The sequence below is a fragment of the Acanthochromis polyacanthus genome, chromosome 9, assembly GCF_021347895.1.
Source record: "Acanthochromis polyacanthus isolate Apoly-LR-REF ecotype Palm Island chromosome 9, KAUST_Apoly_ChrSc, whole genome shotgun sequence".
Classification (NCBI taxonomy): Eukaryota; Metazoa; Chordata; class Actinopteri; family Pomacentridae; genus Acanthochromis; species Acanthochromis polyacanthus.
In genome coordinates, this window is record NC_067121.1 from 4,988,239 (window position 1) to 5,060,327 (window position 72,089).

A 72,089-nucleotide genomic window follows, 5' to 3' on the forward strand; every position below is an offset into this window, starting at 1 on the left:
TCTTTATAAATAACATGTTTGTCTGTCAGCTGAAAATAAATGCAGCCTCTTTCTTTCTACCTGTTTCTATCAGTGTTTGTCATTCTATAAATCCAGATGTGGACCGCGTGCTTTGAGTCAGAAGCAGTGAAATGCTTCTGCAGCTGAAACACAAGTTCATGCATTAAAACATTCAGTATCACTGAATAAACTCTCTCCTAAGTGTAAATTCTCAATTAAACAGCCTCAAATACCTAAAAATATCTTAAATAAAGAGTTTTAATGCACCAAGATGAAGTTTTCTTGAGTTTTTTTAAACTTTTATGAGATGAAACTGATAATTTGGTGCATAAAAATATAAACAGCAGAGTTTTGGTTCCTGGACATCAGAGGTCGACTACAGCTGATCAGCTCTAGTTTGTTGTTTGTTTGTTTGTTTGTTTTTATTAAAATTTAACCTAAAATCATTTAAAGTGGAGAAAAACATTCAAAATCACTGTAATTTACAAAAATAAACTCTCCTCTAAGTTTATATTCTCATCTAAGCAGCTGCTAATACTAAAGAAAAGTCTTAAATGTGTGTTTTAAAAGATTTTAATGGGACAAGAATGTATTTTTACATTTTATTTTTACTAAATAAAAGCGTTTGTGCATAAAGCAGCAGAGCTTTGGCTCCTATTGTTGGATACCTGCAGCTGATAATCTTTAGTTTTTGTGCATTAGCTGATTCAACATTTAAAATTAAAATCATACAAAGTGGAGAAAAACATTGAATATCACTGCATGTAAATTTCAAGAATAAAATCTTACTCAAGTTTAGCTGCTACTGCTAAATAAATGCCTTTAATGTGTGTTTTAAAGGAGTTTAACGGGTCAAGACGGATTCTTCTTGAGGTTTTTCAAACATTTACTCAACAAAACTGACAATTTACGCATAAAAACAGAAAGCAGCAGAGATTCCACTCCTATTATTGGACATCAGATGTCTACGGGAACCGATAATCTTTGTTTTTTTTTATTTATTTGTTTTAAAGCAGAGAAGAACGGCACATCTGTCTTTATAAATAACAGATTATCTGTCTGTCCGCTGAAAATAAAAGATAGATGTTTATAGAAAGTTAAGTCAGATGTTTATGCTCTAAGACACACAAATGAAGTGTCATCTCTCAATTCTTATCTAAACAGCTGCTAATAGTAAAATATTGTTAACATATTATTAGTTTTCTTGAGGTTTTTGTCACTTACTAAACAAAAAAGTGAAATCTTGCACATGAAAACATAAAGCTGGAGAGTTTTGGCTCCTATAACTTCTTTCCTCCATTTCATAAAAGTCTGCAAATAATATAAATAGAGCAAAAAACATTCAATGTTACTAGAATTTCCAAAAATAAAGTCTTTCTTAAGTGTAAATTGTCACTGAAGCAGATGCTAATGGAAAAGAAATGTCTTAAATGTGTGTTTTAGAGATGGAGTTTTCTTGAAGTTCTTGCCACTTTCACTAAATAAAACTCCTTTGTTCCTATTATTGGATATCAGACGTCGACTGCAACTGATAATCTGGTGTATTTTTGGATTAACGGATTGAGCATTTCCAATTGAAATCATATAAAATGGAGAAAAAAACACTCAATATTACTGTAATTACACTGAATAAACTCTCACTGTTAAATTTTCATTTGAACATCTGCTAATACTGAAGAAACGTCTTAAATGTTTGTTTTAAAGAAGTTTAATGCACCAAGATGAAGTTTTCTGGAGGTTTTTCCAACAAGTCCTCAAATTCATACGACCGCACAGGTCGCATGCACCGTGCACCAGAATACGACCCATGAGAGCGTATTTAGGTTAGCGCCCCTACGGGGAAAAGGAACGCATTACGGGATTTAATTCGCGAAACGGCTTTTACGTCATGAAACGGCTTTTCGGCTTTTATGTCGTGAAATGGCTTTTTCCTCACTTTTGCAACATGGGTTTAGGGCTGGGTTAGAGTTAGGGAGAGTGTTAGGTAAAAGTTTGTTCATGGTGACGTTTCAGCTGAGACACCAGAGTGTCGATATTTACTCAACCGCTAGAGGTTTAACCGTCAAAACGTAACACTGGGTCGTAATACGGGCGTGTACAGACGACCTATGAGGTCGTTTTTTCTATGAGGACAGGCTGGTTTTTTCCCACTTTTAATCAATGAAACTCACAATTTTTGCATGAAAACATGAAGCTGTAGAGTTTTGCAGCTGTAATTAGATATCAGGCGTCACTTTGGACTCCGTTTTTTTTGGATGAACTAATTAAAACCATATAAAGTGGAGAAAAACATCACATTTTCACTTTATTTTTCATCATCTGTGATTCTGTGTAACAATAATCACTGTTTTCCAGCAGTTACACCCTAAAACCAGCTAAATCCTGCTGAATGTGAGTGTGTGTTTGTGTTTTCTTACAGCAGAGCTCCAGGTTCAGGGAAAAAAGTCTCCGAATCGGTGCCCCACAGGAAATTAGACAGAGGTTTAATAATTACTCAGGCAGACACATATGAAGATCTAAATGTGGATTCACCTCACATCAGCATCCACTGATGGAGGGAAGGCTGCCCCGCCTCAGACCGACTCCACCACTAAAATCTGACATTTATACAAACATGTCGGCTTTAGGATGGAAAAGGAGAAGTTCTGCATCACATAAATGATATAAAACCGTATTTTCTGAGCATTTACATATGTGGCTTTGGTTTTATTTGGAGATATGTTACATTTCTGCCTCCATGGTGAATTTATTTTGTTATTTTGCATTCAACAGCCATATTTATTTATTTACAGACACACTGTCTGAATTACTGGAAATAAACACCAGCACACACAAATAAGTCAGATTTTGTTGTAGATTCCTAACAGTAATAGAAAACTACCTCTGTAAAAAAAAGCTGTGAGTGGCAGAAACTGAATTATTTCTATTGGGATGCAGATGAAAACCTCAAAATAAACCCCAAAATGATCTTTTTAACTGTAAAAAATGCACTTTTGTTTGCTTTTCTTGTCTAAAACAGAGGAATTCTTCCTCTAAGTCATCTTTAAATGATTTCACTGCAATAAATATTTATTCAGTGACTTCAAACTAACTGAAAAACTGGATTTTAAACCCAGGAGATGCTTCAGATCTGATAAAATACAAAGTAGCACTTAAATTGAATATCATTTACTCACTTTTGAATTTACAGAATCTGGAAATATCTGCACCTACTTCCTCATGCACTTTGTATTTATTTACTGAAACTACACATTTACATGCAAACTGCACCTTCTATGTAATTTCTGCACTATTTTACATTATTATGTTGTCATACATGTGCAGAAATGTGCAGCTAAACTGCTGTTTTGTTCTTTGTAATTCATCTGTGTATTTAAAAAAAGGAATAGAAATAAAAGTAAATAAGAGAACCGCTTGTATCTGATACCACATAAGTTCCAGTGAAATGGGAGTTTATGGGTTTTATAGTCTACTTATGCTGATAAGTGCCTCATGTTAAATCAATCTATTTATCTATTTCTACAGTAATTTTTTGTGATTTATATTTCGTTTTTCAAACAATATATCACCAAAAAACACAATTTTACATTTAAAAAAGTGATGTTTACACCAAATATATTATTATTTGGGGTTATTTACAACCTTTAGTAGAACAAATAAGCATCTATAAAGGTTTCTACAGTTGTACATGAAATTTTTCTTCTATATTTACTCCGATTTACTTCATATTTGCAGGTGCTGTGCTTGCTGTGCTATTAGTAATATCATCTGATTTCTGGTTTCATCTGATGGCTTAATCTCGCTGCACACACAGAATACATGCAGTATAATATACACACGTGGACAAAATTGTTGGTACCCCTCAGTTAAAGAAGGAAAAACCCACAATTCTCACTGAAATCACTTGAAACTCACAAAAGTAACAATAAATAAAAATTTATTGAAAATTAAATAATCAAAATCAGCCATCACTTTTGAATTGTTGATTAACATAATTATTTAAAAAACAAACTAATGAAATAGGGCTGGACAAAAATGATGGTACCCATAACTTAATATTTTGTTGCACAACCTTTTGAGGCAATCACTGCAATTAAACGATTTCTGTATTTGTCAATGAGCGTTCTGCAGCTGTCAACAGGTATTTTGGCCCACTCCTCATGAGCAAACAGCTCCAGTTGTCTCAGGTTTGATGGGTGTCTTCTCCAAATGGCATGTTTCAGCTCCTTCCACATATGTTCAATGGGATTCAGATCTGGGCTCATAGAAGGCCACTTTAGAATAGTCCAACGCTTTTCTCTCAGCCATTCTTGGGTGTTTTTGGCTGTGTGTTTTGGATCGTTGTCCTGTTGGAAGACCCATGACCTGCGACTGAGACCAAGCTTTCTGACACTAGGCAGCACATTTCTCTCCAGAATGCCTTGATAGTCTTCAGATTTCATCGTACCTTGCACACTTTCAAGACACCCTGTGCCAGATGCAGCAAAGCAGCCCCAAAACATTACTGAGCCTCCTCCATGTTTCACCGTAGGGACAGTGTTCTTTTCTTCGTATGCTTGGTTTTTGAGTCTATGAACATAGAGTTGGTGTGCCTTACCAAAAAGCTCCAGTTTGGTCTCATCTGTCCAAAGGACATTCTCCCAGAAGCTTTGTGGCTTGTCAACATGCATTTTTGCAAATTCCAGTCTGGCTTTTTTATGAGTTTTTTTCAGCAGTGGTGTCCTCCTTGGTCGTCTCCCATGAAGTCCACTTTGGCTCAAACAACGACGAATGGTACGATCTGACACTGATGTACCTTGGCCTTGGAGTTCACCTTTAATTTCTTTGGAGGTTGCTCTGGGCTCTTTGGATACAATTCCAACGATCCGTCTCTTCAATTTGTCATCAATTTTCCTCTTGCGGCCACGTCCAGGGAGGTTGGCTACTGTCCCGTGGGTCTTGAACTTCTGAATAATATGAGCCACTGTTGTCACAGGAACTTCAAGCTGTTTAGAGATGGTCTTATAGCCTTTACCTTTAAGATGTTTGTCTATCATTTTTTTTCGGATGTCCTGGGACAATTCTCTCCTTCGCTTTCTGTTGTCCATGTTCAGTGTGGTACACACCTTTTCACCAAACAGCAGGGTGACTACTTGTCTCCCTTTAAATAGGCAGACTGACTGATTATGAGTTTGGAAACACCTGTGATGTCAATTAAATGACACACCTGAGTTAATCATGTCACTCTGGTCAAATAGTTTTCAATCTTTTATAGAGGTACCATCATTTTTGTCCAGGCCTGTTTCATTAGTTTGTTTTTTTAAATAATTATGTTAATCAACAATTCAAAAGTGATGGCTGTTTTTGATTATTTAATTTTCAATAAATTTTTATTTATTGTTACTTTTGTGAGTTTCAAGTGATTTCAGTGAGAATTGTGGGTTTTTCCTTCTTTAACTGAGGGGTACCAACAATTTTGTCCACGTGTGTACATGTAAAAGGTACATCTGTACTCCTATAGTTAAATAAAGTCATCGTCTGTAATAGAGCAGGAGCGCCGGAGTCCGCTGTAAGGTACTAGCGTCTGGGTCAGCTGTGTTTCATGCAAAAGTATCCTTTCCAAAAAAAGAAGGTGTCCTCTGCTTGTTTCACAGGGATGTTATCCAGGTGGAATAAACCTGACTGGCTACTGTGCTTTCTTCACATGGGCATGTTCAGACACGCCTGGCCTTGTGCCCCCCAGCTCTAACTTTTTATTTCTTGAGGTCATTTAGAGCTGGGTTTATGGACCCTAATATAAAAATATATATTTTAAAGCAGCTGTAGAACAACTGATTTCTAAAAATTGTGATTTCAATACAGAAATACCTTTTAACCCTGTAAAACCACTGCTGCAAAAATACAGCCTCTGTACATTATTTTTAAAAATTATTTATCTATAGAAAGTTTTTGTTTTACTTAATTTAATTTTTTGCTCATTTTTCTATGTTGTTCTATATCATTTCTTTCTCACATGTGTATATTTTTAAGTTTTCTTTATTTTTTCATTATTTTTTAAAAAATAATTATCTATATCTATAGAAACTTTTTGTTTGATTTAATTTTATTTTTCTTGCTCATTTTTTTCTATATTCTGTATCATTTCTTTCTCACATGTATATTTTTAAGTTTTCTTTATTTTTTGGGACTTACAGACTTAAACAAGCAAAGACAAACTCTCAGCAGTCTTTCAGAGCCAGATGCTGGTATGTAACACTAGCAAATGTGTTCTTAAAAAACAAAAAAGTGAGATTCAAATTTTATGATAAAGGCAATTTATTTGGGGTTATTATAATTACTGTATGCTTGGTTCACATGGGCATGTAAAGACATGTCTGTGGGGGAGACACCGCGGCTGCATGTTCGGACATGCCCGTGTGTGGCGCGCGTGTGTGTGTGTGTGTGTGGGGGGGGCATGTTCAGACATGTCAGTGTGTGTGTGTGTGTGTGTGTGTGTGTGTGTGTGTGTATGTGTGTGTGTGTGACAGGCAGTGGGGGATGGGTTTTATTTTATTTAATTTATTTAATATTTTATTTATTTTTATTATTATTATCATTATAATATTCATAATTCATATTTCATATTTCATATTTCATAATTCGAAATTTTTAACCCGCGGGCGTGCACGTGCGCAAAGGTGTCCCCTATATACTACTCTTGTTTTACACTGTATTATGATAGAAAGCCTATTCTATTCTATTCTATTCTATTCTATTCTATTCTATTCTATCCTTTAAGTCCTGGAAGTTGTGAGGTGGATCAGACTACTTTGTCCAGCACATCCTATAGATGCTGGATTGGATTGAGATCTGGGGATTTTGGAAGCCAAATCAACACCTCAAACTGGCTGTTGTTCTCCTCAAATTATTCCTACACCATTTTTTGCTTTGTGGCAAAAATGAAAGAGGCCACAGCCATCAGGGAATACCGTTTCCATCAAAGGGTGTACATGGTCTGCAACAATGCTGAGGTAGGTGGTACGTGTCAGAGTAACATCCACATGGATGAAGGACCCAAGGTTTCCCAGCAGAACATTTACCAAAGCATCACACTGCCTCTGTCAGCTTGCTTTCTTCCCATAGTGCTTCCTGGTGTCATGTGTTCCCCAGATAAGCGACGCACCCAGACATCCATGTGATGTAAAAGAAAACGTGATTCATCAGACCAGGCCTCTCCTTCCATTGCTCTGTGGTCCAGTTCTGATGCTCACGTGTCCATTGTTGGTCTTTCAGCAGTGCACAGGGGTCAGCATGGACACCCTGCCTGGTCTGCAGCTATGCAGCTCCAAACACAACATACTGATGCTCTGTATATTCTGACACCTTTCTATCAGAACCAGCATTCATTTCTTCAGCAATCTGAGCAACAGCAGCTCGTCTGTTGGATGGAGACACATGGGTCCGTCTTCCTCCCCAAGTGCATCAATCAGCCTGGCAGCCCATGACCCTGTCACTGGTTCACTACTGTTCCTTCCTTGGACCAGTTTTGATAGATCCTGACTACTGCAGACCAGGAACACATCACAAGAGCTGCAGTTTCAGAGATGTGCTGACCCAGTTGTGCAGCTGTCACAGTTTGGCCCTCGTCAGACTCGCTCAAATCCTTATGTTTGCCCATTTTTCCTGCTTCGAACACACCAACTTTGAGGACAACATGTTCACTTACTCCTTAACATTTCCAACTCATAAACAGGAGCCATGATGAAGAGATAATCAGTGTTATTTACCTGTCAGTGATCAGAATGTTACGCTTGATCTGTGTCGCCTGATGGTGATGTTGGAGAAAGAAGACACTGAGAGGGCAAGAAAAATATTTTACTAATCAGCATTGAGATCCACACAGGAGGTTCTCCCTGAACCAGGTACTTGACCTCAATAAAAAAAGGTTCTACAGGGATGGTTCTGTAGTTGAAACATCCACAAAATGAACCACAAGTTATAAAATGAGGTTAGTGATCAGTTTTAAATTCTCTTGAGATGCTAACTGGATGTATTTTCTTGACTATGTCAGATCCATTATTAGTTTACTGAGGCTTAACTGTGGGTCTGGATTCAGGGTTCATTACAACAATCAACAATGTTACTGTCCTGGTTTGGATATTTTAACACCAGAGTGTTGCTAAAGACAAAACATAGAGGAGGGCGCTGAGAGCATGAGTGAAACAAAGACGACAAGATTTGGAATGAAGCTGGAAAGAAAGTGGTATTCCACTAATTCAGAGGTAGTGTATGTGGCTTGGAAAAATAGTCTAGTAATCTATAAAAAAGCTCTTCATAATGCCAGGACAACTTATTATTCATCTTTAATAGATGAGAACAAGAACAACCCTCGGTTTCTCTTTAGCACTGTAGCCAGGCTGACAAAGAGTCAGAGCTCTGTTGAACCTTGTATTCCTTTAGTTTTAACCAGTAACGACTTCATGAGCTTCTTTACGCATAAAATAGTTCTGATTAGAGATAAAATTAATCTGGCCCTTCCTACAAATGTCACAGATGCTTTTGAATTGGCTGTTAGACCTGATGAATCTTTAGAATTCTTCACTCCTATATGTCTCTCTGAACTAATTTCAACAGTTTCTACATCCAAACCATCAACATGTCTTTTAGATCCTATCCCAACTAGACTCTTCAAGGAGATTTTACCTTTAATTAATTCTTCAATGTTAGATCTGATTAATCTCTCTCTAGTAACAGGCTATGTACCACAGGCTTTTAAGGTTGCTGTCATCAAACCTTTGCTTAAAAAGCCCACTTTAGATCCAGATGTGTTAGCTAACTATAGACCGATATCCAACCTACCATTTCTCTCTAAAATTCTGGAAAGAACAGTTGCAAATCAATTGTGTGAACACCTACAAAGGAATAATTTGTTTGAAATGTTTCAGTCAGGCTTCAGAGTGCATCATAGCACAGAAACAGCTCTAGTGAAAGTTACTAATGACCTTCTCATAGCATCAGATAATGGACTAGTCTCTATACTTGTTTTGTTAGATCTTAGTGCAGCGTTTGACACAATCGACCACAAAATTTTATTACAGCGTCTAGAATATTCAATTGGCATTAAAGGGACAGCACTGGATTGGTTTAAATCCTACTTATCAGATAGGTTCCAGTTTGTGCATGTCAACAATAACTCTTCTGAGCAGACTAAAGTTAATCACGGAGTTCCTCAGGGTTCTGTCTTAGGACCGATACTTTTCACATTATACATGCTTCCTTTAGGCAATATTATTAGGAAGCATTGTATTAACTTCCATTGTTATGCAGATGACACACAATTGTATTTATCTATGAAGCCAGATGAAACTGATCAGTTAGCTAGACTGCAAGATTGTCTTAAGGACATTAAAACCTGGATGACTTTTAACTTCCTACTGCTAAATTCAGACAAAACTGAAGTCATTGTATTTGGCCCCAAACATCTTAGAAACTCGCTTTCAAAGCAAATAGTTACTCTGGATGGCATCACATTGGCCTCCAGTACTACTGTGAGGAATCTTGGAGTTATTTTTGACCAGGACATGTCCTTTAACTCACACATAAAGCAAGTCTGTAGGACTTCCTTTTTTCACCTGCGTAATATTGTAAAAATCAGGAACATTCTGTCTCAGAGTGATGCAGAAAAATTAGTTCATGCTTTTGTTACTTCCAGGCTTGACTATTGCAATTCCTTATTATCGGGTTGTCCAAATAGCTCTCTCAAACATCTACAGTTGATCCAAAACGCTGCTGCGAGAGTACTGACAGGAGTTAGCAAAAGAGATCATATTTCCCCTATACTTGCTTCTCTTTACTGGCTTCCTGTTAAATCCAGAATAGAATTTAAAATCCTTCTTCTGACATATAAAGCTCTTAATAACCAATCTCCATCATATCTTAAAGATCTGATAGTACCTTATTATCCTAGTAGAACTCTTCGCTCTCAAACTGCAGGCTTACTTGTTGTTCCTAGAATTTCTAAAAGTAGAATGGGAGGCAGAGCCTTCAGTTATCAGGCGCCTCTCCTGTGGAACCTGCTCCCAGTTTGGGTTCGGGAGGCAGACACCCTCTCTATTTTTAAGACCAGGCTTAAAGCGTTCCTTTTTGACAAATCTTATAGTTGGGGCTGACTGGGTGACCCACAGAGGTTCGGCTTGTGTCTTCATTTGCACAGCTGACTCCTTCTTGGACGTCCCTTCGTTCTGCCTCTAGTCATGCTGCTATAGGCCTAGGCTGCTGGGGGACTTTTCTTGACGCACTGAGCCCTTCTCTATCTACCTTTACATTTAATATGTATACCGTTATTGCAGTACATTCACTCTGTTTCCCCCTGTGCTATTTCTCCGAGTGTCCCTGGTCCCAGAGCTGGATGCTTCAGATCTGCGGTCGATGTTCCACCAGCTGGTCCAGTCTCCACCATGTCCACTGTGGGATGCTGCTACTGACCTTCCACCAGCCCTCTGCTTCCAATTCCCTTTTTCCACGAGTCAACTCTGCATCGCCTTCAATATACTGTTATGCTAACTTACATACTGTTTGAATTTTACTGCTAGCTATATAAGGAGTATGTTTAATGTCAGAGCCGTACATCATCAGAGTAAATTATGAGTCAGTTTTCAATGTTAGCTTATACTTTGTCTGTGTCACATATCCTGTCATGCATGTATTCAAATGTGTGTTGTGTTTTCCTTGCTTTCTCACCCCTCCCTCTTCTCCCATCCCTCCCCCTTGCCCTCTTCTGTTCTTCTCAACCCGCCCGGCCAGCAGGCAGATGGGTCCCCCCTATTTAGAGCCGGGTTCTGCTCGAGGTTTCTTCCCTGTTAAAAGGGTGTTTTTCCTTGCCACTGTCGCCTTTGGGCTTGCTCTGGGGGTCAGGCATATGGGTTCTGTAAAGCGTCTTGAGACGATTTGACTGTAATTGACGCTATATAAATAAAATTGAATTGAATTGAAGATTAAGCATTAATTTAATGGTTCAACATCTGTAGCCACACAAGGTAAGTATTTGTTGTCTTTACTATCATATTTTCTTTTTAGTTAAGAGACAGCTGAAAAAAACTGGAGAACTGTGAGCTGTTTCACTCTTTCCTTGTACTCATTAATGCTCAGCTGTTTTGAGAAATGTCTCAGTTCATCTCTCCTCCTGTCAGTGTCAGAGCAGATATCTTTGAACTGTTTACATCTCATGGTCTTGGTTAGCATGAGTTTGGAATTTGCCCTAATTTAATCTAGAAATGTTTTATTAACTTTCTCACAATCTACATTTTCTTTTGTTAATGACGACCTCAGCTCCTCCATGGTCAGAATCATCCTTTTTCTTTTCAGCCAGAATTTGAGACTTCAAAAGAAATCAATAGACACGTATACAGGACAAAGTAAAACACCCCAAATGATCAAAATATTAACTGAACCGTTTGATTCATTTGTGCAGGCAAAAAAAGAATGTGCTTGAACCATCTGGCGTTATTAACCATTACAGTTTTAAGCACAGTGTTCAGTTCATTATAGATCACTTTAAAGTGGTGACTCATTTGCACATCAATCATATGTGCACGTCAAACAGTTTGAAGGTTGTCATGGTGTCGCCTGTCAGAATAAAAGCCGTTTAAATCACTTTGTAACAATGACATGACAGAAACGAGCATTTTACAGTTCATGTTATATTTCTGCTGCTAAAGACTTGATCTAAGCAGCAGCTCAAACAGGGAGATGAACCACATTGCTGGAATACAACACTTCCCCCAACTGAACTGAAGGAAACACTGTACTGGCTGTGTGCTAAGAAAAGCAGTGAGAAGATTCTGAAATCATGTCTGTGGGATGGACTGAGGTAGACAACAACATGTACAGTGAAGGATCAGAGGAAAACAGGCAGCATTTTGTCAGTTTTCAGTGGTTTATTATTTTCTCCATCTTTCAGTAGGAACCATGTTTTTACTAATCAAAGCTGAAAATATCATATAAGCACATTTGAAACAACAGGAGTTGACCAAAGTGATGCACAATTAAAACAGACAATGAAACACAATGAGTAGAAGACAAATCTAAAGAAAATAACATTATAGGAATGAAAGGTTACAACAAAATGAAAAGAAAGACGTCACATTATCCAGCTCTACTTAAATCTAAATCTAAAGAGAAGAGATGGGTTTCTTTGGTTGCTCTGTTTTTGTATCTGGATCTCAGAACATCCAGGAGCCTCTGGCTGGACGACTTCTAACTTGGTTTGTGCATTCAGTTTGGATATTTTAATTTTCTACAGAAGTTTTGATATAAACTTGGGCCTTTTCTTAGGACTTTGTTTGGACCTCCAGCCATCTTTTGTTTGCTCTCCTGCCATCTGGTTTTCTACCTTTTCAGTAAGATTAATAACTGCTAATTCCTAAAAGAGCACAACAATGAAACAGTATTGGGCCCTAAATGGAGTCTTGGGGAACCCCACAAGTAATCAAGGGTGCAGTGGAAAAAAATTACCCCAGAAAAGTGAGAAGCTTTGTTCTGTTACAAACAACTTGAACTATTTCAGAGCAGAACCTTTGATGCTGATGTTGTGGAGAATCTGGATGAGCCGCAGCAAAAACAGTCAAGGTCCAACAATATTTGTCTTTGTAATTTATTAAAGAATAAAAAGAGTAACAGTGAGTAATTCTCTGGAGGATAAATGCAAAGTGAATATTCCAGGTGAAAGGGCAGAGCTCCGACACCAGGCTCAGGTTCAGAGATCTGACCCAGAAAAAAACACAAAATGTAAACTTATAATAGTATCTGTCCTTCACACAGCACAGCTTTAGCTTTCTTGTGAAGACAACTGGACTCCTCAGCCAAGGAGTTTCATGGTCTTGGTGTTATTAGACCTCAGTGCTTGACGCTGGTCACAACATAATCACATACGATGACAAAAGATGAGAAGCTACTCAGTCTGGTCTATTATGAGGCTGATTAACCCTATAAACTGCAGTCAATTCCGCCTGAAATTTCTACTGAAGATGTACAGAAAGTAAATTGAATGCTGTTCTTGAACTGTTTGGAGTACAGGCATGGTTCTGGTCTCATTTGAAAGCTGACAACCGGAATGTTCACCCAGTGCAGTCAGAATTACTCTAGGTGCTACTGGCACAGAGTATTTGATGTTGGCACACACTGAATTAGGATGAATTTTTTTCTCGCCTACATTTTTTCCCTAATAAAACACCTGAAAATAAGTGTGGCAGCACTGTGAGAGCTTGAAAACACAATAGTGCAAGAACCTGGGGTCTTACCTAGTTCAGGTCAAAATTTCATAGCAATACTATAAGAAATGAGTGTTTCACACATGTTGTTGTAGGGCTATGCCCAGGCGTTGTCCATTTTGCACACCCTTGGCACACCCTGGCACAGCCTTGGCACAATGGTATATTTTTGTTTTTCACTCCGTTTGGACATTATTTTCACTCCAAAAACTCAAAAACAACTCAAATATGGTTGTATATATAAATGGCTGTAACTGGCTTGACGTTACTTTCTTTACTTTACTTTTCTTCTGACTTTGGTTTTATGTTTACGTTGGATTTGGTTCTGTTTTGAGGATGTGGCTGCAGATTCTGGACACGGCAGGAATTTCTTTCCTTTCTCTACTTGAACCATTAATTCTGCTTTTTGTTTCATGGCCATCAGGGAGTCAACTCGTTCTTTCCATCCCGGTTTGCCCTCAGATTTCTCTCCTTCAATCAGCATGTCAATGTAGTCTGGAGTGGAGAGAGGATTGGGCTTCAGTGCAATCTCTTTCAGTCTGTTCAGACATTTGGAGGATTTCTCAATCAGTTTCACCTCCTCAGTCTGCAGACGATCATATTCAGCCTTCAGTTTATCAATCACTCCCTGAACAGTCGCCTTCTCTCCTGTGGCTTTCAGATATTTTTCTTTCAAGTCTTTCAGTGTTTGTTTTTCTTTCACTTCCTTATACTCCCATTTATACTTTTGATTAAAGTGTACATTCCATGGGCATTTGTTTGGGCACTGAATACAGGATCCATTTCTCATTGCAGCACAACCTGCTTTATTTTTATCATCTGGTATCCCACAAGGATAGTGACAGGTATAATGACACACCTGACAGTTGGTGATGTAGGATCCAGTACCAGAAATGTCATGTTGATAAGGCTTTGTGACAGTTACTTCAATCTCAAATTCCTCATTTCTGGTCATCTCTGCTTCATGATCTTTGAGTTGTTTTGTTGTCTCTTTTATTTCTTCCATCTTGGCTAACCCAAGTTTAATCTGCTTCTGTAAATTTTCAATTGAAATCTCAATCTGCTGTCTCTCTCTGAGGACCTCCTTTGTCAGAGTCAAGCTTTTGGTTTCTATGCCATTCAGAGCAGCAAAGAATCTTTTCATGCTTTTTGTTCCCATGTTCCAAAACATCTGATCAAAGCCTCCATCTTCATCATCAGCTATGTTGTTAGAGGCAGATGATTTGTTGTCTACAAACAACGCTGAATTATTGAATTTGAAGTGAACTGGCAGCCCGTCATCTGTTTTAGGACATGGGACACCTGAAGCTTTGATGGCCTCTAGAACTGGAGGCTGCTGGCCGTCTGCAAATGTCACCAGAATCCGGATGTTTTCTGCCACATCTTTGCCAAAGATTGAGAGAACTGAATCAAACACATATTTCTGAGATGGTGTGAGTCGTGCTAAAGCAGACTGAACTACAAAACACACAGCATCAATTTCTGTGACACCACGATGATCAGAGAAGAGATTACGTAGCTGCTCTACAATTTCCCTGTCTCTGTCTATGCCTCTTGTGTCTCCAAAGCCTGGAGTGTCTACAATAGTCAGTGAGTACTCTATTTTGAAACCCTCCTGGTGGTTGATCTTGTAAGCTGTGACTTCAGATGTTTGGCTGTGAGCTTGTGATTTGGACTGACCCTCATCTACCAATTTAAAACGATAGTCGTCCTTCCATTCAACACCTAGAATGTAGTTGATCATTCCGTTAATGAGGGTTGATTTTCCAGCACCGGTTGCTCCAAGAACCATTATTGTGCGATTATTTTTAGTGGAATGTTTCCCAAAAGTAAAACTCCTGCATCCTGTTATATTAATGTGTTCTTTTTTCAGGGGAGTTTTGTACACAGAGAGAGATCCTACCCGTGATTGTGGTTTGCGTTTTTGTTTAACAGCATCAGCAAGCCGTTTACTGCACTCAACCTCCTCAGAAATACAACCACTTGGTGGTGAATTAACAGGTTCTGAATTCTCAACTGGCTCTGTTTGTTTATCAGCATTTGATCCTGTGATGTATTTTTGTTCATCAGCATTTGATGATGTGATGGATGTTTGTTCATCAGCATTTGATGATGTGATGGATGTTTGTTCATCGGCATTTGATGATGTGATCGATATTTGTTCATCAGCATTTGAGGATGTGATGGAGGTTTGTTCATCAGCATTTGATGATGTGATCGATATTTGTTCATCAGCATTTGATGATGTGATGTATGTTATAACTTTTCTGAAACTTGACTGTAATTGGCGAAGCATTATGGAGCAGTCTAGCAATTACAACTACGGAACTACAGTTACACTTATTGTTTTCAAGAGAGTTACTAATGACAAGATGAGGTGAAGACTCTGTAGTCAGAGAAGATCATCCATCTTGATGGCGAGTCTCTGGTCTTTGGTCTAAATCTGCACATGGAAATATAAGAAAACAGGATCCATGAAGAAAAACTTTGCTATTATCTTGACATGTTAATAACTTGTAGTTGACTTCTCACATACCTCTTAATTTGTTTACAAATCAATCAGAAGTCCATTCATTCCTGTAGAAACCTCTTTGATGTCCAATGTTTTTGCAAAACTCCTCCTTCCATCTTTTTTTCAGTCTAGAATTTCCCTTGAGTACGTTGATAGACTTGGTGGATGATGGAGAGACCAGACTGTGTCCAACGAAGCTGGAAAATTAACTAGTTAACAGGATGTTCAGCTGTTTGACTGTTGTCAGTCAAATCATGGAATTGTGTCATGACAAAAGAAGTTAGTTTAGCTAGTTTAAGACATGCTAGCTGTGTAGTACACAGAGAACACACGTACTGTAGTTTTTACATCCTACAACAAAATTTTCCACAAAACCAGCATCACATGTGGCGTAATAAACTCCTCGTTTATTTCTCTCCTTACATTATTGGTCCTGTTTTAGAGGCAGAAAAGCTTCATGAAAATATTCAATAAAACTGGATGGTAGAAGCTGATCTGAGCCTGATCAGCCTCTTGTATGGCTTTGCTGAAGCTTCCATCCATCCATAATTAAATACATTTACAGTTGAAGACAAAATTGTCAGTCCCCCTTTGAAATTTTAGTGTTTTTCTTTTTTTAAAAATTCCCAAACGCTGTTAAGCGAATGAAGAATTTTTGACACAGCTTTTCCAAACATCTTGGTTTTATTTTGGATGCTTACATTATTTTACTTTGTGAGCAGAAAAAAATGATTTAACAAAAAACAAAAATTATCAGAGTCAATAATATTAGCCCCTTAAGTACTGACCTTCTTATTGAGCTAAACCACAAACTACTGTAGTGCAATCATGTGCTTTAACCTTGTAGTTCTCACAGCTTATAATCACTCAATCAAGTTAAAACTGGGTGTCCTACACTTTTTCTCACAGCATAAAAACTTAATAAAGGATTTGAGCTGTGATTTGAGAAAGCATCATGGCATAAACAAAATATATCAATTTAGACTTGAGAAAAAGAACTGTTGATGCTTACAAAACAGGAGAAGGGTCTATAAAGTTATCACAGCATTTCCAAGTGTCAAGAAGGGAAGTAGGAAGTCTCATCAAGGAATTCAAAAAGAACCACCACAGTACAGAACAAGTCTGGCAGAGGTAGGAAGTGAAAAATTTAAAAGACTCTGGGAAGAAAACTTGTGAGAGATGTGTCTAAAGATGCTAGAGCAACCACCAAACACTAGTTAATGACTTTGACTTAGAGAAGTCAGAATTGTATTGTCAAAGAAGACAGTCACTAGAGCCCTGCACAGAAATGGACTGCAAGGATGCAGTTCAAGAAAAACTCCACTTCCACACAAGAGACACCTTCAAGCCAGACTGCACTATGATAACAACAACCTGGAGAAAGATTATGAATACTCAACGCGTGTCCTTTAGTCAGATGAGACCAAATTGGAGCTCTTTGGTCGTAGAGACGTTGCTTATGTTTGGAGAAAAAAGAGAGAGGAGTAGAACCCAAAGAACACCGTCCCCACAGTTAAACACAGTGGTGGCAGTATCATGATGTGGGATGCGTCAGTGTGTCTGGAACTGGGAATCTGGTCAAGGTTTAAGGAATCATGAAGAAAGAAAGATATATGAAGATTTAGAAAGAGAACCTCCAGCAGTCGGCTGCTAAACTGGGTCTGGGTCATCGCTTTGTCTTCCAACATGACAACGACCTAAAACATACGTTGCTCCTGGTGAAGATCTACCTCCAGAAGACTAAAGTGAACGTTACTGACTGGCCTGCACAAAATGCTAACTTATCTCATTGAAAATCCGTGGGGTCAACTGAAGACCAGGGTCCATGCCAGAAGACCATCAAATGTGGAGGAGCTGAGAGATTTGCCAAAGAAGGATTGGCTGGGATTCCTCAGGAGATGTCAGAGACTTGTTACAAACTACTGTACAACAAACGACTGCAAGCTGTTACCCAGCGAAAAGGAAACACAATTGACTGTCAACATCAAGGGGGATATTAATTTTGACCCTGGTAGTTTTTGGTTTTGTTCAATAAATTAGTCTCTTTGTGCAAAGTAAAATAATATAAGCATCCAAAATAAAACTAAGATATTTGCAAAAGCTGTGTTAAAAATTCTGTGATCTGTTTAACAGCACTTGGGAATTTAAAAATACAACACTAATATTTCAAAGGGGGGCTAATAATTTTGTCTTCAACTGTACTTGCATTGAACATCAGAGAACACAGGCTGCAGAATATATGAATTTACAGACATAAAACCAAATTATGTGTACAGGAGGAATCAGAGGTGACTAAAGTCTTAGCAAGCGTCACAAGAGTAATAATAAAGAATAATAATAATATTGTTAAATATTTTAGTCAAAGTCAGAAATTTCACTTCTGAAGTGTGGATCAGTTTAGCAGCTTTAGGGGTTTTTCCTGATAGATAACCAGTTGAGTTTAAATACTTTAGCATTTAAAAAAAGAAGTTGTAGAGATGGATGACAACAAACCTCTGTTGGCGGGGCTCAGTCCAGTCCTCTGGTTCTGAACTGAAGAGCTGCAGCGATTTACTGCTTTGGATTCAAATCACTTTCTCCAAATATCCTGAAATCCAAAATAAACCAACTATGTTCAAACAAACATATGAAACATAAGCAGTACATGGTGCAGTAATTCTACTGTAAGGCATCATTTATCTTTAACTATCATTAATATTTAAATTCCCTGTGGTTTACTGCCATTGTGGAACATTCCTTGATGTCTTCTAGTGTAAAGAGTCACATTTGTGCAGTCCAGGAAAATCGATATTTTTTCCTTTCTCATTAAAATACTATAAATGCACTCAGTAGTGAGCTAACATGTCTTTGAATCAGAGCTGCAGTTCAAACCTGCCAGCAGCAATTTATTTAAACAGGCAGGACTGACAGTTATAATTATTGGTAGAATAATTATAATAATGTGCCTTTCATTCTCCATCTATCTACAACAGTAAACAGTAAATTTATACAGGTGGAGCTGAAAGCTGGATGAGACTGCAGGCAGCACAAGAAGACATGACTCACCTAAAACCACTTTAATGCCTTAAGTTACCCTGTGACCCTGTTTTTTAGGGTCATGTTGCGATCTTTACGTTTAGGGTCTTATCTTGGTCATCATAAGGACTAGCCTTTCATGATGAACCTTTTTGTTCCTGCTCTCCAGATCTTTCATCATTTGATATAACACCTGCACATTTTTATATATTAGTGCACAGATCAAGAAAACAACATATTGTATTGTGAGATTGTTGTGTTTTACAGATATCTCACTGGTAGTAGAGATACTGTTTCCCAGTATGACTTAAAAAATAAACACGCTCCGCTTAAAACATCCCCCGCCTTATATATAGTACCTCTAAGTGCAAGAAATAATAACATATAGTGGACGATACACCTACAAAATGATACATCTTCACTACAATAAAAAAAAACAGTCAGGTCAAGGTCATGCACCCCAAAAGGCACATCTATACTATACAGAGATGGCCTGGGTGCAATATGAATCAAATCCCTCAAGTAGTTTCAGAGATATGCTCCGGAAACGAAATGTGGACATACGGACGGACGTACGGACATATGGACGGACGGACATATGGACGGACGTGCCCATGCCAATACCCCCTCCGTGCCTACGGTCGGTGGGGGATAAAAAAGTACTAAAAATAGTACAGAACTTTTATCTGTCTCCACACCGTGTTTCCTTCAGTATTTAAATATGAGACAAACGCTGGTATAAAGCTCAGACTCTGCTGTGTTCTATGATCTGAGCTTCACATCTGGGCAATGGAAAGTTTATCAGTAACTCAGACCAGAGTAATGGATGAAGAGATGTATGCACATTATGATTTCAACATTTGATATAAATTCAACATTATTTTTTTCTGACACTTCATCACATAGAAAAGCAGCTAACATGGTTTCATATGAGCTCCATCTCCCTGTAATAAACACTTCAAGATCAATTCAACTTAAAAAGAAGGAATGTGAAATTAGACGTAAAGTTCATAATTCACGTTTGAAGGATTAAAGGGTTTTATTTTTTGTCATGAGAACCTCTCAGGCTGTACGGTTGGAGTCATACTAACACAGTCCATCATCTCCAGAATACGTATCTTTGTTTGGAAAGCTGAATGTTTTATTTACTTACAGTCAGTGTGTTGGACAGTCAAACTGCTGATGGAGTTGAAGTGCAGAAGGAGTCTGTGATACACCAGCAACAACGTTCACCTCCCTGTTAGAAAGAACATTTATTTCACTGCAGCACTCATAAAAATCACTGCCTGCTAACAACAGTTCATAAAAACTCAAGTTTGATTTGAGTCACTGTTTTCTTCAGGGTTTCCAGTAAAAGTCAGAATAAATTCATCTAAATGAGATTTCACATTAGCATCCATAATTTGAGACAAGATATCAGAAAAAACAAACTTCAAATAAAAGAACAGCATCGTTAAACTCATGTGATAATAATTTACAAACGATTGCAAAAAGAAATAACAGAGTGCTGCTTTGTGCTCAAAATGCAACTAAGATAATTAAAACCATTGAAACAGCATTTAAACATGATGAGGAGACAGAAACTTACCGCTCAGTTTGCCTCTGATCAGATCTGAAGGGTGAGCTCGGCTGTAGCTGCTTTTATATGCACAGTGCACACAGAGAAATCATCCCAAACCTGAACGTGAAATGAAGTCTCTGCACACATGCAAAGTAGTTTTGGGTGGAGGGAAGGAAAAACTCAGACCATATCAAAAGAATGAGACCATTTCCCCGAAATCATCCGTTAAACTTGAAAGCGAAAGTGTTTGCCGCACGGCTCTGTGAGTTATTCAGTCTGCTGCAGAAGCAGAGCTGTGGTCAATAAGACTGTTCTACATTATTATCTCAGTTACAACAAGGAAAGTTATACATTTCACCCCAAATTATCTCAACAAATCTGAACAATCTATGTTTAATCTATGACCACTGTACATGTTAGCTGCATATTTTAAATGTATTATGTGGCGTACACGGAGATAGTTAACCACTTCCTGGCAGCAGGTTATGTCGTTTCTGGGAAATCAGCGTGATTCTTCTTAGTTCTGCCTCCCATCACACTGAAGAAAGAGATGAAAATACCACCACAATAACTACAAAATCAGATAGCATTCAGTACATACAAATACTTTTTGTATCAGTACATATTTGAAGTAACTTTAAGTATAATTGAAAAGAAAATCAACAGCTTGCTTTCAGATTTTCATTATTTCTATTGTTTTTTGTTGTTGTTGTTTTTTGCAGTGGTGAAAGGAGGCTTTTGGATCAGTAACACAAATTTCTTCACAATATTGTATAAAATATTAAAGCGGAATTCAGCAGAAATGTGCATGTATATATGGTAGATATTGAAATACACAAGTGAAGTATCTCCAGAATACGCAAATATGAAAATTTTCTCAACAAATCTGAACAATCCATGTTTAATCTATGACCACTGTACATGTTAGCTGCATATTTTAAATGTATTATGTGGCGTACACGGAGATAGTTAACCACTTCCTGGCAGCAGGTTATGTCGTTTCTGGGAAATCAGCGTGATTCTTCTTAGTTCTGCCTCCCATCACACTGAAGAAAGAGATGAAAATACCACCACAATAACTACAAAATCAGATAGCATTCAGTACATACAAATACTTTTTGTATCAGTACATATTTGAAGTAACTTTAAGTATAATTGAAAAGAAAATCAACAGCTTGCTTTCAGATTTTCATTATTTCTATTGTTTTTTGTTGTTGTTGTTTTTTGCAGTGGTGAAAGGAGGCTTTTGGATCAGTAACACAAATTTCTTCACAATATTGCATAAAATATTAAAGCGGAATTCAGCAGAAATGTGCATGTATATATGGTAGATATTGAAATACACAAGTGAAGTATCTCCAGAATACGCAAATATGAAAATTTTCTCAACAAATCTGAACAATCCATGTTTAATCTATGACCACTGTACATGTTAGCTGCATATTTTAAATGTATTATGTGGCGTACACGGAGATAGTTAACCACTTCCTGGCAGCAGGTTATGTCGTTTCTGGGAAATCAGCGTGATTCTTCTTAGTTCTGCCTCCCATCACACTGAAGAAAGAGATGAAAATACCACCACAATAACTACAAAATCAGATAGCATTCAGTACATACAAATACTTTTTGTATCAGTACATATTTGAAGTAACTTTAAGTATAATTGAAAAGAAAATCAACAGCTTGCTTTCAGATTTTCATTATTTCTATTGTTTTTTGTTGTTGTTGTTTTTTGCAGTGGTGAAAGGAGGCTTTTGGATCAGTAACACAAATTTCTTCACAATATTGTATAAAATATTAAAGCAGAATTCAGCAGAAATGTGCATGTATATATGGTAGATATTGAAATACACAAGTGAAGTATCTCCAGAATACGCAAATATGAAAATTTTCTCAACAAATCTGAACAATCCATGTTTAATCTATGACCACTGTACATATTAGCTGCATATTTTAAATGTATTATGTGGCGTACACAGTTAACCACTTCCTGCAGGTCATGCAGCAGGTTGTATCATTTCAGAGAAATCAGCCTGATTCTTCTTAGTTCTGCCTCCCATCAGTGAATAAACATCAGGAGGTGGGTCTCTCTCTCTCTCAGAGGATATAAAATCTGAAACTGCAGCACTCCTTCAGACGTCGACACATATCTCTGCTGTAAGTACATTTATGTTCTTTGTGTTGTGTTGTATGTACTGTTGTGTATCTTTGCTGTTTAATCTGAGCTCTGGGGTTCATCCAAAGATTCTGTAACTGGAATAAATGCTGAAAACAGCAAGACAATAATAAAGACTTTAACTTAGAGGTGGAACATCTCTGGTAACATTTTATCTGATTCTAATTCTTTGTGAACAGAAGTAATTCTCCTTTTAAAACTACTAAAAAGCAAAGAGCAGCTCTACTGTACATGTTGGCTCTTAATCCACTTCACTGCTGCCTTTTGATCACTGAGCTGAAATTGAAACCTGACAGTTAAAGTGGTTTTGATCAGAGTCAGTGTCTGACAGTAAATAGAAATGTGTGTGAAAGTATTAAGGTTGTTCCAACAGTACCTTCCTTTTGTATGTAATGTAATTTATTCCCCTGTTTTTTTCAGGGTTTTTTTCTGTAAAAGCAGAGAAACTCAAACTGCTGCTAAACCAAACTGTCTGTGTTATTTAGTCTCGGCCAAAAGACGGAGCCTCAAACCGGCAGGACGATGGAGGTCGCAGCGCTCGGCCGACCGTTCAGTCTTGGGATGCTGTACGACTGTCGCCAGGACATGATCATTCCTGGTAAGGAAAATTATCAAGGAATTAAATGCAACTGTAACTCACTGAACCCAAAATAAATTCCAGCATTTCAATTTAAGAACTCAGGTTGGGAACCTACAGGAAAAAGATTTTTTGGTCTTGGCTCCAGTAGCATGTTGACAGTAGCTGACTGTCTATATAAAATAAAAAGCCACAGAGTTACACCCATCAAGAACAAATGTTTTACAGTGCCTATCATAAGTATTCACCCCTTTGATGGTTTACCATTTTACTGCTTTCATAATTCAATCATGGTCAATAAAATTTGGCTCTCTTAACACAAAAATTTATTGAAAAAAACTCTTTAAAGTCAAAGTGAAAACAGATTTCTATAAAGTAATGTTAATGAAAATTATATAAATAAAAATAATTGTTTGCATAATTATTCACCCCCTTTTTAATTTAATGGTCTAATTCAATAGAGGTCCATCAAATTGTTGCCAATAGTCTCACAATTCGTGAAATGAAGATCACCTGAGTGGTGTGGGTGTGTTTCAAGTGATTGACTTGTAAAACAGCTGTCTGAAGGGTCCAGAGAGTGGTTGATCAGTATTCCTGGCTACCATTACACCATGAAGACAGAAGAACACTCTAAGCAACTCAGGGAAAGGGTTACTGAGAAGTACAATTCAGGGGATGGTTACAAAAAAACTTCCAAGGCACTGAACATGCCCCGGAGTTCAGTGAAATCAATTATCAAGAAATGGAAGGAATATGGCACTTGTGTGAATCTGCCTAGATCAGGACGCCCTCATAAACTGAGTGACCGTGCAAGTAGGAGACTAGTGAGAGAAGCCACCAAGATGTATAATACGTGCGATGGCCGCATGGTCACAAACAGACTCTAACAGGCCATTCCTCCCATAGATATACATAGAAAGGCTAGATAGCTTACAGACGCTGTGAGCCAATGAGGGCTGACGTCGCTACACGGCGGCCATCTTTCCTTGGGGCTGCTGGCTCACTGAAAACATTAATGCCTATGGAGCATGTACGATTTAATTAACCAGAGCTTGCTCAATTTTCAACCGATTTTTAAACGGTTTGATTTGTTCTAAACGCCAGAGATGTCGTTATGTTATTGCATATTTACGGATAATTATAACCATGGACTTTCATATTAAATTATTTAAAAAGTAGATAGTAGAGCATTACCTGCCATAGCTGCACACACACACACACAGTGAAATTAAATCATCAGTGTTTATGTTAAACATTTAATAGTTTGATATTTTATATTTCTAATTAATACATATATTAAATATAAAGGGGTAAGTTGACCCACATGATATTTTAAACTTAAACTGAACAAATAATGTATGTACATTATATAATTTGTGATTCATATTGGTTCAATTTACCCCAAGGCTTTTGGGTCATCTTGCCCATGGCCATCGTTTTGATAAAACCTAATTAATTTAAATGATTCAGAATGATCTTTTGCTAAATGATTCACATAGTTCTATACATTGAATATCACTAACATGCATAATGTATAAGTTTAGACCTGGGTCCATTTGCTTTAGCATAAAAATAATTATACCACAAAAGTCAAAGAATTCCACAGCCAGCTGGAAATGATGTTTGTGTTCTTATTTTAGGGTTTCATGACAACTCCTGTGTAGTTTTAAAGATCAAGGGGATGGTTGGTTAATCTTACCTGTTCTCCCCTACATATATTTTATTATACATTTTTAAATAAACACATTCAGTAACATGACATCAAGGTTTCTTTTATTAACAGGTGCGCACAATTACAAAACAATTCAACATTCACTCCAAACCAGCAGTAACACTAAACCATGCAGCATTCACTCCAAATAAACAGTCAAAACCGTCCCTTCTTAGAGCAACTTCCCATTACCTCCTCTTCTCTGCGTTTTGGGGAAACCTTAAAAACATGAGAAGATACCCAAGATATATGAATTATTGACAACATTTTACACCCTTCTTACCTTTAACATTAATGTAAGGACAAAAATACTGAGCTAAATGATGATATTGTTGGGGTAATTCATGTAGCCTATGCTTGAATGCTGTTATGAAAACCTAAATAACAGTAATATGTTAAAAGAAATGTGACAAAGAAATATTCAATGATTATTATGTAAACAAATGGTAGAAACATTTCTAAAACATCAGGGTCAAAATAACTTGTATTATAAAAGTACAAATCCACTAAGTCAGTGACAATTATCCTAAATATGTCCCTCAAGTCATTTCTTACGAGTGAAAGGTGATTCCACAGGCTCTTGTTTTGAAGGAACGTTCATTTGAGCATCCATATGCTGCACTAAAGTGTGGCATCTTGCACTGTAGGGGGGTATTTTTGCAAACACAAAGCAGCCAGTTACTGTATCACAATGAATCTAAATCTAGGATATATTTCACTAATGAAACAGCTTGGGAATCATGTTAAAACGAAGGAGTAATTATGTCTTTCCCACCTGTATAGAATTAAGTCCAGGTTACTTTGTAATAGTCCAAGTGGCTCACATGTCTCATTCACAACCTCTTGTTTCTTTGCTAGCTAATGCCCAACTGCATCCACACAAATTGTCATTTAGACAAAATATGTTGTTGTCACAAAATTATTGTTGGTCTCAAGGAAACCTATATAATAATTGAAACTCCCAGATTGCAGCCTTGCAAATGGCTGGAACAAACACACAAATATGCAGCGATTTTCGAAAAGAAAAACTGCAATTTCAACAGGTCTGCGCGGCCTGAATCATAGCCACGTTAATAAGGTTTTTAATAAACCAAACTGTTTGTAAATCCGTCAAGAATTCAGCATGTTAAGTGTATTTTTGTTTGTGTAGGTCGCTCACCTTCCATCCACTACTATAGAGCGCTCCGGAAAAGTCCCCCTAGATAAGATGGCCGACCGGTGACGACGCCGGCGAAAGTCCCATCAGCCATCTAGCCTTTCTATGTATATCTATGATTCCTCCACCGTATCTACACTTCCTCTTCCTCGATCTCTCCCCATTGGGGGAGGGAAAAGAAGGTGGGGGAAGCAGAGTGAAGGAGAGTGCTTGTCCTCTGCCTCCCCCTACTCCCTCACTGCCTCTATTTCAACCCTCACAGTGTTTCCTCTACATTCATTAAGGAGCGGCAGGCTGCCATTCCTAAGTCGTAGCTGCCGCTCCTTCAAATTTCTTTCTTTCTTTTTTATTGAAACAAATATACCACCGCTGCAAGCCTCCACCTTCACAGCAGAGTTTTGCAATGGGTCAGATACTCATGAGTATCAAGGTAAACTACAGATAACTATCTTGCTCACTATCTACTCTTTGATATGTCACGTTGATACATGTAATTACTTGCGAGAGCATGGCCTTGACATTGACATTATGTGAAGTACCCAGGCAGCAGGTCAGAGAGTCAGAGGAGTGTCATCTTGGAAAATAGGGCAGCGACTTACCAAAGAAAAAATTTTAGCTTTAGATAACTCATAACAGATTTTGCAGGCTGCACAGTGAGGTAGTGGTTAGAACTTTGGCCTTGCAGCAAGAAGATCCCCGGTTCAAATCCCGGCCTGGGATCTTTCTGCATGGAGTTTGCATGTTCTCCCTGTGCATGCGTGGGTTTTCTCCGGGTACTCCGGCTTCCTCCCACAGTCCAAAAATATGCTGAGGTTAATTGGTTACTCTAAATTACCCCTAGGTGTGATTGTGTGTCTGTATATGTAGCCCTGTGACAGACTGGTGACCTGTCCAGGGTGTCCCCTGCCTTCACCTGAGTCAGCTGGGATAGACTCCAGCACCCCCCATGATCCTAATGAGGATAAAGTGGTATATAGAGAATGGATGGATGGATAACAGATTTTGCAAGAATGCAACAGCAAGAATAAAAATCAATGGTTCTCTATCAGGGTCCTTTGAACTGGAATGCAGATGTCGACAGGGGTGTCCTATCAGTCCTCTCCTGTTTGCACTCTTCATAGGGCCTTAAAATCAATTGATGAGGCAAAATGATGCGATACATAGAGTCTCCCTGGAAGGAGAACAGAAGACAGTCTGTCTGCAGATGATGTTCTGGTGTACATGACCCACCCACCCCACTCCCTCCCAGCTCTACGACAAACACTTAGTAAGTTTGGATCGGTATCAGGGTATAAATTGAACGCTCACAAATACCAACTATTAACTTTTAATTATACGCCCAGTTTGCGCCTCAGAGACCAATATGCTATCAGGGAAGTAGACAGTGTGAAATACCAAGGCATACCAATACCAAAAGTCCTGACAAGCCAGACCTCGAGAAATTATGAACCACTACTCTCCAACATTAGATGAGACTTGGTCAGGTGGAACCTGTTGTCCTTCTGAAGGCTGATCCAGCACGCCATGATAATCAAAATGCATATCCTTCCAAGAAATTTTTACTTGTTCCAGACATTGCAAGTGAATATCCCAAACAAAGCATTTTCAGAATGGGACAAGATAATTTCGAGATTTTTATGGCAGGGCAAGAAACCAAGAGTCAGATTCAAGACACTCAAACTCCCAAATAGTTCCCCAATGGAGAAAGGGGGTCTGATGCTCCCTTGTCTTAAAACATACTACATAGCAGCTCAGACCAAAACCCTGATAAATATTTGTAACCCGGACTTCTTAGCATGATGTAAGTCAACTGAATGCCAACCAGTGCTTCCTCTAGGTTTTTTTTAGCAGTGGGGGCAGGCTCTCTGGGGAGCTGTGACAGCGTAAACAAATGACACATGACTGCAGATTTTACTTTTACAACCTACTGACTGAATGGGGAGTTGAAAATAGCTTTTTAAAAGCTGGATGTAAAATAATAATTGAAAAAATAAACAATAAAATAAAATAAATAAAGATAAAAACAACAATAATTTCTTAATGGTGCTGTAGAATTAGTGACAAAGTTTGCACTTAGGCTCAGAACAATTCATTTTTCTGTTTTTTTTAATAGAAGAGCTCTTGGGCTCTGTTGTCCTATAGGGACAGAGTATTGATAATTGCTCTTTTATTGGAAATACACTGAATTTATGTATTTTTTTAAATTATTTAACACAAATATTGACATGTATACTTTGCAATAAAATAAGAAAGGAAATAAAGGCTTGAGACTCACCATTATCAGTGTGGCAAAACCATGAGTGGAACCGGCTATTTTTTTTCAACCCATTTGAAGTCCCAGCGTGTTAGCCTGTGCATCCCTTTAGGTTTTTCTCCTCTGCTTTCATCTCTCTGTCCTGCACCACCACAATTTTTGACCTAACCATCATCATTTATGAGTCAGTAAGAGACTAATGATACCTGACTAGTGTCTTCTTTGTCAAGTTTCTTTTTGTAGAGAAATATTTGAACAAGTTCATCTGAAAATGCAGTCAGCAGTTACATCATGGCATTTAGATATTAGCTTAATGTTATCAGTTAGTTTACTCACATTAGCGACACTGAGTTGGCACTGTGCCCAATTAACTTAAGTTACCAATAGGTTACATAGCATTAGCTGGGCTTCAATATTTTGCAAATTTCTGTTGAACTTGTAAAATCTATGATCAGTTATCTTAAGCTAATAAGTCTACCTTTTCTTCAGTCAGTCACTGCTCTATTTTCCAGAACGTCATTCCTCTGATTCTCTGACCTGGTGCCTGGGTGCTTGACGTGACGTCACTTTCAAGGCCGCACTCTCACGAGCAATTAACAACGTATCTACCTCAAAGAGTAGATACTGAGCAAGATAGTTATCTGTAGCTTACCTTAGAACTCACTAAGGTAAAAAAAAAAAAAGGAAGAACTTTGAAGGAGCGGCAGCTAGGATTTAGGAATGGCGGCCCATCACTCCTAAATGAATGTAGAGGAAACCCTGACCAACTCTCAGCCAAGATCCAGCTGCAGGCTATTATTGGAAGTAGAGAACTGAAATGCCACCTGGGAGAAACCCAGACATCGTTTTGACAAAATACTAAATAAAGCAGACCTGCAACAATCAAACAATAGAAATCAACCAGCTCACTGTCTTGGAGAGAGTTTAACTGGAAAAATATGGTCCGATTCTTTAAAATACCAGCTCAGAAACAATTTTTTTTTTTTTTTTTTTTTGGGGGGGGGGGGGGGGCAAGCTGGTAACTGGAGAGGATGTGGAAATGTAGGAGCAAACCATTTTCATGTGTTGTGGGGGTGCCCTAGGATTCACAGCTTCTGGAAGATGATCAGGGTAGCATGGAAAAGGTTTTGAGAATCAAGATTGGTCTTTTTTTCAGGTCTTGTACTTGGGTAAGATGCCACCACAACTTGTTGGTTACCCTAAGACATACTTGTCTAGAATTATGCTGGTTGCCAGCAAGAAAAGCCGTTACAAAAAAATGGCTGTAAGGACCCACTCTCTATAGAAGACTGGTATAATGTGGTGCATGATATTTTTGCAATGGAGAAATTAACATTTGTACTGAGACTCAAAATGGACATGTTTGATAAATGTTGGAATGGTTGGATTGAGTTTATCAGCCCATATAGGCCACATTTTAAATGACATAACACAAGCTGTTCGATGACACCTCTGGTTCTCTGCTACACAGATTTTGTTGCTGTTGTTTTGTCGTTTTCTGGTGCGTATGTATGTGATTTAGTTTTTTTAATTTTATTTTTATATGCTTGTTCCGTATATCCGTTCATTTACAGAATTGAAAAAGAGTTTGCAATGCACGTTTGAAGGATATTGTGTATGTGCTGACTTTTTTATGGAATAGGACACTTTAAAAAAAAGAAATCTGTCCAATCAATTATACTTGTATTGCCGTTTTTCCAAAGTAATTAGGATACTCTGATTCTGTGTTATTGTTTATTATATACTGTTTATATTCCATGTTTCTATGTTTCTTTAATGTTACTCAGTAATTTATCAAGATTTGCAATTTTCTTTTTGTTTTCATTTGTTACCAAGGTGAAGCCAAGAATCAGAAACAAACTTCAATTTCATGTTTGTTTGCATTATGTGCATCTTAAGAGATGAAGCTATTTATAGGTGTTGCAGTGATAAAATCCTTCCATCCATCCATTCTCTATACACCGCTTTATCCTCACTAGGGTCATGGGGGGTGCTGGAGTCTATCCCAGCTGACTCGGGTGAAGGCAGGGGACACCCTGGACAGGTCACCAGTCTGTCACAGGGCTACATATACAGACACACAATCACACTCACATTCACACCTACGGGCAATTTAGAGTAACCAATTAACCTCAGCATGTTTTTGGACTGTGGGAGGAAGCCGGAGTACCCGGAGAAAACCCACGCATGTACAGGGAGAACATGCAAACTCCATGCAGAAAGATCCCAGGCTCAGGCCGGGACTCAAACAAGGGATCTTCTTGCTGCAAGGCGAAAGTTCTAATCACTACTCCACTGTGCAGCCCAGTGATAAAATGTTCAATGAAAATAATCAGAAGTAAAACAAAAAAAATCATTTTAGCCCCCCAACCCAGGGCTCCAGACTAACTTTTTTTCCGAGGAGCACAGTGGCCCCTAACTTGAAATTGTAGGAGCGCAAGCAGAAAATTTAGGGACGCACACTAAAATCGACTTGCAAAGTAAATATTCACATTTTCTCCCATTTTCATTGTATTACTGATAAATATTTTAACATTAAATTCAGAAACTATAATGTTTTCAATTCACATTTTATTCTGCAGCAGTTGACAAAACATAACAAGAAAAGCACTCAGAGAGCGCAGTACTCCACCAAGGCTGCTCAGTTGACGTATAATTTCAGATGGATGAAATCTTTAATAAAAATGACCTTGTACTGAGCACAGGCATGTATTATGCATGTACATGTTATGTATGGATACCAAATCACGTGCAAATCACATTTATAAAGGTCTGTTGATCAGTTTATCACTTTTGGCCAACCTTTGTTTTGCTGGTGTTGAAATAACCATTTCCTCCAGGCTTTTATTTTGAAGGCATATTTTTAATGGTACAGGCTTTTATTTTGTCACCATTCCAGCGGCACAGGAAGTGACGAAGATGCTGCCGAAAAGTCCGAAAATTCACATAAAAATGAAAGAAAATGGTTCCACGCTGTTGCTGTCTAGCAAAGGATGTGTCTAAACTTAGAAGCAGCTGGAATGGGGACAAGCTCTTACAGTGTTTCCTGAATAAAGGAATGAAGGTGAATTTGCGTTCAAATAAGGCTGATGACTGAACGTAAATAAAGGCATTGTGAAACACCAGGAGCTTCACCGTCATTCGCCCCACACTCTCACACACATTGGCCCGCCTTCTTCTTCTTTGGTGTTCGTTTCCATTCTTCTTTTGGAGTTGAAGTTGGTTGGCAAACCAGCTCATTTGCGCATTACTGTCAGCTACTGGGCTGAAATGTGCAGCAGAAGTTTGTTAGCAAGGAAAGTGATGAACTGATCAACAGACCTTTAGAAGAGTAATTTACACGTATGTAAGTCACGCAATTCAGTATTCGTACATAATGTTCACATGCATAACACACACCTGTGCTTGGCGCCAGGTCATTTTGTTTGTGGGTACATCTATATTAAATGGCCACATTCTATAGTGTTGGGATTTCTAATCATCAATAAAAAAAAATAATATTAACAATACTAATAAAATGCTGCATTTCTACAAAAAAAATGCAGCATTTCTGACAATGCTACATGGGGGAATGAACCGCCTTGGCCGAGTATTGTGCTCACTGAGTGCTTTTCTTGTTAATGCTTACTTCTGCCATTCCTCAAATACCACCTCAACTAGATATTCTCCCAGCTTTACAAACCAGTTTCTACATAGAAACTGGAATACCAACAGTTGTCCTTCTCAAATTCTGCATAACTCCACCCCTCACTGCTTCCATGTTAACCAATCAGAATGTGCAGCTGCTCCTCAGTCTGCTAGCTTCTCTCCTGCTCTCTGTGCTCACATAAACTGTATTTTCTATACAAATGAATTCCCAGTAAAGCTGTTAAGAATGAGGAGGAAATAGTGACTGAAACACAGACCATTCAGACAACATGTTAACCAGCAACCATTTAATTTCCAAACTGCTGCTTTGCTGCTAATATATATATTTTTCTGTATTTTAGCAGTATCAAAAACATGAGATACAAACAATGGCTCTTATCCATTCTTATGATAGTTTCTTTTAAATGACCACACAGAGAAAAACCACACAAAAAAAGTTCTGGTCTAACAGTCATTTACATTAGTGTCAGCTGCAGTCAACTGTTTATTCTGTCGATAGCAGGCACAGAGAGAGTCTTTTTCCTGAAACGGGCAATTAAAAGGTACGGACCATGAAACAGCCTTTTAAAACCAGGACTAAAAGTAAGAGTTATATGTCATGGTGAAATTAGTTTTGCACAGCAGAACCAGTCTGCATTGTGAAATTGTCTGTCTGCACTTTAGAATTATTGTGCTACAGGGGAGAAAAATGACTCTGGTTGGTTTGTTTTTCTTCAAACCAGTTACAGGTACACAAAGGATGGAGCCAGAGTGAAAATGATTTTGAAAATAGTGACACTCATAGAGCAAAAGAAGAGAAAACTGCATGAAGTAGACAGCCAGTTGCAGGTTTATACCTAAAGTCTGCATCTGGCCTACATCTTTCCAGTGTTTCAAGCTGAAAGTTAAAACTGACGCATTGAGGGGAATGAGAGCTTCATGACTTTGTCAAAAGGGAAACAATATGAGACCTTAAAGGATGGTGGAAGAGGATTTTATTTATTTTGTGATTTGATCATGCAAATAGCAGAACTTCTGAGAAAAGGAGAAATTGTGTTGCTTTTTGTTTTGTATCTCTCTTCCATCATTTCTCTGATTTATGTCAAAGTAAAAGATAATCTAACTTTTAATATTCTTTCTGGCAGGAATGACACTGTGGGACCGCGACGACTTGGAAAGAAATACAAAAGAGCAACTAAAACCCAGTAGTCAGTTTGAGATAGTTGCATCTGAATCAATTGAGGATAAATCATCGGCGCTGAATGTCGAGGCCTCCCTGAAAGCAAGTTTTCTTGGTGGACTGGTCGAGGTAGAAGGATCAGCCAAATACCTACATGATGATAAGAAATCTAAAAATCAGGCCAGAGTAACACTGAAATACGAAACAACTACCAAGTTCCAGGAGCTGTCCATGAATCATCTTGGGAAAGGCAATGTGAAGCATCCAGATGTTTTTGAGCAAAGCTTAGCAACACATGTGGTCGCAGGAATCCTTTATGGGGCACAAGCCTTCTTTGTGTTTGACCGTGAGGTGTCTGAAAAAGAAAACCATCAAGACATTCAGGGCAACTTGAAAGTGATGATCAAGAAGATTCCCTGCTTTTCAATAGAGGGCGAAGGTTCCCTAAAAATGGAAGATAAGGACACAACAAATGTTGAGAAATTCTCTTGCAAATTCCATGGAGACTTTTCTCTTGTGAAAAATCCAGTGTCCTATCAGGAAGCAGTAGAAGTCTACCAAAGCCTGCCAACATTATTGGGAGCCAACGGAGAAAAGGCTGTACCAATGAAGGTCTGGTTGTTGCCACTGACTAGTTTAGATTCTTCTGCTGCCAAACTGGTCCGTCAGATAAGTATAAGATTAGTTCAAGAAGTACAAAGTGTCCTGGAGGACTTCAGTGAGCTGGAAATGAGGATCAATGATGCTCTGAGATCCACCACTGTACAGCAGTTCCCACAGATTGGAGAAAAGATTAAAGGTTTTAAAGAGATGTGCTCTGAGTTCAAACTGGAATTCCAACGAACCTTAGCAAAGAAACTTCCATCAATCCGAGGAGGAGGAGAAGAAGAGGCTGAGCTGGCAGAGATCCTGAAGAAAAGACATTCTTCACCTTTCAACAGCAAAAACCTGAACGAGTGGATGGACTGTAAAGAGAGAGAAATCTTCATTCTAAAATCCTTCACCAAAATGATGAAAAACACGAAGATCATCTCATCTCAAGCTGGTCTAGATGAAGAACTTTTCAGTGCAAAGCATGCTGTGTGTTTTGTCTTCACCTCACTGAGAAGTGATGAACCATACCTCTCAGCTTTATCAAACTACTTAAAAGGAACGACCAAATCAGAACAAATTCAGGATCCACGCATTCACAATATAGAGAAAGAACAATGGTACCGTTCCAAAGAAACAACAGATGAAATGAGGAAAAAAGCAAAACTCTCCAGTGATTTTGCAGAAGCCAACATGGAAAACAAGAACACAAAGTTCCTGATGGTGGGTTTAACAAATGAGACACAGAAAGGTTCAAGCATCTACCTTTATGAAGACGGTTTCTCTGTCAGTGAGAACTTTGAGCCGCCTTCAAAGCCTGAAACTGTGACAGCAGCAGACATAAACCACAACAGTGTGAATCTGAAGGTTTCTCCTCCCAGATTTGGAGCAGAGAACATCACCTCCTACTTTGTGGAGTTCTGTGTCAGAGGAGAGGAGGAATGGAAGCAAAAGAAAGTGCTGAAAGCTGGAGAAGTCACAGTGAGCGATCTGAGTCCAAACACAGAGTACATGTTCAGATGCAGAGCAGTGACCTCAGCAGGCATCGGGCCGGCCAATGTAGTCAGTGACTCCATTAAAACCTTACCCTGCAGCCCTCCTGGAGAACCTCACGTTGAAGCAAACTCATGTGAGATCTCAGTCAGCTGGAAGAAACCTGCTGAGCTCGGACAGGACGTCCAGATATTGAGCTACATCTTGGAGTTTGCACAAACAGACAATAAGGGGAAACAAGAAGATTTGCAGTGGAAACAAATGAAGACAACGGCTGAAGAGGCGATCATTTCAGGACTTCAGTCAGAGACAGGATATGCAGTCAGGGTCAGATGTGACTGTGGTGTTGATGGAAAAAGCAAAGAAAGCATCACTGTTAACGTCTCTACAACGAAGCGTGAATTTGCACGTCTGGCCGAATACCTCAAACACATAAGCAAGGAAACAAACTCAAACCAGCCCTTAATTTACAAGCTGCCTCTGGAAGAAGAAGATGTGGACATAGACGGCTGCAGGAAGTTTAACTTTGGCAAAGAAGGCATGAGGCAGAATCGTACGATAATGCTTCTTGGAGCGACTGGATCAGGAAAGTCGACTCTCATCAACGGAATGATCAACTACATTGTTGGAGTAGAGTGGAATGACCATTTCAGATTCAAGTTAATTGATGAGGATCAATCAAAATCACAAGCTCATAGTCAAACATCTGAAGTCACGGTGTACAAAATCAACCACCAGGATGGATTTAAAACCCCCTTCTCTCTGACTGTTGTCGACACACCAGGGTTTGGAGATACCAGAGGAGTAGCAAGAGACAAAGAGATCACAGAACAAATCCGCAGGCTTTTCACCTCCATTAATGGAGTCAGTGAGCTTGATGCAGTGTGTTTTGTTACTCAGGCTTCTCTTGCACGACTAACAGCAACACAGAGATATGTGTTCGACTCGGTGCTCTCCATCTTTGGCAAAGACGTGGCAGAAAACATCCAGATGCTGGTGACTTTTGCTGACGGCAAGCAGCCACCGGTTCTTGAGGCAATAAACATCGCTGAGGTTCCATGTCCAAAAAATGACTTGGGATTTCCTGTTCACTTCAAGTTCAACAACTCAGCACTGTTTGCAGACAACCAAGGTCACGGGCTCGGTGGTGAGGACTCGGATGAGGAGGACAACTTTGATGAAATGTTTTGGAAGATGGGGATCAAAAGTATGGAGAAGTTCTTCACTGCTTTGGGGAAAATGAAAACCAAAAGCTTGCTCATGACCCAAGAGGTGTTGAAAGAACGAAAGCATCTTGAAACAGCCATCGAAGGTTTGCAGCCGCAAGTCAAAGCTGGACTGGCAAAACTGGAAGAAATTAAAACAACCCAACAAAAGATCAAGGACCACGAAACAGTCATGACTTCAAATGAAAACTTTGAGATTGAGGTGGACGTTACTAAACCAGTCCAAATACAGATCACAGAGAAAGGAGCGTACATTACCAACTGTCAGATATGTTCAACAACGTGCCACTACCCATGTGCGATAGCAAATGACAATGAGAAACGTGGCTGTGCATCAATGGATGGGGCAGGGATGTGCACTGTCTGTCCTGGAAAATGTATTTGGCGTGTTCACTTCAACCAGACATACAGGTGGGAGTATGTTAAAGTCAAAGAGAAGCAGACACTGAAAGAGTTAAAGCACAAGTATGAAAAAGCTTCGCAAGAAAAGATGACAATACAGGAACTGATTGAGAGACAAGAGGAGGAGATTGGTCATCTTCAAGACGTGATAGTGGGCCTCATGGATCGGTCAGCTCAAAGTATTACTCGTCTGCAGGAGATCTCCCTGAGGCCAAACCCCCTGACCACTCCAGAGTACATCGACATGATGATCCAAGGAGAAGAATCAGAGGCCAAAGAGGGCTACCAGGCTCGGATTCAGTCTCTGGAGGCAGTGAAGGAAAGAGCAACACTCATCTCCAAAGTAGCCAAACGAGACAAACGTAAAATATCAGAGGAGAAATTTTCAGAGGAAACACAGGAGAGGAAGAAACCGAAAGGCTTCTTCGAGAAAATTACAAATTTCTTTGGATTGTCAGGATAAACATCACAAGGTGTGCAGGTCTACAGACATCTTCGGATCTTTACAGATGTCTGTAACTAAGTTTGGTCTCGATATTTCCCTCTATTCTTTTCATTAATAAAACTTCTCCAGTATTTAGAAAATGTTTCTGATACTTCTGATTAGTGCTGGTCGATATGGAAAAAATCATATTTTATATCACAATAACAATATATGTCATGATATACCACGATACCACAAGTTTTTCATGGACCTTCTGTAGCTGATAGAAGAGGTTTGTTGTGTTGACATCAGGCGCGGGAATAGTCTTGTAGCATAGTTTGCATATGATCGTGTTCTGCTCCGTGTCAGACCTCTTGAACCCAAAATATAACCAACTCACAGACGTACCCCCTCTTTTTGGTAAAAGTGCTTCTTCTTGGGCTGCCTGCATAGCTGTCTCTGTCTGTTGCGACTCCAGGCATGAAACTTCAACCTGTTGCGAGTCCATCGTTCAGCACTCATGAGTTAAGTAATATAAAGCATGTCGCAAACCTGCGTGAGAATCAAAGAACGTAAACCCACAAGACAGAGTTTCTTTGCAAAAAATCTCTTTTTTATTCTTCTTTATTTTCACTAATATAAACTTAGAGCATGCATAGTGACAAGAAAACTGTCATACCATCGTCGCAGGCTATTTAATGATATATTTGCTGTAATAATTGATAAAATTAGGTTAGAAACTGTTAACCGTTCCTGCTCAGTTGCCCGACCATGGTCAGAAAGGACAGGGGAGGTTGGTTCTCCGGGGCCGAAGTTACTGCAGTTTACTCCGGGGTTAACCCCCTTCACTTTACCAGCAGTTGTAGAAGGCAAAACACAGGAGCCCGGCCTTCTCTGAGAATGCTGCAGCCTTTATTGCAGATAGACTTTGACTATACCGTAAAGTTGCAATAACCCAGAAGCTACGCTTATCTTAACTCTTCTTCTCTTAACCGGCTCTCGTCTTCACTCGCTCCTGCTGCATTCAGGGTCGCTCGGATAACTCGCGCTCGCTCGCTCTCTCTCTCTCTCTCTCTCTCTCACTCACACACGCTGCTCTCTCTATCGCGATAGAAACGATAGAATAGAAATGTCACAACAGACACTTTTCTTTCGTTCCTACAATATGTATCGTCATATCGCCCAGCACTACTTCTGATCATTAATTATAGGCTCAAGGTTCTTGATTAATGACATTTTGTTGTGAGTGTGGCTTTTTAGCGTTTAAATTTACTTGCATAAATTCTAATGTGACAGCTGTTAATGTTTCATGATTAAAAACAGAAGGTTGCTATAAACTGTGCAAGTTAAAGCTGAAGTCTGTCAAGTTGGTGATTTTATTTTTAGATTTGAGACCCAATATGTTTATATTTTTGGTGAGCTGATTAGAAAGAAAAGTCATTTGATAACTGAGGTGTTGGTACCCGATGTGACAGAAAATAAAGTTTTACTGTCTGTTAAATGTTATGTGACTGAGCTGGAATATTAAATGGATTCTGTTGGAAATGCATCGTTCTCTTCTTGTCTCAAGCTGTTCATTTATGGAATAAGATTACTGTCAAAAGTATTCATCCACAATTCTAACCATTCGTATTCGTAATGTTAAACATTTGTATGTTAATAAAAAACTTGGACACAAAATTCTGCTGTCATATGCATGAGTTTGATAAATTAAGGGTTAGGATTGTTTTTACGAGTATGAACCTAAAAGTTGTGAGTGCAACTCTAATTTCTACGACTACGAAGTCTTCCCTGTGAGGACGAATTCAAGTTTATGGGTACGAGTAGAAAAATACTGGAACGACGTCACATAGGTCACAGGGGAAGGTAATCGAACACCGATTGCTCCAAACGCGCATGCGCCATTTATAAAGAGTAGACGCCGGGTGGACCCGGTGGACCTACCGGGGCAGGTGACGCCTCACAGGTCAAGTAAATAACACATCCAACTTCTTGTAATTTATTTATTTCATGAAACTGTACTGTTTTAATTGATATACAGTTTATGGACGAAAGACGGTACTGCTTAGCTTGCACGCTAACGAGCCGGGCCGGTGACACATTAGCCTTCTAATGCAAGGAGGCTAATGAGGAGGCTAAGGAGGCTTAATAACAAAACAAACATAATTTGAGATTATGAATCGTGGCAATTGGCGTATGAATCAGCCCATTGTACAGCCTAAATTGCTGTAAATTAAGTCCAGTTTTAGTTCTTTGCAAACTCAGACACGTGCATTAGTTTAGTTTACAATGAATCTGGCGGAGTTCGGTAAAGTTGGAAAGATATTCACAGATTCGGACTTCCGGCATCAATAACTCATGAGATATATGTTGTCAAAACATGAACGATGCCTCTTTCAAATTGTTGTAAGGTAGACAATGTGCTACAAGGCCAATTTTATCAAAAGTCGCTGTATTTCAAGCTACAGAAATAACATTGGCGTGTATGCGCAGCCGGCGGTGCAACGAGTGAACAGGGACCGTCTGCAAATAGCAAAACCGCTGCAACAGCGAAAAGAGACACTACACATTTATTCAATAACTTCACTGTAGAGCCACCAAAATCACTGGAGCCATGAATGGGCTCTTGCTGGTCAAACTACAACTCTTGCTTTGGCGCTAAATCAAAAATCTGAATTTTAAGGAATTTTTATGTTTTGTATGATTATTTTATGAGTATTAAAATGGCACTTTTCTTCATGTATGTGGTATATTTTATATAACACACAGGGAAAATGGCATAAGGGCATAGTGTACTTGCTGTGACCTGTGCTGGTCAGACCGTCAGGTTTATTACCTCCAAGTATTGTCTGTACAGTCCTTAACTAGAAAAATATTACTCTCAGTTTAACATTATGGTATAAATGAATCAATTGACACTGAAACTTTGCAATAAAGTGTCTTATCGTCTTTCTTCTCAATCATCAGTACTTGAGGTGACAGTCTAAACAGTTTGTTTGGTATATTGGTGTTATCTGATACTCTCTTTGGTAAGGATTGTAAATTCCATTACTATACTGAATTATGTGTTTGGACAAACAAGTACATTATGCCCTTATGCCATTTTTCCTGTGTGTTATATAAAATATACCACATACATGAAGAAAAGTGCCATTTTAATACTCATAAAATAATCATACAAAACATAAAAATTCCTTAAAATTCAGATTTTTAATTTAGCACCAAACAAAGAGTTGTAGTATGACCAGCAGGAGACAATTGATGGCTCCAGTGATTTTGGTGACTGTACAGTGTGTAAGAGTGAAGTTACTGAATTTTAATACTCATAAAATAATCATAAAAAATCCTTAAAATTCAATTTTTCATTTTTCTACAAGAGTTGTAGTTTGACCAGCCGCAGCCGATTCATGGCTCCAGTGATTTTAGTGGCTCTACAGGGTACAAGAGTAAAGTTATTGAATAAATGTGTCGTGTCTCTTTTCGCTGTTGCAACGGTTTTGCTATTTGCAGACGGTCCCTGTTCACTCGTTGCACCGCCGGCTGCTCATAGACGCCAATGTTATTTCTGTAGCTTGAAATACAGCGACTTTTGATAAAATTGGCCTTGTAGCACATTGTCTACCTTACAACGATTTGAAAGAGGCATCGTTCATGTTTTGACAACATATATCTCATGAGTTATTGATGCCGGAAGTCCGAATCTGTGAATATCTTTCCAACTTTACCGAACTCCACCAGATTCATTGTAAACTAAACTAATGCACGTGTCTGAGTTTGCAAAGAACTAAAACTGGACTTAATTTACAGCAATTTAGGCTGTACAATGGGCTGATTCATACGCCAATTGCCACGATTCATAATCTCAAATTATGTTTGTTTTGTTATTAAGCCTCCTCATTAGCCTCCTTGCATTAGAAGGCTAATGTGTCACCGGCCCGGCTCGTTAGCGTGCAAGCTAAGCAGTACCGTCTTTCGTCCATAAACTGTATATCAATTAAAACAGTACAGTTTCATGAAATAAATAAATTACAAGAAGTTGGATGTGTTATTTACTTGACCTGTGAGGCGTCACCTGCCCCGGTAGGTCCACCGGGTCCACCCGGCGTCTACTCTTTATAAATGGCGCATGCGCGTTTGAAGCAATCGGTGTTCGATTACCTTCCTCTGTGACCTATGTGACGTCGTTCCAGTATTTTTCTACTCGTACCCATAAACTTGAATTCGTCCTCACAGGGAAGACTTCGTAGTCGTAGAAATTAGAGTTGCACTCACAACTTTTAGGTTCATACTCGTAAAAACAATCCTAACCCTTAATTTATCAAACTCATGCATATGACAGCAGAATTTTGTGTACAAGTTTTTTATTAACATACAAATGTTTAACATTACAAATACGAATGGTTAGAATTGTGGATGAATACTTTTGACAGTAATCTTATTCCATATTCATTTCTTTCTTTAGAACCTCTTTAGAAAATGAAGCAAATATAAGCAGTTAGCTTTAGATTTTACATAAAAGTAAACACTCTGTTGTTCAACTTAGAAGCAGTGAAATTACAGTGATGTGACAGGAATCATTTCACACCTGATAACACATAAAACTAGGATATTGTACTGAGGGCAGTTGTATAAATTAAGAAACTGCACTTAAGGTTAGCCAGTTAGCTCAGTAGTAATAAAGCTTCTTATATGGACTCACACTCTGACAATCATTTTTCATTTTGCTCCCTCTAGATTTCTTTTTTGTTGTTGGGTAGGCTCCAACATGAAAAGAAAATGTGAGATTAACCTCTTTTTTCAACAGAATAATGCTCACTGGGATATTACACAAGTGACTGATAACTAAACCTTCCATGCACAGCATTTGCTCACTGAACATTAATTCAAACTTTAATTAAAACCAAACTATTCACAATAATTACTCCAAATCAGCAGGGAACAATTTCTTAAAATTCTACCTTACAGCCTGCTTCTCAAGTCAGCTTTCACCTACAAATAGAAACAATAATAAGATTGTTCCTCTCAATTTTCCACACCCTAATCATTTTAAAATTGTTTCTAGTTTGTGTCTGATGATATATTAATAAATGTTTTACCCTAATATAATCTAAGCTTAATGCTATTAGTTTACTCATGTTAGCGACACTGAGTTGGCACTGGGCCCAATTAACTTTAGCTAACGATATGTTACATTAGCTGGCCATGAATATTTATCGAATGTGTATTTAACTTGCAAAATCTATTACGAGTTATCTTAAGCTAATAATTTGTCTCCAGTAAGTCGCTGCCCTATTTTCCAAGGCGACACTCTTCAGACTCTGACCTGCTGCCTGTTTGCTTAACATGACATCACTTTCAAGGCTGCGCCCTCGTGAGTAATGACATCGTATTAACTTGACGTATCAAAGAGTAGATACTGAGCAAGATAGTTATCTGTAGTTTCCCTTTTTACTTGCGAGTGCCCAACCTAGTGTAGGAGAAAAGAAAGAAATTTGAAGGAGTGGTGGCTAAGATTTAGGAATGGCACTCCCAGGTAAATGTAGAGGAAACACTGTTTCCACTGTAGTGGACGTCATGCAGTTTTGTGAAAAAACAGTTATTTAATTTTGTGATTTAATTCCTAATAATAACATGAAAATATTCAGGAACTACTGTACACATAGCAAAATGTAACTAATCAGTTAGGGAGGTTTCATGGGGATATCTTTACATTTTGAGTGTAAAAACAAATGCATGGAATTTTACAAAGCATTTCGTCTCCTACTGTAAATAAATAAAAAAAATCTCCACTTCAGCAGCACCAGTCTTCTCAGGTTTATTCTGTCTATAATCTTAAGGTTATTAAATTGAGGTTTGTTCATTTATCACTTACTATTTGATCCATAGAACATATTATCACTAAAAATATGGGAGAAATTAAAATTCTGGCAGTTGTGATAAATAGATATTCTCAATTTTACCTCTTCAAAAACCTTTGCCTCAGTTCTGTCAACAAAACAAGAACTTTCATCCTGATATCATCCAAACTTCAGATTTCTGTATTTGATACACATTTGCACACTTTTAAAGGTGATTATACCTCATTTGCATATTTAAATACAATATTTCAGAAAAGCTGTAATAAAAAAAGATTTCCCTAACTGGGGGAATTATGAGTTATAGTGAGGATAGAACAGTTAAGATTTGCAATGAGTATTCACAGAATACATAAAATAACCCAAAACAGTGTTTATGTTTGGATGAAAAGGGATTTTATGAAGGAAATGCTTCACATCAGCATGACGTCATAAATACTGGGGTGACATCACACACAGTGACAGAGAATCACAGCGGTAAGTCTTCTGACATAAAAACTGCTAAACTTACAAAAATATTCACTGTCTGGTTTCTGTTCATTTTCTAACAGGATGAAATTGTGTCTTCAAAAGACCGAGAATAAATTCTATCCTTTTTAAAAGTGCAGATTTAGTTGACAACAAAAGAAAACCAAATGTCTAAATTACATTAAATATAATTTCTCTCAAATATGTTATCAGAAAGCTGGAACAAAGATAATAAGAGTTAGCATGGCCATGTTTAATTTCTGTACTCACAACCTATTAAAGTTCCAGCAGTTATTTGAAATATTTTAATTATTTTCTTCCAAAGTTTTAAAAGATATATTCATATTTTATGTGACCGAATAAGTCTAACTGGGGTCAGAGTAGTTTTGAAAGCCTAGTTGACTATTTTAAAAGCAGAAGGATGAAAAAAAGCTAAATCGTTTTCAGTGGATCACATAATTAATTGAACTGTACTGTCTGTAATAAAGTGTTCTCAGGACATACTGTGTCTAAGTGGCAGTCATCAATAATTGATCGCACCACTGAGACTGATGATTTTTGACCCTCCTCGCCTACCGTAGCAAAACACTCGCTTCAAAACGGAGGAAGACGAGGTTGAGGAATTAGCTGACGCTCCTTTGTCAAATAAATCGGTTGTGTGGACCTATTTTGGCTTCCTATGTAAACGACGAGAGAACAGTGAGAAGACTGCAGATAAAACAAAAAGCGTGTGTAAAATATGCCGCTACAGTTCGCTGTGTACTGTAGCGAGTACGACTACTTCACAGTTCAGACATTTATAGGTCAGACTGCAGCTCCTAGGACTGCTATTTGTTTTCCTTTTCATTCAAGAATGTAGTTATCCTGATTATTACAACAACAAAGCACTTTTTTATGGAGATTTTATGTTTGTATTTGCACTGTAGTCTAAATAAAGGGAAAAAAACTACAATTTTGTTTTTTTCAAAGAGCATTTATTTTGTACTGATGCAGCATTATTTTTTGTATGTCTGCATAAGGTAGAAAATAAAGAAAATTAGATTTTTGCATAACATCCTACTGTTGGGGTTTTTCTTTACTCTTTATTTCATATCGTGAGTATTTTATATCGTGAGCCCTGTTTCGTATTTTGTATCGTTTCATGAGTTGACCATTTCGTTACACCCAACAGATAATATTACAATAAAATGCTATAAACCCTTTTCTCCAAATGACTCATGTTATTCTCCATTATTAATATCACTAACATGTATTATAGTTAAGGGTCATTTCATGTGAAAACACACAACTTCCAGAAAAGTGGTTGCTGCACCACTGACACTTTTCTCAGGGTTTTATGTGCTGAAAGAAAGTTACAATAGAACTTTCCATGCAAAATTATAGGTCTCTATCTCTACTAGTTCCAAAGTTATGACCTCTTCAAATTTCTGGAATTCGGACCTAAACCCACCCCCTAAATCCTTGTCTAGGATTTTGCACTATTTAACGGCTTATTTCTCAGCTTCTAGACATTGTTCATGGCTGAAATTTGTCAGACAAGCTCACAGCAACCATCCGACATCACATGTAGCCTCACAGCCTCCTAGCTACTCTCTAGAGACCACAGGAGCCTTCTAAAAATGATAAAAATTAAGAAAAACACACTCGCGAGTAGGTTTTAGGGGTCTAAAATAGTCCTAATGACGCCACTGGTGCTAAAGTCAACTTTATACAAAGAAAAATCCGGTCAAGGGAATAAATGTGTGTGTATACAGACAGACAGTACTCTTCTGTTGAAGATTACTTTGCATGAATACGAAACAGGCCTGGACAAAAATGATGGTACCCTTAACTTAATATTTTGTTGTACAACCTTTTAAACCAGTCACTGCAGTCAGGTGATTTCTGTAACTCTCAGTGAGACTTCTGCACGTGTTGACTCCTGGCGCTGGTATTTATTAAATAATATTGTTTATTAATCCATATGCGGCCGAATGGTGAGCATGAAAGAATCCTGCAATTCACTATGTCTTCGAGGATGTCTGAATATGTTGCCTTTAGTAGAGAAATCTCAAGCTGTTAGCATCGGTGGTGTAAACAGGTGGGCTGGTCTGGTCCAAAAAGTCGAATTTGACTCCCAATCCGGCCGTGAATGGAAATCATAAATATTAAATACTGTAAAATATTCACAGATTTCATCACAATAAAGACATACTTAAACAGCTAAACAAAATACAGATGCAATAGTTTTGGTAAGAAAAAATTTCAGACAATTTTTTTCCCTTCTACTCTGAGCCACAAATTTCCACTTCAGCAACTTTTCATCCACCAAATCTTACCCAAAATGTCTTAATTTTACAAAAATGTTCCTGCATACAGGTGATAGGAACGTTCCAAACCTGATGAGTCCTCAGGAGGCGGAGCTTTGTGAGCCTCATGAAAGAGATTCTAAAAGTGGGTCATTAGCTTTTTAAAGAACAGTTTGTAAAATTAAGACATTTTGGAAAACTTTAGAAATTCTGAATGTTTTTTTTTTAAAGTAGAGAGCTTTTCAAGACAATAAAAAGCACAGGTTATGAGGACATTTACTTAAAGAAGTTAGAAGTTATTACAGTTTTTAGGCAAGATTAGAAACACGAGGGATTGTTGGGTTAAAGTTTTATTTTTTTAAGTTTTAGAATGCTTTTTCAATATTTCACTATGTGAGGACACATGTTTTTTTTTAAATTTAAAGCGTGTTTGTTTTTTTTTTTACAAAATGATAAAATTTAAACTTTTGAGACAGGAGAATATTATACATCATTTTGTGATTATATTAATGTATAATCACATGCAAATTTGGATGAACAGCTGAAATTTGAAATTTGAATATAATCTGCTTTAAATTTTTTGTTTTATTTTGTTGACATATTAGAGTCAAATGTTTTTACAGAAGGGGAAATTTGGAATCTCTTTTAATCCTCACAAACAGCCAAAAGAAATCAGTTTTCACCAGGTTTGTAGGGACAAAATGTTCTGTAAATCCAGCTGTGATCGATAAGTGAACACACCTGTCTGTAAAAACCTTCAGAATACAGAGCAAAACAAAAAAAGCAGGAAAGTGTGGTGAATGAAAAAGCTGCTGAAGTGGTTTGTTGTTCAGAGTACAAGAAAACAAAATCATTTTGTATTCATTTGTAAGTTTTTTTTATTGTGATGTAATCTGTGAATAATTTTGCTTTTCATCTATATTTATGATTTCTATTTATAGAGTTAAAATTTGAACACATGGATGTTTAATTTTGCTTTTGTCAGTCACAGCAGAACCTGTCAGAGATCAACAGAAACTTCACTGTCTGGTTAGAGCCTGCTAACGGTAGCTAGCTTAGTGCACAGTTGCTAGTGAAAAAAAATGCAATGGTTGAAAATAAAATTTGAGCTTTAATGATTGAAATAAAGACCCTGTAGTGTTATGTAACATATATGACACTTTGCTTCACCAAAATACATATTAAGGTACCAACAGTGATGTTAATTATGGAGAATAACCTGAGTAATTTGGAGCAAAGGGTTTATAGCATTTTTTTGTAATACTATCTATCTATCTGTCTATCTATCTATCTGTCTATCCATCCATCCATCCATCCATCTATCTATCTATCTATCTATCTATCTATCTATCTATCTATCTATCTATCTATCTATCTATCTATCTATCTATCTATCTATCTATCTATCTATCTATCTAAACAAAAAAAAGAAGTTCAGCTAAGTAATGTCAGCATCTTCGTGTAAATTGTTTTGTTGACAGAATGGATGCAAAGGTTTTTACTGACATAAGATTGAATCTCTTTTTACCACTCCAAACTGCCAGAAAAATCTTTTTTTCTCACATATTTTTAACGATAAAATGTTCTATAAATCAGGTAGTAAGTGATAATTGACCAAACCTCAGTGTAACAACTTTAAGATTATAAACAGAATAAACCTGTGAAGACTGGTGCTGCTGAAGTGGAGATTTTTTATTCACAGTAGGAGACGAAATGTTTTGCAAAATTCCGTGTATTTTTATTAGAAACATTTTTTTACACTTAAAATGTAAAGATATCACCATGCAACCTCCCTAACTGATTAGTTACATTTCACTGTGTGTACAATAGTTCATGAATATTTTCATGTTATTATTAAGAATTAAATAATAAAATGAAATAAAGCTGCATTTTTATTCATACAGACATTAAAGACATTTTAGATCTACTGTATGTTGTAAGTTCTCTGGATAAATATTATCATTAAAGACAGGCTTATTATGGAAATACAGCAAAAGCTTTAGGAAATTGTTCCCTGCTGCTTTGGAGTAATTATTGTGAATAGTTTGGTTTTAGTCGAAGTTTGAATTAATGTCGACTCCTGGTGAGCAAACTGCTCCAGCTGTCTCAGGTGTGAAGGCTGTCCTTCTCCAGACTGCATGTTTCAGCTGCTTCCACAGATGTTCAGTAGAATTCAGATCAGGGCTCATTGGAGGCCACTTCAGAACAGTTCAGTGTGTAACTGTGTGTGACTCTTCATCTCTTCATCTAGCTGCGTCGCGATGTTAGCCTTGCCTAGCATCGTTAGCTTAACGGTGTTCTCCATATGTGCCCTCCTACTCTCGTGTTTCTTTATTTTCTCGGATAAATGTTTCATATCTTTCATATCATTTTATAGAGCAAACACGGGAAGCAATATAAAGCATTTGCATGACTAGATCCAGCTAGTCAAGCCTTCCTCTTGTCACTGTGACTGTGACAGTGTCACAGTTATCCACCGCACTCACGCATGCTCACTTGGCTTGGGGCGAAATCAATTTTGCCCCTCTGGGCATCAGATTCAACGATGCTGATTGGATAAATTTCTGTTGCTATGTTGAATCTCTTGTCGGTAATTGGCTGCTCTGTCGCACTAGAGGGGCGATTTCTCAGCGCCCCAGCAGCTCAGCAGAGATGAGCAGGAAACTATTTTCTCCGAAAATTCTATTTAATATTTTGTACATGACATGTAATTGCGAATTTAAACACGCATGGTGCTAAAAATAACTGATTATTGTTTATTTAAAAAATATTTATTTTAAAAATGAAAAATCAGAAACACGGGGGGGGGGGGGGGGGTTGAGCGCCCTCTATTGGCCAGCCACCACTGCATCCATCCATCCATCCATTCTCTATCCACCGCTTTATCCTCACTAGGGTCGCGGGGGGTGCTTGAATCCTCAAAAGTCGTCTGAAAATTTTTCCGTCTGTAAATACGTTTTGAAATGTGTAAAAAATCTGCCAATCTGTATTAAAATTTGTTCATGTAATAAGATTTGTCCATGCGTACAAAGAGTTTTTTCACTTTTGAAGATTCCGGTTCGCATTGACAAATCTCAGTTCACACAGAAAATTCTTTTACACATTGACAAATCTCACTTCAGACACATGGATTGAAAAACAGACAACTCTCAATTCGCATTGACAAATAGTTTTGCTACAATAATACCCCCATACACCACTGATGCACGATACAGTGTAATGGAAAATTTATTATCTACAAGCATTAATGCTTACTAATTATATGAAAGCATTACATATTATGTGCAACAATACAGTATGTGCTACTTAGTATATGCAGTCATAACCTTTTGAAACTTATAACCTTTGATACTTGTAGTCTTTGAAAACCTTCTCAAAGTGCTTGTGTCTGATTTTGTCTTTGCTGAAGTTCCTTTAACTGTTGGGGTTTTCCCCACATCTGCTACGGATGCACGTAGACAACAATGCTGAAGAATGGTATAAAATAGCTGCCTCCCTCAGAGACTTTGTACTCTCTCATAGACTGCTCTGCGCTCTGTATGATTTGTGCCTTTGAAGCTTCACTGTTTATATTTGCATCATTTGGTTAAAGACGTTCTAAAGAAAGAAATGAAAAGCTTGAGACAAAAAGAGAACAATGCATTTCCAAGAGAATCCATTTAATATTCCATATCAGTCACATAACATTTAACAGACAGTAAAACTATATTTTCTGTCACATCAGGTACCACTACCTCAATTATCAAATGATTTTTTTCTTTCTAATCAGCTCACCAAAAACATAATCATGTTGGGTCTCAACAACCAAAAATAAAATCAACTGTGTGAAAAACTTCAGCTTTAACTTGTACAGTTGATAACAACCTTCTGTTTTTAATCATGAAACATTAACTGCCGACACATCAAAATTTATGCTACAAAGATTTCTTTAAATGCTATAAAGCCAAACTCAAAACAAAATGTCATTAATCAAGATCATTGAGCATGAAATTAGTCATCAGAAGTATCAAAAACATATTCTAAATACTGGAGAAGTTTTATTAATGAAAAGAACAGAGGGAGATATAGAGACCATACTTGGTTACAGACGTCTGTAAAGATCCGAAGATGTCTGTAGACCTGCACACCTTGTGATGCTTATCCTTAATATCCAAAGAAATTTGCTATTTTCTTGACCAAGCCTTTCTTTTCCTTCCTCTCCTGTGTTTCCTCTGAAAGTTCCTCCTCTGTTTTTGTAAGTCTGTCTCGTTTGGCTACTTTGGAGATGAGTGTTGCTCTTTCCTTCACTGCCTCCAGAGACTGAATCCGAGCCTGGTAGCCCTCTTTGGCCTCTGATTCTTCTCCTTGGATCATCATGTCGATGTACTCTGGAGTGGTCAGGGGGTTTGGCCTCAGGGAGATCTCCTGCAGACGAGTAATACTTTGAGCTGACCGATCCATGAGGCCCACCATCACATCTTGAAGATGACCAATCTCCTCCTCTTGTCTCTGAATCAGTTCCTGTATTGTCATCTTTTCTTGCGAAGCTTTTTCATACTTGTGCTTTAACTCTTTCAGTGTCTGCTTCTCTTTGACTTTAACATACTCCCACCTGTATGTCTGGTTGAAGTGAACACGCCAAATACATTTTCCAGGACAGACAGTGCACATCCCTGCCCCATCCATTGATGCACAGCCACGTTTCTCATTGTCATTTGCTATCGCACATGGGTAGTGGCACGTTGTTGAACATATCTGACAGTTGGTAATGTACGCTCCTTTCTCTGTGATCTGTATTTGGACTGGTTTAGTAACGTCCACCTCAATCTCAAAGTTTTCATTTGAAGTCATGACTGTTTCGTGGTCCTTGATCTTTTGTTGGGTTGTCTTAATTTCTTCCAGTTTTGCCAGTCCAGCTTTGACTTGCGGCTGCAAACCTTCGATGGCTGTTTCAAGATGCTTTCGTTCTTTCAACACCTCTTGGGTCATGAGCAAGCTTTTGGTTTTCATTTTCCCCAAAGCAGTGAAGAACTTCTCCATACTTTTGATCCCCATCTTCCAAAACATTTCATCAAAGTTGTCCTCCTCATCCGAGTCCTCACCACCGAGCCCGTGACCTTGGTTGTCTGCAAACAGTGCTGAGTTGTTGAACTTGAAGTGAACAGGAAGTCCCAAGTCATTTTTTGGACATGGAACCTCAGCGATGTTTATTGCCTCAAGAACCGGTGGCTGCTTGCCGTCAGCAAAAGTCACCAGCATCTGGATGTTTTCTGCCACGTCTTTGCCAAAGATGGAGAGCACCGAGTCGAACACATATCTCTGTGTTGCTGTTAGTCGTGCAAGAGAAGCCTGAGTAACAAAACACACCGCATCAAGCTCACTGACTCCATTAATGGAGGTGAAAAGCCTGCGGATTTGTTCTGTGATCTCTTTGTCTCTTGCTACTCCTCTGGTATCTCCAAACCCTGGTGTGTCGACAACAGTCAGAGAGAAGGGGGTTTTAAACCCGTCCTGGTGGTTGATTTTGTACACCGTGACTTCAGATGTTTGACTATGAGCTTGTGATTTTGATTGATCCTCATCAATTAACTTGAATCTGAAATGGTCATTCCACTCTACTCCAACAATGTAGTTGATCATTCCGTTGATGAGAGTCGACTTTCCTGATCCAGTCGCTCCAAGAAGCATTATCGTACGATTCTGCCTCATGCCTTCTTTGCCAAAGTTAAACTTCCTGCAGCCGTCTATGTCCACATCTTCTTCTTCCAGAGGCAGCTTGTAAATTAAGGGCTGGTTTGAGTTTGTTTCCTTGCTTATGTGTTTGAGGTATTCGGCCAGACGTGCAAATTCACGCTTCGTTGTAGAGACATTAACAGTGATGCTTTCTTTGCTTTTTCCATCAACACCACAATCACATCTGACCCTGACTGCATATCCTGTCTCTGACTGAAGCCCTGAAATGATCGCCTCTTCAGCGGTTGTCATTATTTGTTTCCACTGCAAATCTTCTTGTTTCCCCTTATTGTATGTTTGCGCAAAGTCCAAGATGTAGCTCAATATCTGGACATCCTGTCCAAACTCAGCAGGTTTCTTCCAGCGTACTGAGATCTCAGATGAGTTTGCTTCAACATGAGGTTCTCCAGGAGGGCTGCAGGGTAAGGTTTTAATGGAGTCACTGACTACATTGGCCGGCCCGACGCCTGCTGAGGTCACTGCTCTGCATCTGAACATGTACTCTGTGTTTGGACTCAGATCGCTCACTGTGACTTCTCCAGCTTTCAGCACTTTCTTTTGCTTCCATTCCTCCTCTCCTCTGACACAGAACTCCACAAAGTAGGAGGTGATGTTCTCTGTTCCAAATCTGGGAGGAGAAACCTTCAGATTCACACTGTTGTGGTTTATGTCTGCTGCTGTCACAGTTTCAGGCTTTGAAGGCGGCTCAAAGTTCTCACTGACAGAGAAACCGTCTTCATAAAGGTAGATGCTTGAACCTTTCTGTGTCTCATTTGTTAAACCCACCGTCAGGAACTTTGTGTTCTTGTTCTCCATGTTGGCTTCTGCAAAATCACTGAAGAGTTTTGCTTTTTTCCTCATTTCATCTGCTGTTTCTTTGGAAAGGTACCATTGTTCTTTCTCTATATTGTGAATGCGTGGATCCTGAATTTGTTCTGATTTGGTCGTTCCTTTTAAGTAGTTTGATAAAGCTGAGAGGTATGGTTCATCACTTCTCAGTGAGGTGAAGACAAAACACACAGCATGCTTTGCACTGAAAAGTTCTTCATCTAGACCAGCTTGAGATGAGATGATCTTTGTGTTTTTCATCATTTTGGTGAAGGATTTTAGAATGAAGATTTCTCTCTCTTTACAGTCCATCCACTCGTTCAGGTTTTTGCTGTTGAAAGGTGAAGAATGTCTCTTCTTCAGGATCTCTGCCAGCTCAGCCTCTTCTTCTCCTCCTCCTCGGATTGATGGAAGTTTCTTTGCTAAGGTTCGTTGAAATTCCAGTTTGAACTCAGAGCACATCTCTTTAAAACCTTTAATCTTTTTTCTAATCTGTGGGAACTGCTGTGCAGTGGTGGATCTCAGAGCATCATTGGACCTCATTTCCAGCTCACTGAAGTCCTCCAGGACACTTTGTGCTTCTTGAACTAATCTTATACTTATCTGACGGACCAGTTTGGCAGCAGAAGAATCTAAACTAGTCAGTGGCAACAACCAGACCTTCATTGGTACAGCCTTTTCTCCGTTGGCTCCCAGTAATGTTGGCAGGCTTTGGTAGACTTCTACTGCATCCTGATAGGACACTGGATTTTTCATAAGAGAAAAGTCTCCATGGAATTTGCAGGAGAATTTCTCAACATTTGTTGTGTCCTTATCTTCCATTTTTAGGGAACCTTCGCCCTCTATTGAAAAGCAGGGAATCTTCTTGATCATCACTTTCAAGTTGCCCTGAATGTCTTGATGGTTTTCTTTTTCAGACACCTCACGGTCAAACACAAAGAAGGCTTGTGCCCCATAAAGGATTCCTGTGACCACATGTGTTGCTAAGCATTGCTCAAAAACATCTGGATGCTTCACATTGCCTTTCCCAAGATGATTCATGGACAGCTCCTGGAACTTGGTAGTTGTTTCGTATTTCAGTGTTACTCTGGCCTGATTTTTAGATTTCTTATCATCATGTAGGTATTTGGCTGATCCTTCTACCTCGACCAGTCCACCAAGAAAACTTGCTTTCAGGGAGGCCTCGACATTCAGCGCCGATGATTTATCCTCAATTGATTCAGATGCAACTATCTCAAATTGACTGTTGGGTTTTAGTTGCTCTCTTTTGTTTTTTTCCAAGTCATCACGGTCCCACAGTGTCATTCCTGCCAGAAAAAATATTAGAAGTTAGATTAGCTTTTACTTTGAAACAAATAAGATAAATGGTGGAAGAGAGATGCAAGACAAAAAGCAACACAGCAATCACAGAAGTTATGTTATTGAGAGTATGATCAAATTACAAAATAAACAAGAAAAGCACTCAGAGAGCGCAGTACTCTGCCAAAGCTGCTCAGTTGACGTGTCATTTCCGACGGATAAAATCTTCAATAAAAATGACCTTGTGCTGAGCACAGGCATGTGTTATTTATATGCACGTTATGTATTTATTTGCATGTAAATTACCTTTTTAAAGGTCTGTTGATCAGTTCATCAATTTTGGCAAGCCTTTGTTTTGTTAGTGTTAAAATAACCATTCTCTACAGGCTTTTACTTTGAAGATGTATTTTGAATGCTTTGGGCTTTTATTTTGTAACCATTCCAGCGGTACAGGAAGTGTTTCTTTCAAAAGAGGTTTCCTGACATGACAAAGATGCTGCCGAAAAGTCAGAAAATTCATATAAAGATGAAAGAAAACGGTTCCACGCTGTTGCTGTCTAGCAAAGGATGTGTCTAAACTTGGAAGCAGCTGGAATGGAGACAAGTTCTTATGGTGAAGAAATGAGGGAAGGACAGAAAGGTGAATTTGTGTTCAAATAAGGCTGACAGCTGAACTTAACGTGTCTGGCTGAGGTTTGCTACATTGCATGATCTAAATATGTAGCGGAACTCAGAAACAACCCACAGTTTAATCAATTATTCCTTGTATGATTTCCAACTGAAAAATCATGGTCATTTTGTTGTAGGATCACAATCATGTGTTCGTCAGCAGGTAACTGACACAGTGTTCCCGTCATGGTTCAACGACGCTGTGCCAGCAACTGTATCTCCTAATGGAAAATCCCGAACAAAGCTGTGGATCCAGATTATAAACCGCATCACTGGCAAAATCTAATCACTTGGCCCTTGTGTCATTTCTGACTTTCCCTGAAAATTTTATGCAAATCCGTTAGTTCGCTTTTGAGTAATGTTTCACACAGACAGATTCACAGACAAATGTATGCCGATCATCATATAACTCCACTATTCGTTTGTGGAGTAATAAAAGCTTCTTCCACCATCCTTTAAGGTCTCATATTGTTTCCCTTTTTAACAAATTCATGAAACTCTCACTTCCCCTCAATGCGTCACTTTTAATTTTCAACTTAAAACACTGCAAAGAATTTTCACCATAGTGTGACTCATGGGATGTAGACTTTAGATATTGTTATGACTTGCTCTTGGGCTGCAACTGAAGAGGAAATGCACAGATGATTTAACTGCAACAAAAGATTTTTTATTAAGGAAAACATGACAGTGATGTGGGGTAGTAAGCATCGGTAGTGTGTGAGGGTGTGTGGTGTTAGGGGTCAATGTGGGGTGCATGTTGTCAATGTAAAACAAACCAAACTACAACAAAGGACAGCATGGGTGGCTGGATGTGAGAGTAGGGAAGAGAACGGAGCAGAGAGAGAGCTCTGGCTCAGCAGGCTGGCTTATATAGCCAGGTACACTTGCCAGGTGTACCAGGTTAGAGAATTACAGGCTCCGCCCAGCCAGAGACCTGCGAGAGAAGTGCAACAGAGAGACGACAATGACCCTGGAGCCATAACAGTACAAATCTCTAACTGGCCGCCTAGTTCATGCAGTTTTCTCCTCTTTTGCTATCTGAGTGTCACTATTTTCAAAATCATTTTCACTCTGGCTACATCCTTGTATAGCAGTAAATACAGCTGAAATGATTCCTCAAGTTGTTCGAGTAATTTGATTACTAAAATTCCTTGAGTCAAAATTCTCTGAATCGAGGCTTCATTTACTCCAATATGTACTAAACCCCAGGTCACAAAATGGCGGACTGTGATCTGGACCCAGACTTCATCCTATACAAACTTCTTCTTCTTCTTCTTTTCCTTTCGGCTTTTCCCTTCAGGGGTCGCCACAGCGAATCAATTGCCTCCATCTAACCCTGTCTGCTGCATCCTCTTCTCCCACACCAACTACCTTCATGTCCTCTTTAACCACATCCATAAACCTCCTCTTTGGTCTTCCTCTAGGCCTCCTGCCTGGCAGTGGGAAACTCAGCATCCTTCTACCAATATATTCACTCTCTCTCCTCTGGACATGTCTGAACCATCTCAGTCTGGCCTCTCTGACTTTATCTCCAAAGTCTCTAACATGTGCTGTCCCTCTGATGGACTCATTCCTGATCCTATCCATCCTGGTCACTCCCAAAGAGAACCTCAGCATCTTCAGTTCTGCTAACTCCAGCTCTGCCTCCTGTCTTTTCCTCAGGGACACTGTCTCCAGACCAAACAACATGGCTGGTCTCACCACAGTTTTGTAAACCTTTCCTTTCATTTTAGCTGAAACTCTTCTATCACACATCACACCTGACACTTTTCTCCAGTCGTTCCAGCCTGCCTGTACACGCTTCTTCACCTCTTTTCCACACTCTCCATTGCTCTGGACTGTTGACCCTAAGTACTTAAAATCCTCCACCTTCTTGATCTCTTCTCCCTGTAACCTCACTCTTCCACTTGGGTCCCTCTCATTCACACACAGATACTCCGTCTTGCTGCAGCTAACCTTCATTCCTCTCCTTTCCAGGGCAAACCTCCACGCCTCTAGCTTCTCCTCCACCTGTTCCCTGCTCTCACTACAGATCACAATGTCATCTACAAACATCATAGTCCATGGAGACTCCTGTCTAACCTCGTCTGTCATCCTGTCCATCACCATAGCAAACAAGAAGGGGCTCAGAGCTGATCCCTGATGTAGTCCCACCTCCACCTTGAACTCCTCTGTTACTCCTACAGCACACCTCACCACTGTCTTACAGTCCTCATACATGTCCTGTACCACTCTAACATACTTCTCTGCCTCTCCAGACTTCCTCATACAAAGCCACAGTTCCTCTCTGGGCAGCCTGTCATAAGCTTTCTCCAGATCTACAAAGACACAATGCAGCTCCTTCTGACCTTCTCTGTACTTCTCTATCAACATCCTCAAAGCAAATATTGCATCTGTTGTACTCTTTCTTGGCATGAAACCATACTGCTGCTCACAGATGTTCACCTCTGTCCTAGCTTCAACTACTCTTTCCCATCGTGTGGCTCATCAACTTTATTACTCTGTAGTTGCCACAACTCTGAACATCTCCCTTGTTCTTAAAGATGGGCACCAGCACACTTCTCCATTCCGCGGGCATCTTCTCACTATCTAAGATCCCGTTAAACAACCCAGTCAGAAACTCTACTGCTACCTCTCCGAGACACTTCCATACCTCCACAGGTATATCATCAGGACCAAGTGCCTTTCCACTCTTCATCCTCTTCAATGCCCTCCTCACTTCATCCTTACTAATCTTTGCTACTTCCTGGTCCACAACAGTCACCTCTTCTACTCTTTGTTCTCTCTCATTTTCCTCATTCATCAACTCTTCAAAGTACTCTTTCCATCTTCCCATCACACTATTGGCACCTGTCAACACACTTCCATCCTTATCCTTTATCACCCTAAGCTGCTGCACGTCCTTCCCATCTCTGTCTCTCTGCCTTGCCAACCTGTACAGATCAGTCTCTCCGTCCTTACTGTCCAACCTAGCATACAAGTCATCGTAAGCCCCTTGTTTGGCCTTTGCCACCTCTACTTTCACCTTACGCTGCATCTCCCTGTACTCCTGTCTACTCTCTTCAGTCCTCTCAGTGTCCCACTTCTTCTTAGCTAACCTCTTTCTCTGGAGCCACTCCTGCACCTCCTCATTCCACCACCAAGTCTCCTTATCTCCTTTCCTTCCAGATGACACACCAAGTACTCTCCGACCTGTCTCCCTGATCACATTTGCTGTAGTTGTCCAGTCATCTGGAAGCACCTCCTGACCATCCAAAGCCTGTCTCAATTCTTTCCTGAAAGTCATACAACACTCTTCCTTTTTCAGCTTCCACCATTTGGTCCTCTGCTCTGCCTTTGCCCTCTTCATCTTCTTCACCACCAGGGTCATCCTACACACCACCATCCTATGCTGTCTGGCTGCACTCCCACCACTACTTTGCAGTCACTGATCTCCTTCAGATTACACCGTCTACACAAGATGTAGTCTACCTGTGTGCTCCTACCTCCACTCTTATAGGTCACCCTATGTCCTTGCCTCTTCTGGAAGAAAGTATTCACTACAGCCATTTCCATCCTTTTTGCAAAGTCAACCACCATCTGTCCTTCGGCGTTCCTCTCCTGGATACCAAACCTGCCCATGACCTCATCATCATCTCTGTTTCTTGTACCAACATGTCCATTGAAGTCTGCACCAATGGCAACTCTCTCACTTCTAGGGATGTTCTGCATCACTTCATCAAAGTCCAACCAGAATTTCTCCTTCTCCTCCAGCTCACATCCTACCTGTGGAGCATACCCACTAACAACATTGAACATCACACCTTCGGTTTCTAGCTTCAGGCTCATCACTCGATCTGACACTCTTTTTACCTCCAGGACATTCCTAACAAACTCCTCCTTCAAGATAACTCCTACTCCATTTCTCTTCCTATCTACATCATGGTAAAACAACTTGAACCCTGCTCCTAAACTTCTAGCTTTACTACCTTTCCACCTGGTCTCCTGGACACACAGCATGTCCACCTTCCTCTTCTGCATCATGTCAACCAGCTCTCTACCTTTTCCTGTCATAGTTCCAACATTCAAAGTCCCTACTCTCAGTCCTAGACTCTTGGTGTTCCACTTCTCTTTCTTCCTACGAACACACCTTCCTCCCCTCTTTCTTCGACCAACAGTCGTCCATTTTCCACCGGCACCCTGTAGGTCAACGGCACCGATGGCGGTTCTTGTTAACCCGGGCCTCGACCGATCCGGTATGGAAGTCATACATTTGATTCGCATGTTTGGTTTGGCCAAACTGCCGAACTGCCGTCTCTCTCGCTCGTGCTGCATTCAGGGTCGCTCGGACATCTCGCTCTCCTCCTCTCTCACACTCACACATGCTGCGCTCTCTCCCTCTCTCATGACGGAGCCACACACTCTCATAACAATATTTTAACCTGATAGCGTAACGGGCCGTTACGCTGAAATGCGCTGGCGAGAACCCTGTCAACCAAGACCCATATAAAAAAATTTGACGGTACATCTCTATTTTAACCGCTTCTATTTTTCTCATGTTTACAGCTTCATTTAGCAGATCAGAACTGAGCTATGAAGGCAGTTTGACATAGTCAGGCTTTCTTTGTTAACTCAGACTTTCTACTTAAAACTTGACCACACAAACAGGAGCGTTTTACGCATCATTTGACTCATTTTCTGCACAAAATGAAACGATTGTGTTGAGGTTGTTTTCATGGAGAACAATGAGGAACATAAAAATTTATGACAGTAAAAAGTGCTGCAGCTGGAAATTAGGTAAGACAGGAATGTTGGTAGCAGTGGCATGCACAGATAGACAGCAGGTGGTGCTAGAGCTCCTGCCCTTTGCCCTCAGTATCAAGCAGGTGCCCTCCGCATCTGAACTTTTAAAAAAAATTTAAACATTAAACACACACACAGACGCACACACAGAGGCACACACACACACACGACCCGTGCCGTGCCTCAACTTGCCCTGCCCCATCTCGTTCGTGAACACAAGGAGCAGACACACACGTGGCAGCAGCTGCACAGCCCACAGGCATCTCCACCCTGACTGTAGCCACCAACCAGGTAACATGTAAATGAATCAATTATTTTTCATATGCCTCAGTTGCCACACAGTGGATTTATTTTTCTCTGTTGTGAAGTAGCCTGTCTCATGCAGCGCTAAACAACCATGCCTAAATTAGCCAACTGCCCATGTTAGAAAGCCCTCATATTTCGACTGGAATATTGTCTGGTTGTGTCATATACACTATATTGCGAAAGGTATTGGCTCGCCCATACAAATAATCAAAATCAGGTGTTCCAATCATTCCCATGGCCACAGGTGTATAAAATCAAACACCTAGGCATGCAGACGGCTTTTACAAACATTTGTGAAAGAATGGGTCGCTCTCAGGAGCTCAGTGAATTCCAGCGTGGAAATTTGATAGGATGCCACCTGTGCAACAAATCCAGTCGTGACATTTCCTCGCTCCTAATTATTCCAAAGTCAACTGTCAGCTGTATTATAAGAAAGTGGAAGTGGGTGGGAACGACAGCAGTTCAGCCACCAAGTGGTCGGCCACGTAAACTGACGGAGCGGGGTCAGCGGCGCATAGTGCCAAGAGGTGGCCAACTTTCTGCAGAGTCAATGGCTACAGACCTTCAAACTTCATGTGGCCTTCAGATTAGCTCAAGAACAATGCTTCAGCAGAGAGCTTCATGGAATGGGTTTCCATGGCTGAGCAGCTGTATCCAAGCCATACATCATGAAGTGCAACACAAAGCGTGGGATGCAGTGGTGTAAAGCACGCCGCCACTGGACTCTAGAGCAGTGGAGACGCCTTCTCTGGAGTGATGAATGGTGCTTCTCCATCTGGCACTCTGATGGACCAGTCTGGGTTTGGTGGTTGCCAGGAGAACCATACTCGTTGGACTGCATTGTGCCAAGTGTGGGGGGGGGGGGATTATGCTGTGGAGTTGTTTTTCAGGAGCTGGGTTTGGCCCCTTAGTTCCACTTAAAGGAACTCTGAATGCTTCAGCATAGCAAGACATTTTGGACAATTCCATGCTCCCAAATTTGTAGGAACAGTTTGGAGCTGGCCCCTTCCTCTTCCAACATGACTGTGCACCAGTGCACAAAGCAAGGTCCATAAAGACATGGATGACAGAGTCTGGTGTGGATGAGCTTGACTGGCCTGCACAGAGTCCTGACCTCAACCCGATAGAACACCTTTGGAATGAATTAGAGCGGAGACTGAGAGTCAGGCCTTCTGGTCCAACATTAGTGTGTGACCTCACAAATGTGCTTCTGGAAGAATGGTGAAAAATTCCCATAAACACACTCCTGAACCTTGTGGCCAGCCTTCCCAGAAGAGTTGAAGCTGTTCTAGCTGCAAAGGGTGGACCGACGTCATATTGAACCCTACGGATTAGGAATCACTTATGTTCATATGCGAGTCAAGGCAGGTGAGCGAATTCTTTTGGCAATATAGTGTATGTGCATTTCCTCCTTTGCTGAGTTAATTGAATGTTAATGTTTTTTCTGCAGTGTCCCTGAACGTACCTCGAGTGCCGTGTTTTCCTCTATAGCTGCACAGTTTGTTGGCTAGTTTCTCCCGTGCAAATGTTCGGACTGAATGCATGTTGCATTTTTCCTTTACTTGCTGTGTGTAAATGACCAAAGGTGAGTGGTCTTGTGTTCCCAGAGTGTAAACCATGATTATGCACTATTCACTGTTAATTGTTGGTTAAATGCCGTTACAGAAAATGCGTTCCTGCTATTTTTTTTGTTTTTTTCAAATCTCACACTGTTATATTAAGGCAGCCAGTGGTACTACACGCTGCACAAGGTGCCCCTTTTTTTCCACTTTGCACCTGCCCTTCAAAATGTCTGTGCACGCCACTGGTTGGTAGAAAACTGTTAAAAGTGTGTAATGTATTAATTTTACTGATCAATGCAGCTGATTATTGATTACGGACAGCTACACAATAAAACTATCAACCTTCTAAAAGTTTTCCTTGAGGATTTTTTTCAGCAGTGGGGGCAGGCTCTCTGGGGAGCCATGGCAGTGTAAGCTACTGACACCTGACTGCAGATTTACTTTTACAACCTGTTTATTGAGTGGCCAGTTGAAAATGGCTTTTTAAAGGCTGGATGTGAAAATAGAATAAAATAAATAAAACAAAAAAATTCAGTCAATAAAAATATAAACAAATAATAATTTCTTGATGGGGCTATAGAATCAGTGGCAAAGTTTGCACCGAGGCTCAGAACAATTCATTTTTCTGGATTTTGTTTTAGAAGAGCTCTCAGGCTCTGTTGTACGGAAATTCACAGCCTCATAGCTTATGCTTCCCTTTAGATTTTTCTCCTCTACTGTCATCTCTCTCTCCTGGTCCTTCACTCGGCTCTCCCCCTGCTGTACTCTGCTCTCCTTCACTTTGTCCATTGCTCCTCCCTGTCCAATGTTACTTGTCTTATAGGATTACATAAAATATTAACGTTAGATAATTTACACTCACATCACATCTGATTACAAGTGTGAACACAATTTCTTACCTAACCATGTAACTCCCCAGAAGGAGGGCGACCAGGTCTGGGAGCTGTTTCTACAGAGTTCCAGCCATGCATGGATTCATGATGCCAGTGTTTTACAAGGTCATATGATGGGGCATCATCACCAAAAGTTTCTTTCATTTCATCAAAAGTCTTCTGTGGTGTGCGTCCTTTCAAATACAAAAACCGGATAACTGCACAAAACTCGACAGGCTCAAATTCACACCTGACTCAGTTCAAAGATGTATAAATCAGAAATCACAATTAGTTCACAGCTGTAATTTGTCACATAACCCATAGAGATATAAATCATTGCACATGCAAAATTTCAGCTAGATCGGACAACTGGAAGTGGGTCAGGGGCATTACTTATTGAACGCCCCTTGTATATAATATATATTATGTAGATGTCTTGAAGGCATATTATAAACTGGATTTATTTTAATACTGTCATTTATTCTAACAACATTTTTATTTAATTATTAAATAATGTAATATATACCATATTACAATATTAAACAAAGGGACTTTACACAGCTGCATATATATACAAGTACATGGATTTATCACAAAACCCTTATCTGTCTTATATATATATATATATATATATATATATATATATATATATATATATATATATATATTATAAGAAGAACTTTTTACTTCATAATAATTGGCTTTATATCAGAATATAACTTATTCTTTGGACTGTCATTTCTTTGAGGTAGAAATGTACGCAGAATTCTACTTGTAGGGGGGTTGTAATTATTCATTGTGGATTTACTGATGATCTAGTGTCCTGGTAGTTGAGATAATGATGAGCTGTCATTTTGTCATGATTCATTGCACATGGGTTGGTCACTTTGCAAAAGTGAACCAAATACACACCAAGCAATTGTAACCCCCATAAAAATGTAGCGTCTTATTTAAGTAAATCATTTTATTGATAAATTAAAATAAAAGTGTCCATTCCTGAGTAGGTCCGTGAACACACCTTTCACGTGACTTAGGCACACACGCACAAGCAAGCCTGATTCGGCCAATCACGAGCCTTGCACCTCCCTATTCACCTTATTCAGCCAATTTTCCAATGGGCGGGACTTCCTGTTTTGAGTAGCACTTCCGGTAACTCGGTCATGGCGGTGTTTACAACTGAGAAAGTGATGTGGGAAGAAACGAAAACCTCTTTAAAAAACAGAAATGGATCAAGTCTGCCTCATCCGCGACTTATTACAGAGTGGGAGGATGACATGAAAAAGTGGCCGCAAGTCATGTATGGTGATATTTTTAACTATTTCGTGTTGTCTCTTGGCGTTGATCGCTCGGCTATGAGGAATTATAAGAGCACTGAAGCCTATCAATATTTGCACAGTGGTAAAGTCGGCGCTGTTCTGTTACATCAAGAACGGGAATATACGTTTCTTAAAGCTAATGTCAGCCTGAGTCAGGCTAGTACCTCCTCACACATGGTGTGGGTGTTGGTGACAGCTGATGAAGCTCCTGTATCGCTGGGTTGGGACGGTCCTGCAGTCACACTGCTGCGATATTATGGAAGGTATGTTGATCTGAATAAAACTTTATTTGATTCATGTATATACGATGTGGTTGTGCAAACGTAGGTTGTTATTGTCATTTCTGAAACAGCTACTGCGGTTTACTGTATTATTAGCCCTGTCACAAGCTAATGCTAATTCCCTGGAGCAACAAAAAACTGATTCTGACCAAACCGCAGTCATAACAACGTTTCAAAATAGCAGAGAGTATCTTTTTACCTCACTGATGGCATAGCTAGGTCTTTAGTGGAAACTGAACTTTGGTAGAATCGCTGTAGCTGCGCTGACAGTGACCGATGCAAGCTGTGTGTTTACATAGCCATGAGCTGGTCCGCAGAATTCAGATCTAACCTTTCCGTGCTCTAAACAATTCTGAGAGAGAGAAAGCTTCATCGTTCCCCAGTTGTTGTGGCACCCACAGACAGCGCAATTGATGCCAAACATGTTAAAATCGCTTAAAAGAACAGTTAAAAGTAGCTACAGTAGCGAGAGGACTCGATGTTGTTGTAGTGCGAAGACGGTCAACCGGAAGTCGATCTCAAAAATGGCGCCGCCCTGCCTCACTTCCGGAATAAGGTGAATACAAGCTACTGCCGCGCTGCTTACTACAGACTCGGGAGGAAGGCAACACGAACGGCTGCAACAGGTTTGTCTTGCTAATTCCACTAAGCATGCTTATTTTAAATCGTGTGTGTGTTTCTAATTGAATGTACAACTTATAGAGGTCGGACACCACCGCGGATAGGACGCTGGGTACTTGCTGGGTGACATTCATTGTGGAAATTGGTGAGTCTGTTGTCCTGTTATCAGTTATGCTATTAGCATTAGCCGCACTCATTTAACTTAGTGCAGATCTGTGATGCTAATGCTAGTAGGCCTTGGGTTGTTTATAAGCCGCATCGGCAATGTTTTTACTGATCCCTTTTTGGTTTCAACACTGTAACCTAGAACCTAGATTCCCAACCTGGGGTCCGCGCCCCCCCAGGGGGGGCGCCAGAGAGCTCAGGGGGATTGCAAGGCTTTGACTTCTTTGAGGGTGTCAAAATTAGATTTGCTTATAGACATAAAAATAATGATGAGAACACTATGGCATCATAGCCGGCTGAAGGAAAAAGCGCCGCGGTGCGTCATTTTTCACTGCATGCTGCATCGCCAAGCATTAGCCAGCAAAAAACTTTCCGAGGACCTAAATAACACATTAACAACTGTAATTAAAGTTGTAAACTTTATAAAGGCTCGCCCCACAAACAAGAGACTTTTTGCCCAGCTGTGCGAGGATGAAGCGCACCAGACGCTATTACTGCACACAGAGGTGCGCTGGCTGTCCCGTGGAAAAGTGCTTGTGTGTTTTATAGAGCTGCAAGAAAAAATAAAGGAGTTTGTGCAAGATCACAACCCACAGCTGCGCGAGCAACTTACTGATGCGTTTTGCATCAAAACAGCATATCTGGCGGACACATTTACTCTGTACAACGAGACAAACAAGCGGATGCAGGGACCGGAATCAAACATTGTGCATTGTAAAGACGCACTGGGTGCTTTTGTGCGTAAACTGGAGTACAGATCAGGAAAAATGTCAAAAGGAGCCTTGCAACAGTTTCCGCTGCTGATGAAACAGTCTGGGGGCACTGTGTGTGCGTCTTTACGCGCGGAGTTTACGCGGCACATGAACCTGCTGCAGGAAGAAATTAAGTCCCACTTTGCTGATGTTGATGAGTACTTATCAAAGGAAGCGTGGGTGGTCGATCCCTACACCTCCAGCCTTCAGGACGTGGAATACATCGGTTGTGAAGATGAGCTTGCCGACCTCCAAGATGATACGGTGTCAAGGAAATATTTTCAGGAGAACGGATACAAAAAGTTTTGGATAGTGAAAGGACACGCTGTTGCACTGAAGCTGGCCATGCATGCAATACGGAGGGTTATTCTTCCGTTCAGCACCACATACACACGTGGACAAAATTGTTGGTACCCCTCAGTTAAAGAAGGAAAAACCCACAATTCTCACTGAAATCACTTGAAACTCACAAAAGTAACAATAAATAAAAATTTATTGAAAATTAAATAATCAAAAACAGCCATTACTTTTGAATTGTTGATTAACATAATTATTTAAAAAAACAAACTAATGAAACAGGCCTGGACAAAAATGATGGTACCTCTATAAAAGATTGAAAACTATTTGACCAGAGTGACATGATTAACTCAGGTGTGTCATTTAATTGACATCACAGGTGTTTCCAAACTCATAATCAGTCAGTCTGCCTATTTAAAGGGAGACAAGTAGTCACCCTGCTGTTTGGTGAAAAGGTGTGTACCACACTGAACATGGACAACAGAAAGCGAAGGAGAGAATTGTCCCAGGACATCCGAAAAAAAATTATAGACAAACATCTTAAAGGTAAAGGCTATAAGACCATCTCTAAACAGCTTGAAGTTCCTGTGACAACAGTGGCTCATATTATTCAGAAGTTCAAGACCCACGGGACAGTAGCCAACCTCCCTGGACGTGGCCGCAAGAGGAAAATTGATGACAAATTGAAGAGACGGATCGTTGGAATTGTATCCAAAGAGCCCAGAGCAACCTCCAAAGAAATTAAAGGTGAACTCCAAGGCCAAGGTACATCAGTGTCAGATCGCACCATTCGTCGTTGTTTGAGCCAAAGTGGACTTCATGGGAGACGACCAAGGAGGACACCACTGCTGAAAAAAACTCATAAAAAAGCGAGACCGGAATTTGCAAAAATGCATGTTGACAAGCCACAAAGCTTCTGGGAGAATGTCCTTTGGACAGATGAGACCAAACTGGAGCTTTTTGGTAAGGCACATCAACTCTATGTTCATAGACTCAAAAACCAAGCATACGAAGAAAAGAACACTGTCCCTGCGGTGAAACATGGAGGAGGCTCAGTAATGTTTTGGGGCTGCTTTGCTGCATCTGGCACAGGGTGTCTTGAAAGTGTGCAAGGTACGATGAAATCTGAAGACTATCAAGGCATTCTGGAGAGAAATGTGCTGCCTAGTGTCAGAAAGCTTGGTCTTAGTCGCAGGTCATGGGTCTTCCAACAGGACAACCATCCAAAACACACAGCCAAAAACACCCAAGAATGGCTGAGAGAAAAGCGTTGGACTATTCTAAAGTGGCCTTCTATGAGCCCAGATCTGAATCCCATTGAACATATGTGGAAGGAGCTGAAACATGCCATTTGGAGAAGACACCCATCAAACCTGAGACAACTGGAGCTGTTTGCTCATGAGGAGTGGGCCAAAATACCTGTTGACAGCTGCAGAACGCTCATTGACAAATACAGAAATCGTTTAATTGCAGTGATTGCTTCAAAAGGTTGTGCAACAAAATATTAAGTTATGGGTACCATCATTTTTGTCCAGCCCTATTTCATTAGTTTGTTTTTTAAAATAATTATGTTAATCAACAATTCAAAAGTGATGGCTGATTTTGATTATTTAATTTTCAATAAATTTTTATTTATTGTTACTTTTGTGAGTTTCAAGTGATTTCAGTGAGAATTGTGGGTTTTTCCTTCTTTAACTGAGGGGTACCAACAATTTTGTCCACGTGTGTACCTGTCTGAGACGGCCTTCAGTGCACTTGTTACAATAAAAACAAAAGCCCATAACAGGCTCGATGCCCACCAGGATTTCCGGCTTGCAGTCACAAACGTAACACCTGACATTCCTCCTCTCGTCAGAGATATGCAAACCCAAGGAGGTCATTAGATTATGAACAAGATGACTACGTCAAAAAAAGGGCACCGTTTTTTTTTTTTTTTTTAAACACATTTCTTACAAAGAATACATTTTGTGAGTGTGTCTCATTGCCTTTTGAGCCACTTATTAAAAGTTCTACTCTGGTGCAAACAAGTTTTAAACAGATTATATTATTATTATTATTGTTCTTATTTTCAAGTAAACGTGGATGTGTTTAAATGGCATAATTCTGTTTCTGAATGAAAAGAGAACTGGTTATTGATAACAAATTTATTTAGCCAGTTATTGTTTTTATTTTCTTTTGTTGTACTTTTGTCTTCAGAGATTCATTTGGAGTTTTAAGGAAAAAAGTTTACTTTTACTAAAAGTGGTACATTTTCCGTGTGAAAATTTCTCATGCAGATATTAAAGTTCAAGTTAATTTCTGAAAACATTTTTTCCACATGCGATTCCAGGGGGGGCTCCGGCTTACTTGGATGTAAGTAGGGGGGGCTCTGAGGAAAAAGGTTGGGAACCACTGACCTAGAAGCACTTTAAGCAATGAGCTACAGTAAATGGACTGATTTAGAATTAGTTTTTGAGTGTTTTGAACTGTTATTTGAATGTGTATGCACTGAAATGAAATAACTAGCTAGTGTTAATAGAATTGAGTGAACTTAAGAATGAATAGTCGGCCCTGTTTTCCAAATAGGCCAGGTGTGCCTGGTTGGCACAGAACCACACGAGGCGAGCTGACCCAAAAAGGAGCCTGAACTAAAGTCACCATCTCAACTCAGTCCTGCGGTCTGGTAGGGGCTGTTGCAGCCAGTCCTCCCCTGTTCTCTCTGTCCCCCGCTGTTCGTATATGAACTGCTTTGCGCTATGGACTTTGTCTCTCATATCCCAACCCATGCGTTTTTCTATGGACAACAATACAAAACTCTTTCAACCTTATTGCGGACAGTAAACATTTCCACCAACAAGTGGAAAATTGTGGAGGAGAAAAAGAGTATTATACTCTGGTTGGTTGATGGTGTTTCTATTGTGTTTTGACCAATGTTTTTGTGAACTGTAACAAAAAGGGAAAAATACTTTTTTGTGTGTGAACTACTCAAGCTTGAGAATATTCTTAAATCTCTGCAGATTGTAAATATGTCCCATTTCAACTCACTGTAAATAACAATACACGAGCTACTTTAAAATCTATTCAATTGTCTGTTTTTTATTATACTGATGCACGCACCTCCCTAGAGACGAATTCTTACATCTTCTGAACTAGTCCATATTCATAACTTTAGCAATACAACTCGTACTTGCTACACAATACTCAGTGAGTATCTGCACAATGTGAGAATGGGTTTGAAGGCCTATATAAAGGCCCAAAAAAGGCCACCATTGTTAGTCCAGTGAACAGCATCATGCCGCGTCTATCACATGAACAACGTCTCCGGGCACTGGGTATGGTGGAGGCCGCTTTGAGCTACAGTGATGTATCCAGGCGTATGGGCTGTTCCCAACCCACAATCAGAAGCCTGGTCCAAAGCATGCGCCAACGGATTGCTGCCTGCATCCAAGCAGATGGAGGCCATACTCGGTACTGACTGTTGTGACTTTGTGTTTGGAAGGTGCTGTTTTCTTTTGTGAAATTCTTTATTTTGAAATCATTCTTGAAACTTTAGATTTTTGTTTCTGTATGCCAATATGCTAAACAAATGATTCATATGAAGAAAATCCAGTTTGGGGCTTCAAAATAAAAATTATGTTGAAAAATATAGTCTTAAAGTTTTTAACGACTGTCAGTGTACAATTATAGGTATATATGTCTAAATATTTATTAAGAAGCATATTTAAAAATAAATAAAAATATAATGATTAATTATTGTCAGTAACAGGTTATAATACGGGGCTCTGTTCTGCCATGCTTAGGAAATGTATCTTGTACAGAACTTTTCACTGACATATTAAATGACATAAAATAAACGATAAATTCAACTTACTTATGAAAGGTTTTCCCCTTTCCTGTCCCTTTTCTGTAAGTACAGTTAATTGCTGCACAAGACGGCATAATAAATGGTAAGAAACGTTGTATAATAATAAAAATACCGAAAAAGAATAACACGTACAAGTGCATGGGATTGCTTTGTTTTGACCAGTGGGGGACCACAGCAGGGCTTTTTTTTGGGGCTCGCAGGATGTCCGCTTTAGTATATCCGGTTACCTCAGCTTCAGCTGCCCAGTACAACATCCAGGGTTTATTTATAGATCAGTGGATATACTGTATGTGAGCTTGGAAACAATTCCAAACCACAGGCACATTGTTCTTCAGGCACAACAAACGTGTGACTGCAGCCTTGCATGGCTTAAAGTGAAAAATAATCTTAAGCTTAAATGTTTTGGGTTTTGGGTGGAGGTCGGGGTACATTCTAGCTCACCAATAACAAATTAAGATATCTACTTTCGCAAACTCAGACTACAGATTGTAGTAATACCAAAAAAGATCAGTAGGTCCTGTTAGGTACTCCATCAGACTAGAACACTAGAACAACAAATCATTAAAAACATGGAAAAGGACATTAATTCACCTTTTAACAATATGTGCACTATTTATTCTGAAAAGCAACTGTGTAGACAGCTACAGTGCTAAAAGAAAATTTAAGTAGATAAATAAAAATGTAGTTTGTAACAGCAAACTATAGTTCAGTTCAAATGCCAACAAAAAGCATTAAAATGCTCTCAGAACTGGGAACTTAAATAATCAGAAATACATAAGAAAACAGAAAATAATACAGTTTACTACAGAAAACACACACATCCATGTATATATTTATTTATATATATATATGAATGAAAGACAAACATGACAGAAACTTTTAATGTGCTTTGTCAGCATTGAAAACCTAAAGGGTAGGTCAACCTAACATCTATAAGATGTAGCAAATATAAAAACCTCTATAAATCTAAAATGTAAACTGTGATGTACTGTACAAAATCATGTTCAGCTTTGAGCTAGAAAGCCTCATAGAGACTATAGGATAGGGTTTGATCAGAACAAAGGTCAGTGAGCTGCTGGATGAATGTAGCCTAGCCATGCTACACCCATGTTTCTGACGGCACAAGGGTCTAGGGAAGCTCGACAGGGAGGGAGGCTGGCTAAAAGGTTGTCTATCAAATCCCTCTGCAGCAATTGGGTAGGTATACAACCAATCAGCGCAATGAATAGGCTGACGTAGTTCCTAGAGCACCGGCGGATTGTGGCTAAGTCCCATTAGCTTCCCAACCAGTGGAGCCAACTGGTATATTAAGGATTTGCCATATCCCGTCGGCATAAGTCCAAATACGTCTTTCTTCTCAATGAAACACTTCAGTGCCGTCCTTTGTTTATCTTTCAAGTTGAATTTTAGCTTCAAATCTTTAAGGGCTGTGGCCAAAGCCAAAGATAACTGTTTATTGTGCGCCGGTTGTTTCTGTCAGAATCGTCACGCCTCTGTCGTCACTTCGTTACGCCCGCCTTCTGACTCTACACTTCATGGTGATTGGTCCGGCCAGTTTTAGGAGAATCCAGCCTCGAGCCTTATGGAGGGTAACTAGACCCACCCTGGCAGAGAATTAAATTCATTGCCGTGGGTTGTCTAGCGCAGCTAGGCTAGGATGACTGTACTGTGAGAAAGAATTGAACTGAGTGCTGGGACTGGGTGCTGGAATAGAAATCTTCCCAGTTTATATGACTTCTGTATTATATAATTACAGTTTTCAGTCCAGTTTCCTTTCTACAGCACTAAACAGAACACAAGCCATCTTAGGTTACTTAGGTTACTTTGCTTAGTACAGTCAGGACCGTATACTGTAGTAGTTTTGTGAGATTGTGCTCTCGTTTTGATTTAAATCAGAATGTAAAACATTTGTTCTTGATGGGTGTATCTCTGTGGGTTTTTATTTTATCTAGACAGTCTTTCATTCGGCTACTGTCAACATGCTACTGGAGCCAAGACCAAAAAATCTTTTTCCTGTAGGTTCCCAACCTGAGTTCTTAAATTGAAATGCTGGAATTTATTTTGGGTTCAGTGAGTTATAGTTGCATTTAATTCCTTGATAATTTTCCTTACCAGGAATGATCATGTCCTGGCGACAGTCGTACAGCATCCCAAGACTGAACGGTCGGCCGAGCGCTGCGACCTCCATCGTCCTGCCGGTTTGAGGCTCCATCTTTTGGCCGAGACTAAATAACACAGACAGTTTGGTTTAGCAGCAGTTTGAGTTCCTCTGCTTTTACTTAAAACAAACAAAAAAGCCCTAAAAAAAATGTAAACCTGGGGGGTGTAAATTACACGTTTCATACAGAAGGAAGCCCTTAAGATGTCTCCAGGTTGATGCAGTTAAGTTACATGACTACCTTTTAAAATACCCTTAGTGCTCTCACACACATTTCTTTTTACTGTCAGACATTGACTCTGATCAAAACCACTTTAACTGTCAGGTTTTAATTTCAGCTCAGTGATCAAAAGGCAGCAGTGAAGTGGATTAAGAGCCAACATGTAGAGTAGAGCTGCTCTTTGCTTTCTACTAGTTTTAAAAGGAGAATTACTTCTGTTCACAAAGAATTAGAATCAGATAAAACGTTACCAGAGATGTTCCACCTCTAAGTTAAAGTGTTTATTATTGCCTTGCTGTTTTCAGTATTTATTCCAGTTACAGAATCTTTGGATGAACCCCAGAGCTCAGATTAAACAGCAAAGATACACAACAGTACATGCAACACAACACAAAGAACATAAATGTACTTACAGCAGAGATATGTGTCGACATCTGAAGGAGTGCTGCAGTTTCAGATTTTATATCCTCTGAGAGAGAGAGAGACCCACCTCCTGATGTTTATTCACTGATGGGAGGCAGAACTAAGAAGAAATGGACTGATTTCCCAGAAATGACATAACCCACTGCACAACTCACATTAGATTTGCTAATGTTCAGAAAAAAGTCCATGATGTCTCAGGCACATAGCAGGCAGAACAACGCTGCAAAGACTTTTATGACTGTTACCAGCATGTGTGCAGAGATTTTCTTTCACTTTCAGGTTTACAGGATGATTTCTGGGAATTAGTCGTACTTTTCTTAAATGGACTTGTTTCCCTGTTCACTTTTGCCTGCTGACTAAGACTTTCTCATATCTAAGATAACAGGAATAAGGCTGTTATTTTGCGTACACTGTACATATACGACAGAGCAAAGATATACAGCAGTGCATGCAATGCAACAAAAAGAACATACAATCATGATCCAAAGTCTACATGCACTGGTACAAGACAATGTACAGTTGAAGACAAAATGATTAGCCCCCCTATGACATTTTACGTTTTTTTTAAATAAATTTTCCCAGTTGCATTTTTAACAGAGCAGAGAATTTACAACATTGCACTTTCTAAACATGCTAGTTTTCTTTAGAAAGTATAAATTAATTGTTTTTGCACACAATAACAGAATATATTTCAGAAAAATGAAAAATTACAAGGGTCAATATTATTAGCCCCCGTAAGA

The 72,089-nt window shown here is 39.3% G+C and overlaps 3 protein-coding genes and 2 long non-coding RNA genes across 5 annotated transcripts; 2 read left to right on the plus strand and 3 right to left on the minus strand.

Annotated features, from left to right (window-relative positions):
• Positions 1-11,874: 11,874 nt before the first annotated feature.
• Positions 11,875-15,663, minus strand: si:ch73-170d6.2 (uncharacterized). Its single transcript, XM_051953968.1, has one exon. The coding sequence runs from the start codon at positions 15,520-15,522 to the stop codon at positions 13,501-13,503; it is 2,022 nt and encodes a 673-aa protein (XP_051809928.1). The 5' UTR covers positions 15,523-15,663; the 3' UTR covers positions 11,875-13,500.
• A 105-nt stretch (positions 15,664-15,768) lies between these two features.
• Positions 15,769-20,431, minus strand: LOC127535502 (uncharacterized). The gene is made up of 4 exons (XR_007944340.1): positions 20,342-20,431; positions 19,907-19,990; positions 18,232-18,325; positions 15,769-15,935 (listed from the first exon to the last, which is right to left on the minus strand). It is a non-coding gene; the product is annotated as an uncharacterized LOC127535502 (long non-coding RNA).
• A 2,032-nt stretch (positions 20,432-22,463) lies between these two features.
• LOC127535327 (uncharacterized) lies at positions 22,464-38,180 on the plus strand. Its single transcript, XM_051952989.1, has 3 exons — positions 22,464-22,471; positions 22,976-23,088; positions 32,961-38,180. Exons 2-3 carry the CDS (start codon positions 23,013-23,015, stop codon positions 36,668-36,670), a joined length of 3,786 nt encoding a protein of 1,261 aa, XP_051808949.1. The 5' UTR covers positions 22,464-22,471; positions 22,976-23,012; the 3' UTR covers positions 36,671-38,180.
• A 10,704-nt stretch (positions 38,181-48,884) lies between these two features.
• Positions 48,885-71,382, minus strand: LOC127535326 (uncharacterized). Its single transcript, XM_051952988.1, has 3 exons — positions 71,340-71,382; positions 70,661-70,773; positions 48,885-53,089 (listed from the first exon to the last, which is right to left on the minus strand). The coding sequence occupies exons 2-3, from the start codon at positions 70,758-70,760 to the stop codon at positions 49,386-49,388; spliced, it is 3,804 nt and encodes a 1,267-aa protein (XP_051808948.1). The 5' UTR covers positions 70,761-70,773; positions 71,340-71,382; the 3' UTR covers positions 48,885-49,385.
• Positions 63,527-67,763, plus strand: LOC127535376 (uncharacterized). The gene is made up of 2 exons (XR_007944212.1): positions 63,527-63,635; positions 67,270-67,763. It is a non-coding gene; the product is annotated as an uncharacterized LOC127535376 (long non-coding RNA).
• Positions 71,383-72,089: the final 707 nt, after the last annotated feature.

Coding starts and splice junctions, on each gene's coding strand:
- si:ch73-170d6.2 (XM_051953968.1), bottom strand. CDS start 15,522: ATGCTTCGCCAATTACAGTCAAGTTTCAGAAAAGTTATAACATACATC.
- LOC127535327 (XM_051952989.1), top strand. CDS start 23,013: ATGGAGGTCGCAGCGCTCGGCCGACCGTTCAGTCTTGGGATGCTGTAC. Junction 23,089..32,960: donor CCAGGACATGATCATTCCTG/GTAAGGAAAATT, acceptor TCTTTCTGGCAG/GAATGACACTGTGGGACCGC.
- LOC127535326 (XM_051952988.1), bottom strand. CDS start 70,760: ATGGAGCCTCAAACCGGCAGGACGATGGAGGTCGCAGCGCTCGGCCGA. Junction 53,090..70,660: donor CCAGGACATGATCATTCCTG/GTAAGGAAAATT, acceptor TTTTTCTGGCAG/GAATGACACTGTGGGACCGT.